The sequence below is a fragment of the Rhododendron vialii genome, chromosome 7a (assembly GCF_030253575.1).
Source record: "Rhododendron vialii isolate Sample 1 chromosome 7a, ASM3025357v1".
Lineage (NCBI taxonomy): Eukaryota > Viridiplantae > Streptophyta > Magnoliopsida > Ericales > Ericaceae > Rhododendron > Rhododendron vialii.
This window is the reverse complement of record NC_080563.1, coordinates 34,773,707-34,845,795: the sequence shown is the minus strand read 5'-3', so window position 1 is coordinate 34,845,795 and position 72,089 is coordinate 34,773,707. Positions and strand designations below refer to the sequence as shown.

The 72,089-nt window shown below is 40.1% G+C and overlaps 2 protein-coding genes across 3 annotated transcripts; both read left to right on the top strand.

Annotated features, from left to right (window-relative positions):
* Positions 1-18,001: 18,001 nt before the first annotated feature.
* LOC131333925 (cysteine-rich receptor-like protein kinase 44) lies at positions 18,002-59,777 on the top strand. Of its 2 annotated transcripts, XM_058368749.1 has the most exons (8): positions 18,002-18,021; positions 55,119-55,935; positions 56,527-56,604; positions 57,946-58,076; positions 58,165-58,372; positions 58,546-58,783; positions 58,991-59,141; positions 59,258-59,777. In XM_058368749.1, exons 2-8 carry the CDS (start codon positions 55,170-55,172, stop codon positions 59,588-59,590), a joined length of 1,905 nt encoding a protein of 634 aa, XP_058224732.1. In that variant the 5' UTR covers positions 18,002-18,021; positions 55,119-55,169; the 3' UTR covers positions 59,591-59,777. The 2 variants fall into 2 exon arrangements, with proteins under 2 accessions (XP_058224732.1, XP_058224733.1); XM_058368750.1 differs by lacking the exon at positions 18,002-18,021 and having other exon boundaries at positions 54,995-55,935; positions 56,530-56,604; positions 59,258-59,776.
* On the top strand, positions 18,078-19,028 carry LOC131332950 (cysteine-rich receptor-like protein kinase 29). Its single transcript, XM_058367258.1, has 2 exons — positions 18,078-18,683; positions 18,921-19,028. The coding sequence occupies exons 1-2, from the start codon at positions 18,078-18,080 to the stop codon at positions 19,026-19,028; spliced, it is 714 nt and encodes a 237-aa protein (XP_058223241.1).
* Positions 59,778-72,089: the final 12,312 nt, after the last annotated feature.

The window sequence follows — 72,089 nt, the reverse complement described above, 5'->3', positions numbered from 1 at the left end:
CGTTAGATGAGGACTTAGAAAGTATAATTATTGATTTCCCAAAGTCTCATTGATTAAGGACTTGAAAATTTTGATAATGTGCAACAACGAGATGCGCGACTCGTCATCGGTCCAAGGCAACGTCGAATAGGCGCAAGACAGACTCCACAAAAGACATCCTAAAAGCCGCCCTAACATGCTCCTACGCAAGACGGTATGAATGTATGTACAGGCATGCGATATGGAAAGTAATAACACATAGACAGTATACGGGGGTTAGATGCAAATAATCCTACCCTGCAGGTTCCTGTCCTAGTTTGAAAGGTTTTATTGCTTTGTACGCATGTAGAGGCCGATTTTGGTTTAAGGAGTTCCTCTGACTAGAGCTGCGATATACCTCCCATTGCAACGCGTAGAGCAAAGCAATGGTCGAACGGTAGTACGACTCATCATCGTCTAAGGTTGTTGGGCGCTCGAGGACCCCGGACTCCAATAAATTGTGCCGGTTACCCAAAACACCTCAACGGGACTGACCAACATCGATGCGAATGGAAGAATGCCGAAAAAAAATTTGATTGACTGAGAAAGACACGCAATGTTCGAAAGAAAATGCCTTTTGAAGTTTGGCTCACTTTTACTAACCAAAATTTGGAGAAAATTACGCAAGTGAACAATAGTAAAAGCCCCAGTTCGGATTGGTCGGATATGAGATCCTGTTACGTTACCATTCTGTTCTTCAGCAGTGCGGAGCGTACTGTTTTGACAGACTTTTGAAAGATTGTTCATTTGTGTATTAATCGCCAAATTTTGATTAGTGCAATGAGTCCCCAGCAGAGCCACCACTGTGGGCACACGCCTCAAAATCTTCAATTTTTGTCTTAAAAATCGGGTGCGCCCTTTCCGGGAAGCACGGCGAGACGCTTACAATCCAAAGTCGCTACTCGGGTTTTAGCGGTGAAACACCCAAGGAACCGAACTTGAAACGCTTGCCGGGTTATTTGATTTCGAAAAGGCGTAGACCGGTCCGTCGTCACCTTCGATATCTGAGGTTCGGGAGCCAGGTTACGAGAGGGGAAGGGTTTTATGGCACCCCTCTCGCCCAATCCGGAGATCGGTCTCTACTCGAACATTTTTGCAAAATATTTGCGTTTTTATCTCACTAATCATATTTTTAGCCAATTAAGGCGGGGGAACAGTTAAATGGGATTAAAACTGTAACAAGTTGCATTTATGTGACAATGTATGATGTATGATAGATCTAAACAAGTATAATAGATTGAGAACAAGCACTCGTGAGTATTTTAAACAAACTAGAGCACGCTGTCCCAGAAATGAGACACATAAAGGGAGGCTATATGCACTGGCCGGGCCACTACATATAGGGAATACTTGCGTGCACCACAGGTAAACTGGCGTGCGCCGGTGAATCTAAACTCACGGCTCCTGTTTCTCAATCCTCTGGGCTCTGGAAGGACCAGTGCACACCCAAGACAAACCACGCAATCAATATGGCAGAATAAATACAGCTACAGACAGTAGAGATGATTTTAGAGCAATAAAATGAACATGATGCCCCATAAACAATGTGGGGAACATAAGCAGAGGCCAAGATTCAACTACCATGCAAAGGCCAGCCACTGGATCCATTGAAAACTGTCGTACGCCAGTCCTAAGGCCCCGTACGCCAGTTACACTATTTGGTCAGTGCATGGCTTTGCATGATCTGGGCTTTGAAACACGACCAGAAGGATCCCAGAGGCCTTAAAATAGAAATAACAGATAAGCAGCTACACAACTCTAAAATACAGAAAGCAGTAAACTGATTTTTAGCATGCATAAAGGTGATAAGATAGAAATAAAACAAGAACGGGATGATCGGTGGTCCCCACGCCAGTGGTGCACATACAGCCATGACTGGCGTACGACTTAATAATACTGGCGTGCGCCACACGTCTTCTGGCACGATCTTTGGATCTTGCTAGATTTAGGCCATGACTAGTATTGATTACTAGCCTTAACCCTGCTAGCACCCCTTAGGGATCAGAACGGGAAGTTTCACAAAGGTGGTATACCTTTGCTTTTGAGGTTGATGAGATGTTTTGAGCTTGAACTTGGAGTGTGAGAGATGGATGATGAGTGTATGAGTGTGGATGGTGTAGAGAGGAGCTGCTTACTTTCTCTTACAATGAAGGAAGAGAGAGGAGGCAAGGAGACCAATAACAAAGGGAAAGAGAGGCTTTAAAGCTCTTAAAGGAAATTAACCCCTTGCAAATGAATGCAAGGGTGTAGACACCCCAATCTGGGCTTCCAGATTAGTTTACTTACGGTTTTTGATTCCCCAATGATGAAATGGATCAAGAACACCCCGGGAATAATAGCGTGTTTGAGCTTTGAGTGTTTGTAAAACCTTTGAGCCTAACCAAGCCTAAGCCACTTCAAAAGAGCCAAAAACCCTATTGACGCGCGCTGATTAAAAGCCTGCGCGCGTAGATTAATTTGACAGGTGTTGGTCAATGGTCAAAGCTTGACCGTTGACCAACGTGTGAGTAGGTGGTACAAGCGCGCCAGGGCGCAACCATCCTGCGCCGGTGCGCACCATCGCGCGACGAACTGACTCCCGCGCGCGACGGTCAAACTGCCAGGTGGTGGTCAACAGTCTAAGCTTGATCGTTGACCATCGTGCGCCAGGGCGCACCATCGCTCGCTGGACTGACTCCATTGCGCGACGGTCCAAGCTGTCCTCATCACCTTTATCAACTGGGAAGCTTAGCCACCAAGCAACCCTCAGCCAGCCTCGTGGACTGGCTGAGCTCCTCTCCTTACACCAACCAGATTCACCTCCTTCCCTCTCCCTATAAATACCCCTCTTCTTCTTTCATTTCAAGGGTTCAACAATTTCAAAGGTTCCAAAAATATTCAAAAGATTACAAAAAGCCTCACACACCATCCTCACACCTCATCCAAGAACAAAGCTCGTTCTTCCATCTTCGCCTTTTCACACCTCAATCAAGCCTTCAAACATCAAAGCTCAAACATGTTTCAAACTCAATCTAGGTATAGCATACCTACTGTTTTCTGTTCTGATCCCTGAGGGGGGCTGGCAGGGCCAAGGCTGGTAATCAATACCAGTCCTGGTTCTAAAGCTGGCAAGGTTTCAAAAACCATTGTCGCAAGAACCAGCGCGCGACGGTCCCATATACGCGTGCGACACTCTTACTTCATCGCGCGATGGACCGCGTGGGGATTGGTTTTTTGCTGTTTTTGTGTATTTATTTATATATAGATCACTGTTAAGCATGTTAAAAACCAGTTTACTGCTTTCCTTTGTTAGAAACTGCTAGTTTGTTTGTAGTTAATTTGTGTTTCTGCTGTTTTGGAGTACCCCTGGGATCATTCTGGATATGTACCAAAACCCAAAAACGTGTAAACCAAATACTGGTTAAGAGGCTCAGACCATCGCGCGCTAGGGCGCGAGCATCGCGCGACAAACTGGCTCCATCGCGCGCTAGACTGCCTTCGACCAGTGAGTGGCCTTGCACGGGTAGCTTGGCTTTAAGCCATTATTTTGTCCCCACACTGTTTATGGGGTGTTTTGTTAATTTGTAGGGCTTTTTAGCCTCTAAAATTGCTTATAACTGCTTGGTTTGTCCTTGGTGTGCACTGGTCCTTCCAGAGCCCAGAAGGTTTGAGAATAAGAGTTGTGGGTTTGAGCTCACTGGTGCGCGCGTGTCTTGGAGTTGTGCGCGCAGGAGTGAACAGCATGCAGTGACTTGTTCAATGCATGTTGGTTTCTTCCTGCGCACGTCATTCCAAAACAGGGGCTTCCCAGTTTGTTTAAATTCCCACAGCAGTCTGTTTTCATCCTATACTAACTGCTCATCCATGCTATCATTCACATCCTGCAAACATGTTACAGTTTTAATCCCCTTAAACTGTTCCCCGCCCTAATTGGCTAAAGAATTGATTAATCAAACAGAATCGCAAACATTTTTTGCAAATGCCTAAGTAGAGACCGATCTCCGGATTGGGCGAGAGGGGTGCCATAAAACTCTTCCCCTCTCATAACCTGGCTCCCGAATCCAGATATGGTTATGACGGACTAGTGTCTTCACTTTTTGCAAATCAAACAGCGCAGTGAGCGTTTCAAGTGCGGTTCCTTGGGTGTCGGACCTTCAAACCGAAGTGGCGACTCTGCATTGAGCGCCCGTCTGCCAAAAAGCGCGCTCATCGATCTGGGCCCTTTGCGTTTGGAAATCCAAAAATTTCCAAAGGCACGCTGTCCACAAAAGGGTGTATTTATAGCCAAAAGGTGACTGAGGAGGGGCTGAAACCAGATGGGTTAAAGGCTGGTTTGGTTAGTGAGTGAGCCTCCCATGCATTAAATGCATGGGACTAGGTGATGGGAGATGTAGGAGAGAGAAGGGAATGCCTCTGCAGAGTTTAATCATCAGGGGAACTGTAGCCTACGTCAGGGTGGCCACAAAAATCTTGAGCACGTGGTTGAATAGTGATATTTGACCGGGTTTGACTGGCGTACGCCGAAATTGTACCTGCGTGTGCTGGTGAGACCTGAGTCAACGATCGATGACTGACACGTGGCAGTTGACCGGCGCACGCCAGAAAGCTATTGGCGTAAGCAAGTATGGTTTTGCTGAGGCCATTTGGTTCTGGCTTGAAGGGTCTAGGCGAGGCTCGGCAAATGTTTGAATGAGGTTCAGGACACTCAGAGCTCAAACACACCATTAACCTCGGAATGTTCTTGACCGTAGTCATCATTGGGGAGACAAAAACCATAAGTAAACTATTCTGGACAGTCCAGAATATGGTGTCTACAGACTTCATGCAGTTTATATTGTAATCTTTATGAAGCCAAAAAAATTGGTTGGTGAACTCTTGAACATTTTAATTTTTGTACGGATACCAATCCATTAACAATTGCAATGGATATATATTGCTCCAGAGTATGCAGTGCATGAGCAATTCTCGGTCAAATGAGAAGTCTTTAGTTTTGGTGCCTTAGTTCTTGAAATTTTGAGAATGGCCAGAAGAACAACTCTATTAATAAACGAGCGAACTCTGAGGGCCTTTTAAGCTATGTAAGATTTAAAATTTTATGAAACATTGTTCACCACAAAAAGAAAAAACCCATGGCGTTTACAAGTCTCATGAAAGAAGGTAGTATTCCATGAAACCTTAATTCACATGCTGAATTAATTCTTGCAGGCTTGGAAAACTTGGAGGGAAGGAAAAGCTTCAACATTGAGGGCTAATTCGGGTTCCATGCAAGAAATGATAAGATGTATTTATATTGGGTTGCATCTAGGAAAATGTTGCGGAAAGACCTACTATGGCTTCGGGATTGCCCCCGCATGAGCACGGCTAAACAACAATCATTTGCTCCAAAATAGCACGAAATTAGAGCTATGTATTGTTCGATAGAACGAGGGGATGCATGTGAATAAGGAGAAAAGTACTTGGTTTACCGGTGTGACCATGTTGACAAAAATAAATAATTCTAGTTTAATACTCTCTCTGTCCCAATTTAATAGTTCTTTTTAGGAGTTCGTGCCACTTTTCAATTAATTATATCTTATAATTTATAATATTTTTTGTCATTCCGAAAAGATTGTATTATAGAACTAATTGAGATCTATCAAACAAGATCCATATTTGATATGAAGTTCATTACGGATTTAAAGATATAACTCAATTTTTAGCCAGTTAGAATAGAACGAGGGACAATTAAATTGGGACGGAGGGAATAGTGACTATGGTTAAATGTAGTGGGAAAAAAGAACAAAGAACATGCATAAACCCTCAAAGACGAATGTAAGAGGACAACACACTGTGGGCCAATCTACTGGTATTCCTGATGTGCATATCTACCACATTAGTGGCATCAAACTCGCTCCACGAACCGAATGAGAAAGAGAGAGCATGGAACTGGTTCAAGTCCCTCCTTCTGGCAGCGCACTGGTTGGCGTTAACATCACCTTCGTGATTCTCTCAAACTCAGAGACAGGTGACGGTACTGTGCAAATCATCTCTTTCGTCGTTTCCTTCATCCTATCAGCAGCTAGCTCCCACATAAAACTTGTGCAACATGAAACAGAACCAGCGCCTGATGATGACAACGACCTCGAGCTGGGAACCCAAACTTTTGACGAGTTTTCGAAGTCTTACACATGCATAAACCCTCAAAGACGAATGTAAGAGGAGTAAAATGCATGAAACGACGTGGAGGGCGACTTGCCAATTTGCTAAAGATTCCATTTTGTCATCCAAGATATCATTGTCATCCGTTTTTGCGTACGTGATCCTGATGTAGTAATTAACAAGCAGCAGAGCTGTCAAGATAATTAGGACTTTGAACCAATTCCATGATTTAAGTTTTTCCTTTACTTCTCGGAGAGAGTTTGCTGCGGATGCTATTTTCGACAGGAACATGATGAAAAACAATACATTGAGCGACATATCCTTCTGGCGTGTCAACGTGTTATGGTTCCACTCATGTTCGGCCGCACGTACATTGGGTGACGTCACCCGAAATTTGGTGGCCACCCGAAAAATTGGTTTCCCTTCAAAAATGTTCCTCTATTCGTAGAGGGAATTTCCTACGGACACAACATTGGATAGAATCATGAGCCCGGCCTTCACGTTAGCCCACAAATCTTTGTCCTTTTCAGCCACTTTGTAACATTTCTTGGCCAAACGGGTCAAATACAATATTGTTTTCGCAACAGTGAATCACCTTGCCCCAACTCCTTGATAGTTCAGCTTGCACGCATCTCGTTGTCCTGGCCAGTTTGCGTGCATTTCGACCAATTCTAAGATCCTGAAGTTACCAATCGGGTAAACTCTCTAGTGGCCCCAAGGTTTGAAATTTTTAGCCTCTGTAGAATTCGAACATACGACCTCAGAAAAGAAAATCACTTATTTGCTTTCTCATCTAGTTTGACTAAAACGCTTGGAATTTAATTGTCTGGTACAAATTAAGGATTTACTTTTCTATTTTTTGTGGGAACCCTAACAAAAAAAAAGAGGTTAACAAAAGAAGCAATAAGGTAATTTAGGTTGACTGAGAAACCTAGTTCTCTGATGAAAACACAAGTGTTTGGAGAAAAGCGATAATTTCCTTTATTCATCGGTTGCCGTATCTTATGTAGAGGTCGTAAACTAACTAGGAAAAATAGGAAAATAACTATAAATTAGGACATCCTTAAGACTAGGAAAAATATCTACAACGACCAACCAATATAGCGGTCATAAACTAAATAGGGAAAATAGGAAAATAGCTACAAATTAGGAGATCCTTAAGACTAGGAAAAATAGCTACAATGACCAACCAATATATCTAGAGGTCGTAAACTAACTAGGAAAAATAGGAAAATAGCTAGTACAAATTAGGTGATCCTTAAGAATAGGCAAATAGCTACAACGACCAACCACAAAATAGGAGACCCGTAAGACTTGGACTTCAAGTTCTTACAAAAACTACTATAGAAAATAAAAGATAACAAAGCATAAAATAAAAAAGAGAGAAACTTTAGGCTCGTAACATTATCTCTACACAATATCCTATGTATGAGCTTTATCCATTATAAGTGTGTGTGCATTTTTGTATGTGTTTGTAGTATTTTTATTCGGCATGAGACCTTAAACAACAATCTCTTGTGATTTCTCAGCTTCAAAAATAAAATATTGACAAATCGTTTTTCAAGTCAAATTTGACACAACAAATAGTAAACTCATCTATGATCATCTCAGTATATGTGTACTACTATATTTTTGTACTGATACCAACCTGTTAACCATTGCACTGGATATATGGCTACAGAGTATGCGATGCATGGACAATTCTCGGTCCAATCACATATCTAATTAGCTTTGGCATCTTAAAATTCTGAGTGGCCAAAAGAATAACTCTTTCTGTACAAGGGAGAACATATGTCGAACAGTACTGTTACTTACGAAATTTATTGTTTGGTTTCTCTTTAATGTCTGGATCCTTTCTAGTCAAACTTATTGGGAAACAAATTCATGTTTGGCTTTGGAAAGTCTTATTAAATTCTTCATGATTCCCCTGTAATGGCACTGGCAGCTGAGGAACGAAATTTCCACATAGTTAGGCAAATGAGCAAAAGTCTTGAAAACTTTTGGATTTAAAAATCGTTGTTTTCTATCCTTTTTTTTTTTTTTTTTCTTTTGCGTGCTTTCTTTTTTGCTTTTTGCTATTTATTATTGTTTTCATTTGACTTGGGAATTCGTAGTCTGCTTTGGGGATTATGTTATAATATTGAAAACCTTTGACAGGTTCAACTGTTACGGCCTAGAATTTTAATTTATTTTATTAATCATTTTGGCCATTATTTAATTGAGTGTTGTGGTTGGGTCTTGATTAATTATTTTTGCGTACACAACGGATACAATTGTCGTTATTATTACTATAAGGGTATGAGTTTAATTAACCATAATAATTTAGTTTTTATCTCACACTACAAGAAAAATTCAATTGGGTGACGAATGAAAATCGTCACAAATTGCATGTTTTTCGTCACAAATAATATAGGTGACGAAAAAAAATTTGTCGACTAAAGGTTGTCGAGGATTCCTACCTAGTGACGAAATCTATTTTTTGTCACATATAGTGCCTTTTGATGACGAAATATTTCGTCACCAAAAAGTGAATAATTGGTGACGAAATTTTTTTCCTCACTTATTGTGCTTTTTGACGACGAAAAAATTCGTCACCGATGGGTTACATTGGTAACGAAATTTTTTGTCACTAATATAAGAAATCAGTGACGAAATTTTTCATTGCGAATGATGTTTTCATATGGGAAAAGAAATCCATCTTTCTTGCTCCTGCTGGGTTTCGAACCCGAGTCCCTTGAGTTTTTCGCGCAAGCTCCAACCAACTGCACTACAAACACTTTTCAGTAAATATCTAATATTTCGAATGTAATTTTGGACCTTTAAACATTAAAATTAGCAATTTTGATAAACATGAAAGTTGTAGGCAATTGAGTTATTGTTCAAACCCAATTTGAATTATCTCAATCGGAGATTTTAGTAAAGAGTTATGTCCGAAATACATTTAGTGACAAAGCGCAATTCATAAATTTCGTCACGAAAGGTACCCATTTGACAACGAAATATATTTTTTGTCGCTGAAAGCGTTAAAATGGTGACGAAATTATTTTTCGTCACCAAAGTTAAGCATTTGGTGACGAAAAAAATATTTCGTTACTAAATTGCTCACATTTGGCGACGAAATATATTTTTTGTCACCAAATGATTATCTTTGGCGACAAAAAATAATTTTGTCACCTTTTTAAGCTTTCGGCGACGAAAAATGTATTTTATCGCCAAATGGGTACCTTTAGTGACGAAAATATTTTTTTCGTCGCTAAATAGGCATAATTGGTGACGAAATTATTTCGTCACGAAAGTTATCAAAATAGTGACGAATTTATTTTTTCGTCGCCAAATATACTCATTTAGTAACAAAATTAAATTTCGTCGCCACTTTTTCGTCACTAATTTTCATTTTTCTTGTAGTGTCAGTTAGAATATTAGATATTTTGTTAAACTAGATGGCTATAATTGTGGGTGTTCGTTATTAGTGGGAACTACCTAAGGCTATAGTTATAAGTTGAGTAGGGTTTCTACTAGGTTGGACGTATTGTTCTGAGGAAAGAAAAAGGGGCAGCTTCGAAGGTCTTCGAGTTCAAGAATTCTCCAATTGGTACTCTTGATTTCCCTAAAATAGGTACTGTACTCCTTAAATTGATTTGGTTGCCTCCTAATCTACTTATATGTTTTAGTCTACACCTAGTTCTGCTTCTCGTAAAATTATTGGATGTGTTGGATTGTGGCAAGGCGAGAGGGAAGATGGTCGCACGGGTGCCGTGTCGGTTTGTGCGTGAGTGTGGTGGAGGGAGATTTTGGTGGGAATGGCCGAGAGAGTAAGGGTGTTGTTGTGGTGGTGGATTTTGTACTACTTATTATAATATGTATATAGTATATAAAACCTAATTAATATTATTCAAGCCTAGGTTATATGGTTCGGGTGATGAATTGCACGTGGAATTGGAGGCGTGAGTTGGGTTTTGTATTGTTGGTGGTTACTGGTGGTAGTAATTAGGATTAGGTTAGGTTTATTTTAATAGGAGAGAAATTGGTATTCTGTATTTACTCAGTGTGTATTTGCATAGTTAGTCATTTTGTGCTTTGCTCTTTTATTCAGGTTAGCGTTCTTTTGCGTGTTCGATTGCATTACTTTTGGATTCAGGTGAGTGGTTAAGCATGTTATGTACTTTCAAACTTCCCTGCGTCCCTTAAATTGTTGTTTTGGAAAATTTATGATTGAAATCGGAAACACGCAATTGTTTATTTTTGATTATATTAAATTGGCATGCGGTATCGGTGAAACCATTTGTTGTTCGAATAATCTTTTGGTGAGAACTTGGTGGAATTCGATGGGAACATATTTTTGAAGTCCAGGGAAATTAATCCTCTGTGTGCGGGTGACTCTGGCCATTAGGGAAGAGACCGGATTAGGCCGGTGACCCTATGCTCAACGGTTGTTATTGACCGGATCGTTCTTTGGGATAAGTTCCACGGGCTGCCAACTCGTGGTGACCCTAAGATTCGATATTGGATCCAATTTTGAGATATTTATTCACTGGCACTTGGTACTATTGATTTTGGTTGTGGTTCCCCATTGTTGTTGGAGATTAGATTGAGAACACCATTAAGATTTATCGGATGAATCGTTTGTTGGATTAATTAATTATTTTATTGTTCACCTCTATGCCAAATTTATATTGACATGGTAAATTATTTTGATCCCTGTTTTAGAACTGTATTTAATATACATGCTTTGCTACACACTGAGCTCGTCAGCTGACGGAATTATTCCAACTTCTTTTTCAGGCAAGTTGGGCAGTTAGGAGGATTCTGGCAGTATCTCGGGGTGTTCTTTTGTTTGACCTCCTTAGGGTGTCTCATCATAATTTAGTATTTTATGTATCGCTTCCGCAATTGAAACATTTTGTCAGGTGTTTGGATCTTTTTGAGATTGTTTGATTCATGGGATGTTTGTGCCCCATGCTTATGATTGGGATTTATTTAATAACAAAAAAAAAATATTTATTGTTCGACGACTTATTTTATTTTAGGCTGCGTGTTCCATGAGTTGGCCTTGTGGTTCACGGCCGGTCACTTCTCATTTTGGGGTGTGACAATTGTGGTATCAGAGCCAGGTTTAAAAAACAAAAAGAAGAAATTTTTTTTTGTATCATTTTCATTTAGTGGAGGTCCGAGTCCCCAGAGTCCTACTGCCATTTGTGAGAGTGTTTGTTATTTGATGTGTATCGGTACCCGCATAGTATTATGGAGATAGTAGTCATTCAGTGGGAACATTATTTTTCTGTAGACTTTGGATAGGATATTGGAGGAGAATGTGGCATATGTGATTTTATTAGTTATTTGGGTTGTTGCCCTCATTTTACGAGTACGTTAGTGACGTAAAGTAGTTGGAGTATGATATTAGTGAATCTGAAGATTGAATATTGGTGGTAGTACACTTGGAGATTGACTTAAGAATGTAACTTAGATGACTGCTACAAGGTTGTATTGACAATGAGCTAGTTGAATTGTATGAGATTGTGCCAAGAGTTTCTTACTTGTAATACTCAGTACACATCCCGGAGGGTACTCTTGAATTGTTGTTGTTTGATCGGTCCTTCGTTCCTATACTTGAGATCCTAGTAGATATTCGGTTATGTTCTATTAGGAGAGGTCCTAAAAATTCCTTGATGGTTATTAGGTGAATACCCTATGAACTCGTTGATGGTTAGGATTCATGTGTTTCGTCGCTTCAATCCAAAAAAAAAAAAAAAACCCTTACGACTAGGTGGGTATAGAGTGGGAGTAGTCAATTGTTGAAAGTGGGTTTTTCTAACCGCAGTATTAATTGTTTGGTTGCGAGAATTTGACAAAAAATAGATAGACTTTGGCAAGGATACGGTCGCTTGATTGGTATTGGCAAGCATTAGGTTATGGCTATATCAGCATGTGAGTGCTTTGGTTGGTTTGAGTCTATGGAAAAGGATTGTTACAGTATGTTTGGTGATTAGACAATGAGGTTATGGAGTGCACTTATGGCACTTTGAAATTTTAATGCATTACGGTATCGCTATTGTGGAATTATGGGAAGTTAAGGAAGGAGAAAATTTGTGTGGGTAAACGTATGTGATTAGAGTTGTTTTCGTGCCATTTGAGGTAAATATGGAGTGTTATTAACTTGATCATTAGTAGTTTTGAGGTTCTTAGTTTATTTGCTGCGAAACGTTAAAACTCTTACTTTTGGGGATAATTTAGAGACATGGTTTTGGAATGACAAGGGAATATTCTGTGGTATTAAATTTTGGGTTAGTGCATGGAGTTGGTTTTCAAGTTGCAAGGTGAATTTTAGGATCTTTAGGCTGTGATGTACTTTGGGTTAGTTTGGAAGTGAGACTAGCGGCTAGTTAGTTTGATTATTAGTTTTGAAGACACCGAGTTTGGGTAATTGATAAAGGCTGCGGATATATGTATTATGACTCGTGAAATATTTGGATGATTCAGTACAGTAAAATCTTGTTTATACTTCAGCAATATTATTGTTAACCGTCTTGAAACTTTGGTTGAGTGGAGAAGATTAGATTGCATGTATTGAAGAATTCTTTTCTTGCAGCTCTTTGGGATATGTGGAATAGACAACGATATTTGTGAGCCATCTTGTTACCCAAAATTTTAATTTGGACTTGGTTATTTGTTTGGAATCTAGTGAAGATTGATTTGAGAATGTTTTACTGAAACTGTTGGAGGGTATAGGTGTATGATGTGTGGCCGAATAGTAAACCAATCATAATAAGAGGTGATCTGTTGAGCCATATGAGTTGTGGTACTGTAATAAATATCAAAAGTTTTGAGGTCTAAGGAGTTCATTAATAGACTTTGGATTTTTGTGAGTAATGGGATTGTAGATTGAAGATCAATCCTTAGAGCTTGACTTACTTGGTTTGAGCTGTAATTATTTTGATTCTTTCCTCGGCTACTAATTCTAACCATGATTGATCAGTTGGTAGATTATCTTATTTGTTAGTTGTAAGTTAGTTCCTTTTTGGTGAAGTTGGAGTATTATATCATGGAGATTTTTGTGGAAATATTTAGTTGGTTTGTAGCTATGGAAGGTAGTAAGATGTCATGAAGGCTTATATGTATTTTTGGAACTTAATTGTTATCGAGTTGAATGTGGAGGAGATAGTTAAATTTCATAGCTAGTAATGGAATATTCAACCTTGACGTATCACTTTAGCAAAAAAAAAAAAAAGTTTGAATGTTCTTTTTAGTGATGGAGCTTACAAATATACTTTTGGGCATTGATGATATACTTAGTATTATGGATTTAGTATCTGTTTGAGTTAGTAGTTTTTGTGATAGCCATAAAAGTTTGTTGCAACAGATATTCATTGATTTTGTCATTTTGAGTTTAATGAGTACGCTCAGCTTGAGTGTGGTTAGTGTCTCGAAAAAAAAATTAGAATTGAATTTCTTTATGTGATTTGGTAGAGTCTGATTGGTGCTTTATTAGATGTTCAACAGGATAGGAGGATGCACTATTGTTTAAAATATTAATTTTGGAGTTTGAAGAATATGGTAGAATTGGTTATGATGGTCTATTTCAAACATTTTATTAGTGGTTTGTGCTATGCTTCGAGTGCCTACTGAAAAGTATGTTGATATGAAATGAGGGGGACTTATGAGATGAACCAATGAGATTTTGGATTTTTAGAAGAAATTATGACATTGGTTAGAATAATCCTTTTGTTTGAATTTCTCTATTGATGCTGGATTTTACGTATGGGTGTTCCACTTGGAACAAGATTAGATGCACTTGGATGTAGTAATGTTGGACATAATGAGGCAGTAACTATTGAATGGTTTGCAAATTTTTGGAGTTTTTGGATATTCGAGATGTTCAATTTTATGGAGGCATGATTCTTTTTAGAGTTTCAAATAACTGCATACATTTCTTTGACCTTGATGTGAGTGATACGGAGTAGCTAAGAGATTATAACTATTGCATGAAAGTCGAGTTTGGAGTTTGTAGTTGATTGGCTCACTAAGTCAGTACATTTTATTGCTATTAACATGATGTATAAGTTGGATCGTTGGTGCAGTTGTATTTTAGGGAGATTGTTAGATTCCCTGGTGCACTTGAATCAATTGTGTCAGATTGTGATCCCCGTTTTGTATCTAAGTTTTGGGGTGCCTTACAGGCAGTGATGGAAACTCGTTTACTTTTTAGTTTTGCTTACCACCCGCAAACTGATGGTCAGAGTGAGAGCACTATACTGACTTTGAAGGATTTATTGAGAGCATGTACCTTAGAGTGAAAAGAAAATTGGGATGATCAATTGCCGTTAATGAAATTTGCGTACAATAACAGTTATCATTTGAGTTGGGAGTTGTTCCATATGAGGTTTTGTATGGACGGAAGTGTATATCCCCTATCCGTTGATATGAGGTTGGAGAAAGGTGACTTTTAGGACTTGACTTGGTGGAGGATGCAAAAAAAAAAAAAAATTTGGGACAGGTTTGTAACCACTTGGAATAGATAGAAAAGTTATGCAGATAATTGTACGAGGGATTTGGAGTAATTAGATGACCCTATGAATATTTTTGGAATGATGGAAATTTAGTGACTATTATTTTGACATTCTTTTACAATTTTGGGAGTCTTAATTTGATTGACGGGGTTGGTTGATTAACTTCTTTGATAGATTTGGGCTAGTTCAATTTCTGGTCATATTGTAAGTGATACTTTTTCGAACAGTCATTGGAGGGATTTGGAGTTTGTAACTAGAGATATTGTACTTCTTAAGGTGTCCCCATAGAAAGATGTTATTCGGTTTGGCAAAAAGAAAAAAAAAGTTGAGTCCTCACTATATTGGGCCGTTCGAGGTTTTGGAAAGGATAGTTGAGGTGGCCTATCATTTGGCGTTGCCACCTAGTTTGGCTTGGGTTCATAATATTTTTCATGTATGTATATTGAGGAGGTTTGTGCATAGTTTGTCCCCTGTGATTGATTACGAACCACTTCATGTTTGGGATGATTTAATCTATGAGCAAACCGTATAGATTCTGGATACGAAAGAGAAAGGTGCTTCACAGTAAAACGATTCTATTGGTCAAGGTATTGTGGTGCAATCACACGGTTGAACAAGTTACATGGGAGCGAGTGTGATAAGGATATGCACGAGAAGTACCCATATTTGTATGCATGAGGTTAGTAAGCAATTTCGAGGACGAAATTTATTTTAAGGGGGGAAGGATGTTACGGCCTAGAATTTTAATTTATTTTATTAATCATTTTGGCCATTATTTAATTGAGTGTTGTGGTTGGGTCTTGATTAATTATTTTTGCGTACACAACGGATACAATTGTCGTTATTATTACTACAAGGGTATGAGTTTAATTAACCATAATAATTTAGTTTTTATCTCAGTTAGAATATTAGATATTTTGTTAAACTAGATGGCTATAATTGTGGGTGTTCGTTATTAGTGGGAACTACCTAAGGCTATAGTTATAAGTTGAGTTGGGTTTCTACTAGGTTGGACGTATTGTTCTGAGGAAAGAAAAAGGGGCAGCTTCGAAGGTCTTCGAGTTCAAGAATTCTCCAATTGGTACTCTTGATTTCCCTAAAATAGGTACTGTACTCCTTAAATTGATTTGGTTGCCTCCTAATCTACTTATATGTTTTAGTCTACACCTAGTTCTGCTTCTCGTAAAATTATTGGATGTGTTGGATTGTGGCAAGGCGAGAGGGAAGATGGTCGCACGGGTGCCGTGTCGGTTTGTGCGTGAGTGTGGTGGAGGGAGATTTTGGTGGGAATGGCCGAGAGAGTAAGGGTGTTGTTGTGGTGGTGGATTTTGTACTACTTATTATAATATGTATATAGTATATAAAACCTAATTAATATTATTCAAGCCTAGGTTATATGGTTCGGGTGATGAATTGCACGTGGAATTGGAGGCGTGAGTTGGGTTTTGTATTGTTGGTGGTTACTGGTGGTAGTAATTAGGATTAGGTTAGGTTTATTTTAATAGGAGAGAAATTCGTATTCTGTATTTACTCAGTGTGTATTTGCATAGTTAGTCATTTTGTGCTTTGCTCTTTTATTCAGGTTAGCGTTCTTTTGCGTGTTCGATTGCATTACTTTTGGATCCAGGTGAGTGGTTAAGCATGTTATGTACTTTCAAACTTCCCTGCGTCCCTTAAATTGTTGTTTTGGAAAATTTATGATTGAAATCGGAAACACGCAATTGTTTATGTTTGATTATATTAAATTGGCATGCGGTATCGGTGAAACCATTTGTTGTTCGAATAATCTTTTGGTGAGAACTTGGTGGAATTCGATGGGAACATATTTTTGAAGTCCAGGGAAATTAATCCTCTGTGTGCGGGTGACTCTGGCCATTAGGGAAGAGACCGGATTAGGCCGGTGACCCTATGCTCAACGGTTGTTATTGACCGGATCGTTCTTTGGGAAAAGTTCCACGGGCTGCCTACTCGTGGTGACCCTAAGATTCGATATTGGATCCAATTTTGAGATATTTATTCACTGGCACTTGGTACTATTGATTTTGGTTGTGGTTCTCCATTGTTGTTGGAGATTAGATTGAGAACACCATTAAGATTTATCGGATGAATCGTTTGTTGGATTAATTGATTATTTTATTGTTCACCTCTATGCCAAATTTATATTGACATGGTAAATTATTTTGATCCCTGTTTTAGAACTGTATTTAATATACATGCTTTGTTACTCACTGAGTTCGTCAGCTGACGGAATTATTCCAACTTCTTTTTCAGGCAAGTTGGGCAGTTAGGAGGACTCTGGCAGTATCTCGGGGTGTTCTTTTGTTTGACCTCCTTAGGGTGTCTCATCATAATTTAGTATTTTATGTATCGCTTCCGCAATTGAAACATTTTGTCAGGTGTTTGGATCTTTTTGAGATTGTTTGATTCATGGGATGTTTGTGCCCCATGCTTATGATTGGGATTTATTTAATAACAAAAAAAAAATATTTATTGTTCGACGACTTATTTTATTTTAGGCTGCGTGTTCCATGAGTTGGCCTTGTGGTTCACGGCCGGTCACTTCTCATTTTGGGGTGTGACATCAACTATGGAATTACAGGCCACACAAGAAAGAATGAATGAATCACCAAATGCTTTTGCAAAACGACCGCCTGGTCTGAGTTCCACATAAGAAGTTTGCATAGAAATTTTGACTATACAAGTAAAACTAGCAGACGTAATTGTCGATCAAGACTAACAGGTTGGCCTACTGGTCAAGGCACTCTCGTTCAGGTGTGATGCTTGGGTTCAAATTCCAACTCCTCAAATCATATCATTCCCTTTCCTTAATCCCTCCTATAGATTAGCAAAAAGAAAATACTCCTATCATAATTGTCAATCCGTAGCTAAGCTTTGTGAGATTCTATGGTTTCCCCGGAAGCCTAGTGAGAACATGTTGTGCACCATAGAAGCTTCCTTAGGCTTTCGGGTGGGTGGGTTTCTGTGGTTGTTTCCTTCCTTTAAGGAGTAGTTAGTGTCTGAAATGGAGCCCCCTCCTCAAGTTATACTCATCGACCCTCTCTCTGCTTTTGGTATTCCTAGAATCCTACCTTTGGCCCAGAGCTAGACTAATATTTAACCCAAAAAAATGGGATGAAAGAACATAATGCTAGAGATTCCCCGTACTTTTTCAAGCTGCTCCTGGAGAAAAGAAAAGCTATAAGAGAAAGCATCATTATTGTGTTTTTTTTTATACTTATTATTGGTTTGTTAACTCTTCATGCCTCTATTTAAGAAGTTTGGATTACAAGCATCCATTGTTCCTCCAGCCCCAAAATTGGTTGCCATCCCAAGATCACAAACTTGGTGCTCATTTAACCCATTACTGAATTATTCTTCACCAGTCATATTTGCTGAGCCTCAACCAAATTGGAAAACTGAATATTAGTATATGGGTTCATGGAGAGAGAGCTCCTCTTCCTTCATCTCATTCTCCTAAACATTGTTAGTCTCACCGTTTCCCATGCCTCATTACCTATACTCCACCTATATATATCTGGATCTGGCAATTACTCAACTAATAGTTCATACCAGAAGAACCTTGTCGCCCTCCTCTCTAACCTTTCCTCCGGGACCGATAGATATGGGTTTTACAATTCTTCATTTGGTGACAATCCAGACAAAGTTTATGCAATTGTGCTTTGCAGAGGAGACGTTGAGCTCCATGCCTGTCGTAGTTGTATCAACGATTCCACTATTAAGCTCCCACAACTGCTTCCTAACAACAAGGGGGCGATCGGATGGTATGACTACTGTATGCTGCGTTACTCGAACGACTCCATAAATGGCATTGTTGCAACTGATCCGCGTAATTTAATGGTGAATGGCAGAGATGCGTTGAGCATGAATGATTTTAAGCAGGCGGTGAGTAGGTTGTTGGACAATCTCCGCAGCCAGGCAGCGTCGGGTGGGGCCCACTGCAAGTTCGTGACGGGGAACACATCTGGTACGAGAACTATAGTTTCTTTACGGAGATTCCAGCTGCTGCACCACCAGCCACATCAGGTAAACTGGCAAAGCATATCTTCTGTAAAATTTATCCTCTGAATTATTCTTCCCTTAGTTTCACAAATCATAGACTTATGGGTTACGTTAGGTAATTAAGACTAAATGACTAATCAAGCAACTTACCTATAGATTTAAAAACAAGCTGCTATGTATTGGTTTTTCGAACCTCCTATACCGCTACACCCTGTTATACCGTGTTGAAGAATACTAATTAATGTACGTTTTTCACAAGAGGGTAGTATTTGGTCAATTAAGATCTTCAGAGATTACTCAGTTTCGAAGTTGCAGGTTTCTGAAACTGCTAGACTTGATCTGATATGTTCATTTGTTTCCTCTGATTGAGACAATTTCAATGTTGTTTTTTCTGTTGAGATTCGATGTTGATAGTAGTCGAGTGCGTTGGTTCTTTTGAACAACACGTGGATTCAATTTGAACAGAAATGGATAAAAAAAAAAAAATTGAAGTATGGACTACTGAGTTGTATCCTCGTTAAATTCTCAAAATGTGGTTTCGGCTATAAGCAAATCTGTTTGAACCAGGATTTGATTTTAAGCAATAATTAAGCATATCCGTTAGTTTCTGTAAAAGGAATATATGCTATTTGAGTAAATTGACTATTGTAATATAGCTCTCGTGGTTGCTGGAATTGTTTTGCTTTGAATTACTTTTTTTTTTTTGGGGGGGATAAGTAAGCTTTGAATAATCGGCTATATCACTTTCCTGTTCTAGTGATGAATTTTATGGGAACATCAGTTCTAGCAAAAATTTTGGCTAGCCAGGGAGGCATCTCGTATCTATGAAAACATAGAATTCAAGGGGCAGTGGTTGATATGGAGGAATATGGGGCAGTGGTTCATCTTTCTAAAGTCTTCGGAGTATTTCCTAGACCACATTAGCCTTTCTTGGTGATAAGGGTCATCATCGGGCCGGGCCGGCCCAGCCTGCCAAGGCACTACCCAAGCCCGCCCACGGGCTGGGCAAATCGGGCTTTTTCTTTTTTGCGGGCCGGGCTACCTACTATAAATTGAAGCCCAAGCCCGGCCCACGGGCTAGCCCAATTGACGGGCTAGCGGGCCAAAAACCGGGCGGGCTTAAATTTTCTTGGGCAAGGTAAAAAAGAAAGGATTTTGTGGGATTTGGTGCTAATGGGCGGGCCCGTGGGCAGGCTTTTGGACGGGTACCACGGGCGGGCTACCGGGCGGACTCACGGGCGGGCCAAGTAAATTTTTATAGGCCCGAGCCCGCCCATTACAAACTATGGGCCGGGCCTGCCCGCCCGTTTCACGGGCTCGGGCCGGGTAAAAGCTCGATGGGCCGGGCGGGCTTAGGGCAAGCCGCAGGCCTTCGGGCCAAATGATGACCCTTACTTGGTGATGGGTTTCCGAGTTGGCATACTTAAACTTGTTATTAACATCTTTTTTGGCCAAGCAAGGACATAGACAAAGCTCTAACTTTTAGTATGGTTGGAGCTAGGATGCTATACTGCTGGTGCAAATTGAGGCCAAATCAACAGGGAATCAACAAACCACCAAGGGCAATTAGCAACCAAATCAACACAATACCTCCAATCTCTACCTGCATTCTCCAGGACATAGCCACAACATTATTACCATGTCTATGGATGAAAAGGCAAAGGCCAGCTCGGAGGCAACATTGTGAAGTAACATGACCACCCTAAGTAGGACGTTAACTGCTAGACCTCAAGCCCCACAATGATCACGCACCACCACACTTACCCAACCCCTATTCTCGATTTCAGGCCAAGCCCAATCAAGATTACTACTTAACCAACCTGGCTGAGGTTAAGATCAATTAAAAATAAGAAAGCTCCTCTCGTCCAAACTAATGGCACTAAAAAAATTTCCTCTGCTCTATTTATGGCCTGCTTCTTAGCATGCATAGGATCAAAACAATTTGCCCAGGCAAGAAGCAAAACACCTTTCTCAAAATAGCATTAATTCTGGTGAAATCCACAAGCAATCAAAACTACTATCTAATTCAATAGAAGAGAGAAACACCTTTCAAATATTCTGCAAAAAGGAACCGTAAATAGACCAGTATTCCTGAGAATTTGATATTACATTACCACAAGATAGAAGACAGGCATATTTTTACATTATATTAACAATTCGACCTGCTATTTCAAATGAACTTTTGAAAAATGTAAAGGATGCGAACAATCAGGCATAATAATCAACCATGTTAATGCGGAGATCTATAACGCGTATTCAATGTTCAATAAGCTATTAAACCTATCCAAAAGAAGAAGGAAAAATTGTTCAATGTTCCATTAGCCAAACTCATTGATTTAATGGATATGACAAAAGAGAGGAGCATACGGCATACCATCGCCACAGTTTTTGGGGCCATCGAGTTTGAAATTGATACAGCAAGCATCTTATTCATTTCCAGCCCAAAACTCCTGCCACAAACCAACCCCCCCCCCCCAATTCTAATTTAGTTAAGCTAATAATTTCAAAATGTCAAAATCTTGGCAATGCCTTCTCAATTCGATCAATCACATCCATACATGGACAAGCAGAAGAATGAAAAAGGTAAACTTGAACGTAAATGCCTTCAATCGAAGTGCTTGAAGGTAACTTGAGTGATTAATTTTGTGTTTGAACGAGCCTTTTAAAATTCACAGATCCTGGTTCCAAAAATATAAACACGATTGGTAATTGTTTTTCTAGACCGCTCCTCTTTTCGCTTCACAATATTCCTCCAACGAAAGCACGCATTTTTTCTCCTGTCCAACACACAAAACTCCTCCCCAACCGTTTAGTCAGACATACACCCACATCGTTTCACTGGCAGGCATTCGTACAAATCCTCATTGGAATTATACTTTCATTGAAGGAACTTTATCAGATCATGAGTTTTTAAAGGCTAGGATCATTCATGACAGTAATTAGCATATCTTTAAACTCTGTTTTGTGTTTATTACGTTAGGAGGGGTAGTTGTGTCTGTTTTTTCTTTTCCTTTTTTGTGGGTCCTAAAGGGGCAGGAAGTTCTAAAAACCAACGCCAACTGAAGTTGCCTAATTGTATAGTACAATTGGTGTGCATTATGTTGTCATCCATTAGTAGCACATGAATACAACAATAATAAACCCTTTAATTATCCTAACATATCAGAAGACCATGCAAAACATAATAGACACAAAACAGAGTTTACAGTAAATTCTTTAGAGTTTAGAAGATTAAATTCACATGGAAAAACACCCCCAAACCATTCTCACGGCCATTGTCATACTAGGAAAAGATGCAACCACTTGTGACCATATAGACATACCGAAGATGAAAGGAAATAGGAGAATGGTCTCAGTTCCCATATAAAGCAACTTGGGCGCAGCACTGTGTGGAATTGATCTCATACCTAAAAGTGATCTCACACACATAAATACAACAACTCCCCTTTTTTGGTACTAAGGAGGTCAGGAAGTTCTTAAATCCAACACCAATTAAAGCTGTGTAATTCTATCGAACAGTTGGTGTGCATTATGCTATGATTCATTAGGAAGCACAGCTAAATGCAGATGTGTACATGTATTTTGATCGAGGTGGGGGTCAGACAATTGTTTTAAGTTGCACTTACTGGTTAATTCTTTCCGGCGGCCTAATCTGAGGCAGTATGGAGGTATAGTGGGGGTTTGAATTGCCGGAAACTTTGGCTGGTTAATGCTTTTCGGTGGCCATCTGGTGGCCGAAACTCTGGCGGTCTAGGGAAGTACGATGGAATTTTGGTGGTTGGAGATGGCGACGGAGGTGTGGGCGGAATAGGGTCGGGATGGGTTTACATTTGGAGCGGTTGGGAGTTGTGATGGAATGCGAAAAGTCGACAAACAGTCGACTCTTTTATAAAGAAGTATAAAGAAGTATTTGTTATTTATATAGAAGATCCATTTTTCTTCTCACCAAACCACCATGGAAAAGTCAATGTTCGAATATACAACAATTCTTCATTTTTTTTTTCTTTTTGATAAGAACAATTCTTCATTGATTCTACCGTTGATTATTATGTTCGATTCTCCTGTTTGTCAAAAATGATTACTTTGAAATTTATTGTTGGTTTCTCTTTAAAGTTTGGATCCTTTCCTGTCAAACTTATTAGGGACCCGCTAAGAAAGGGGTGGTTCTGCAAAACCAATGCAAACAAAATTTCCATATAGGACGCATGAGGAACGAAATTCTTGATGATGCCCCTCTAATGGCAGCATGAGGTTAACGAAATTTCCATGTAGGACGCGTTAAAAGAAACAGTTAGGCAAATGAACTTTTGGAGTTAAAATCGTTGTTTTCTATCCTTCCTTTCTTTTTTCTTTTTGCTATTTATATTTGTTTTCGTTTAACTTGGGAAGTTGTAGTCTGCTTAGGGGCCGGGATTATGTTATTGAAAACCTTTGACAGGTTCAACAAGGGAATATGCCTCAAATTAAAGAAAGAATGAATGAATCACCAAAATGCTTTTGCAAAACCACCCGCGGTCTAAGTTCCACATGAGAAGTTTGCATAGGAATATTTTTGACTATATCTATGTGGGGGCTCCGTTTCGGTTGGTTCGTACTTTCTGAATGTGGGTTCTTGGTTAGCTCCCGTCTCCTTGATTAGTCCTGCAAAACGAAGCACGACTAAGAGACCACACCGGAGGTCCTCCGGGATGGCCCTCCGGTGCAAGAGTCAGATTGCTTGCAAGAAGGAGTTAGGGATTAGGAGCTAGGGTTTTGTTTGAGCATACCTCTTCCAAGTAGGCATAATGGGATATTTATAGGGAACCCTTCGCTTGGTCTCCAAGATTGCACCAACGCTCGACACGCGTCGGCTGATGTCACTGTTGCATCACGTTTAGGGTTTTGCAACCGTTTTCATGATGAGCTGGCACCTTCACGTGCCACCATCATTGTTCTCATAACCGTTCGGATGACGTCACAACCATCATCATTGCCATGGTTGCTGTTCTGACGCGGATGAGCTGGATCGTCGGCCAAGCCATGCTCGGCACTGAGCATGTTGTGGGACCTTCGGCAATTATCCAAACGAACGTATCCTCCAACCCGAGCAGGTGTAGGGAATGGAGCATCGGAGGAAGTGGTAATTAGCGGGACCCTCGGCTACAGGGGCCCTCGGCTATGGTTGGTAAACCGAACGCCCGAAGAAAGATATCTTGGAGTTGAAAGGAATACTGGATCACGCTCGGAATGGCCCGAGCCATTTTGCTCGGCCTGCTACAATAGCCCTTCAACCCATGCCGAAGCTCTTCACTCGGTATGGGTTGATTTAAGACTTAGCCGAGCTTGAACCTTCGGCAGATTAATCCGAGCCCCAAATAAGGTAACAGCTGTCGAGTATTCGAACGGGTGTGTCAGTTGAAAGGACGTCTTGGCAGACGAGGAGCCGGCTGGCATGGGCGAGGACTTCAGTCGCCACGTGTCACGTAGAGGTTGGTGAGGGGTTCGGCGATGAAATGATGGGCGGGAAATTCGAAAAGGGTCGCTCCGCTTATAAATAGTGGTGAGGGAGGAGAGAGAAAGTTCTTCTGCACTTTCTCTCTCTAACGTCTGGAGTTTCTCTCTCTAAGATTCCGTTCCAGAACTCAACTTAAACCCAGATCTTCAACTTCAAGCCCCATTCCAACAGAAATCTTCAGGTATGTCACCGATTCTTGTCGTTTTACCCTTTCTCTTGCTTTTCATGCTTATTTTCTGGGTTTTGGGGATGATTTTTGGGGGTTTTTGTACTGTATGAACAGTAGAGTACTGGGATGAACGATGATGTTCATCCCTGAACTCAACTTGTTCTTCCGAGCCCTATAGGATGTCTGGGGCTGGCCGAACGACTCTTACTGATGGGGATAAATAACCGAACGATCCCTCACTCTTTTGTTTGCCGAACGTAGGGAGTCTTTTAAGAAGTACCGAGCCCATTATAGGTTAGCATATGACTCGTGAGCCGATAAGATGACCCGAACTTCCAAACGAGCTTCTTTGCCGACGCAGATTTCAATAGCTTAATTCCCCTTTGTTCTTTTCCTAGGTCTGGCTCACGAGGTCATCAACGTGTCTTCAGACTCGGATTGCTCGAAAACCGAATCCGATCGTCAATTCATCAGCGAACTTATCGAGTGGCGTAGGTTGAGGAGTAGCCGAGCGGTTGTATCTTCTTCAACAAGGATGTCGGCAACTTCTCCAGTGATAGACGATTCTAACGCCGAGCGTGACTTCGAGTACGCTGCGGACGGATTTACTACGGAGCCTGAGATTAGTTTCTCTTCTGATACCCAGTCTGAGGCCGAGCCACTGGTGGGACAAGAAGCCAAATCGAGGCTTATGTCAGGAGCCGAGGCGTCAACGTCGGCGCCGAGCGATGCTGATCTTTTTGACAAGGGACTGCTATGCCCTTATGCCCACTACTTTAGTGGCGATCCGGGAGAGTATGCAGCGTTCCGTACGAAGTACGACATTCTCGACGACATTCTGATTCATAGAGTCAAGAGCACCGATATGAAAGACCACAGGGATCACCGTCCCGAGCACATAACCGTGCCCCTAATGGCCATATGCGAGGTCGGGCTTCGGTTCCCCCTTCACCCCTTCCTTAGGGAGATACTATGGAAGTTTAGTTTGGCACCCCATCAATTGGCAATCAACAGTTATCGAATCATCATGTCGGTAATTGCTCTGATAGAGAGCCAAGATCTGGACTTCAGGCCGACGGACCTTTTCTTCACTTACACCATGTCTCGTCATGGTAAATCTGGCCGTCGGTATCTTTCAACCCGACCTAAAAAGAGCCCATTGATCCAGGGTTTATCCGACACGGATAAATGGGCCGATTTTTACCTCGAAGTCCACGGGAACTACGAATTTGGTGACGGTCTGCGTCGGTACGCAGTCCCTAAAGTTAAGGATACGAGAGGTATCAACGAACCGTTCCTTTCTTAATCTAATAAAATTTCGCTCGGCTTTTCTTTTGTTGCTTAACGTTTGCACTCCTGCTATCTTTCGTTTGCAGAGCTCGGTCCTATATCAAAAGGGCTTAACACAAATTCTCGAGAGAAGGCTTGCGACACGCTCCTCGCCCAAGCTTGCCGACACGCTCCAACCCTTCTCGATTATAAACCCTCATACAAGGGTGTGCTGAGAAGGAAGGAGAAAAGTAAAGAGGCCGAAGCCGAACCAGGGAAGAAGAAAACAGGTGCCCCCAAGACCACCGGAGTATCCAAAAAGGGGGGTGCTTCAAACGTCGAAGGCGTTCGGGAGAAGCGGCAACAGGGAGTGCGGTTGCCGAAAATTGGATATACTGCCGAGGAGTGGCTCACTCCGCTTAGATCCGACGTTCTAGCCGACCTCGCTGAAGAAGATATGTCGAGGAGAAATATCCCCAGGCCCGTCATTCCAACGAAGTCGGCAAACCCTGCTCGCAGCCGAGGCTCTTCCGACCAGCAGACACAGCAAAAGGAAAAAAGACAGAAGACATCCGAGGATGTTTTGCCACAGAACATTGCTCAGTCTGCCCCATCGAGTGTTGTCCGAGCCTCCCCGCCCAAGGAGCAAAGGAACATTTCCGAACCTCATATCGACCTCACCGACCCCGCAACCGAGGCTGCCGTCCGACGGCAATTCAGTCCTTCTTACACAATGTCTGATGGAAGGGTCTTGCAGTTGAGTGATTCCGTTAAGGAAGAACCGAACCTTGCAGTGACGCTCCTCAGGGGTCTAGCTCTTCCGAGAGACTATGATCAAGTGCCGACCGACCTGATCCCTGGGCTTGGGGAAATGTGCTCCCATCTTGTGCAGGTATAACTTGTGCTTAGATTTTGTACTTGTGATTTTTTCTTGTGATAATCTTTTACTTCCACGTTTTTGACAGGCTGGACAGGCTGCCCTGAAAGCCTATGACAAGGCTACCAAAGTCTCTGCCTAGCGTGAACGGTACAGGTCTGACCGAGATTCCTACCGAACCAAGTGGAGGATCTTAGATCAGCAGGCAAAGGATGCGGAGGTAGAGGTGGAGAGGCTGAAGAAGGAGCTGGCCGACGTTAAGGCTGCTGCCGAGGCTGATGCCGAAAAAGTGAGGGTGGAAGAGAAAGAGAAGCTCAAAGCTGCCAACGCCAAAGGCTATGAGACCGGAATAAACCGAGCCGCACTGGAGTATACCCAGATTGCTCACAAGATGGTAAACGACGAACTTGAAGCTCGGTTACCTGACTTCTTCAAGCTGGGATATGCTGCCGGTGCCGACGCCATGGCTGGTGTTATGGCGATTCAGCCTGAGTCGGGTTTTCTGAAGAAACTTCTCGAGCCGGCTGTGCCTGACCTTGACCTTCCATACACCGAGGAGGAGTGTCAGCCTCTTCCTCCTGAGGATGATGAAGAGATGACTGATGTGCCTGCCGTCGATCAACAGCAGAAGGTTGGTGAAGGTGAGAGCCATCCTCAGGCTCAAGACAAGGTCGTCGAAGATACCCTAGTTTAGGATTTTCCATAAGTATTTTGTTTTTGAATATTTTGAACTTTGCTTCTTTGGACTGGATGGCACCGAACGTTTTGGATTTTGCCATGCCAGATGTAATAGTTTTAAGGGGGGTAGGCATCAAATGTTTCACTAAGCCGAGCCCTCTTCGTAGGAGTTTTTGAATTCCAAGTTTATGTTTAAATGATGACTTAGAAGGAATTCTCAACTTTGTTACTGCACTGAATTTTTTCTCCATGCCTTAGAAATATTTTCTGATTTTGGCTGCCGAAGGTTAAGCAACCTTGGCTTGTTTTCAAGGTTTTGATAGTTACTCATGATAGCCCCTACTTTGGTGTAAGGCTCGGCTCAATGTGCCAGTCTTATGCCAAGGTAATAGGTAGAGTAACTGTTTGATGTGGCCATTTAGTTCAAGTCAAATTATGAACATAGCCGTACTGAGGATAAACTTTCAGGTTCATCTATTGTTTTCTGTTTGAACTTTAAGTTGTCCGAGTTGTTTATGATTTACTCGTAACAGCCCCAGCGCTGGTATAAGGCTCGGCTCAAAATGCCAGCCTTGTACCAATGTAATATGTTTAAGTAAATGTTTGAAGTGGCAATTTGTTCAAGTCAAATTATGAACGTAGCCGAACCAATATGTTTATCATGTTGTGGCTGGAAATCAAATTGTCCGAGCCATAACATGTTTGCAGTAAAGAAATCCGAACGTAACTGTAATGTTTAGAATACCGAGCTATAGCGATCGAAGTTTGTAATCAAATATAGAGAACATTGATGCTTCAGAAGTAGGAGAGATTTTTCATTGAATAAAAATATGGTCAAGACAAGTACAGTGTTTTGGTGAGAGCAAAGTAATAGACTTTAGAGCTGGTGAGATAGATTGAGACCGAGGAGAGACTTCAAAGGTAGGCCTTCCTGAGGTTCAGAGCGTTCCAGGGGTTCTCAATTTCCCTTCCTTCTTTGTCTTCTAACTTGTACGAGCCATTGCCGACCTCTTTAATCACCCTGTAGGGTCCTTCCCAATTTGGTTTGAATTTTGTCTTTTGATTGGCTCGGACAACCTTCCTCCAAACCCAGTCATCGGTTCTGAACTTCTTAAGCCTTACGCTTCGATTGTAGCCCCGAGCGACTTCCTGCTGATAGTTGGCTAACTTGAGCTGAGCATCGTCTCGCTTTTCTTCGGCTAAGATTAGCTCGGTTGCCACTGCATCATTGTTAGATTCTAGATCAAAAGTTTCGTTACGCAGGGTCGGGAACTTTGATTCCAGTGGTATGACAGCCTCCATGCCGAAGGCCATTGCAAACGGAGTTTGTCCAGTGGAGCGTCTGGGAGTGGAGCGGTAGGCCCAAAGGACCCTAGGGAGTTCCTCGGCCCATTTTCCTCGTTTGGAGTCTAGCCGACGTTTGATGCCAGCGCATACAATCTTGTTAGTGGCTTCGGCCTAGCCGTTGCCCCGGGGGTAGGATGGGGTCGAATTGAAGAATCTAATTCCGAATTCAGCACAGAGTCTAGTTAACTCTTTTCCGACGAATTGGGAGCCATTATCCGAAACAATTGCATAAGGCACGCCGAACCTCGTGACGATGTTCCTCAAAACGAATCGCCGAACGTCTGCTTCAGTCGTTGTTACTAATGGCTTGGCTTCCACCCACTTTGAAAAGTAATCCGTTGCAGTGATCAAGAACTTGAAGCCCCCAAGGGCAGTTGGAAGTTTGCCAACTATATCCAAGCCCCACTGAGCAAAGGGCCATGGACTAGTGATAGGTTTGAGAGATTGAGCGGGCTGCCTTGGTATAGGGGAAAAAAGTTGGCAAGGCTTGCACTTTTTGACCACTTCTTCACAATCTTTCTTCATTCCTTTCCAATAGTATCCTTGACTGAGAGCTCTTTGACTTAAAGAACGGCCGCCAGAGTGACAACCACAGCTGCCAGAGTGAAGCTCGGTTAAAATAATTGGGACCTCGGTTGGGTGAACAACTCGAAGATATGGCCCAGTGAAGCTTTTCCTGTAGAGTTGGCCGAGCTCAGAGATCCAGTAGTACGCTGCTTTGCTGCGTATACGGTGGGCCTCCTTTTTATCCGAGGGTAGTGTATCGTCTTTGAGGAACGAGACGATTTCATCCATCCAACTTGGGCCGAGGGAAATGTTGAATACTTCTTCCGAGACTTCGAAGCTTGGCTGGTGGATCTCGCCGAGGCTGATGTGTCGGTATTCAGATGCTTTACTTGCCGAGGCCAGACTTGCCAGAGCGTCGGCATGAGCGTTGTTCTCTCTGTTGATCTGTTTGATTTGAAATCCTTTGAACCCTTTGATTAGCTCTAGAGCGGTAGCTTGATACTTAATCATTCTTTGGTCCCGAGCTTCATAATCACCTGTTACTTGATTGACGATCAGCTGAGAGTCGCAGAACACTTGTAGGTCTTCAACTTGTAAACTTGCCGCGGCTCGGAGACCAGCAAGCAGAGCTTCATATTCGGCTTCGTTGTTTGTGGCTTGGGAAGTTGATTGTGATAGCACTTTCATGAAGGATGCCACAAGGGTTTACAAGGACAACCTCTGCACCCGCGTCGTTGCTGTTTGATGCCCCATCAACGTGCAACTTCCAAACGTCTTCGCTGAATAAGTTCCAAGTTTTTCGAGCCTCTTGTTGTTCTAGCATCCCATAATTAGGCTTGACCAATGTTTGCTCATCCGGGCTTCCAAGGGTGAATTCAGCAATGAAGTCTGCCAATACTTGGGCCTTGATTGCAGTTCGAGGCTCAAAGTGGATATCAAAATTTGCTAATTCGACCGCCCATTGGGATATTCTGCTTGATAGATCGGCCTTTCTCAAAAGATTTTTAAGTGGGAATTCAGTGAGGACTATGATGGGGTGCTCTTGAAAATAAGGAAGAAGTTTCCGAGCTGCTGTAACCAATGCTAGAAGAAGCTTCTCCAGTGGCAGATATCTAGTCTGTGCTGGGAGTAAGGTTCGGCTAGAAAAGTAGATTGGTTGGTCCTCAAGGCCTTTCCGTCGGACAAGTGCCGAGCTCACGGCATGTGGAGAGACAGCTAAATAGAGATGAAGAGTTTCGAAAGCTACTGGTTTGACAAGAAGAGGGGCCGAACTGAGATAAGATTTCAGCTCGGTGAGGGCTGCATCACAATCTTCCGTCCACTTGAAACTTCGTCGGCTTTGCTTCTTAAGAGTTTGGAAGAAGACATGGCATTTATCCGACGAGCGGCTAATAAACCTATTGAGAGCCGCTGCCATCCTAGTTAGCTTCTGAATTTCTCGAGGAGTGGATGGTGGTTTTAATTGCTGAATAGCTAAGATCTGGTTCGGATCCGCCTCGATACCGCGCCGAGTAACCAGGTAGCCGAGGAACTTCCCTGAGCTAACTTCGAAGGCACACTTGTCGGCGTTAAGCCGTAGCTTGTGCTTTTTCAAGATTGCAAAGACCTCGGCAAGATGAGAGAGGTGATTCTCGGCCTTGAGACTTTTCACCACCATATCGTCAATATAAGCCTCCATGATTTTTCCGATGAGAATTCCGAACAACAGGTATACCATTCTTTGGAATGTGGCTCCTGCATTCTTAAGGCCGAACGGCATAACTAGGTAACAGAAGAGGCCTTTGGGTGTGATGAATGCCGTCTTTTCCATATCGTCGGGATCCATGGCTATCTAGTGGTAGCCTCGGTAAGCATCCAAGAAACTCAACTGAGCATGACCCACCGTTGCATCTACCAATTGATCAATCTTTGGAAGGGGTAGACAGTCTTTAGGGCAAGCATCATTCAAGTTGGTGTAGTCCACGCAGACTCTCCATTTTCCATTTTTCTTCTTCACCACCACAGGGTTCGCGAGCCAAGTGGGGTATTGCACTTCTTTGATGGCGCCAGCCTCGAGGAGTTTGCCAACTTCGTCATTTACTGTATCGGCATGAATAGTGGCCGACCGCCGAGGCTTCTGAATCACAGGCTTTGCTGATTTTGAAACTTTGAGGGAGTGCTGGATGAGCTTTGGGTCAATGCCTGGCATATCGTACGGCGTCCATGCGAAAACTTTGATGTTGCTTTTGAGGAACTGCAAGGTTTCTTCACTCTCGGCTTGGGACAAACCAGTGCCGAGCATGAAATATCGGGATGCATCCTCGTTAAGTGGGAATTTTATAAGATCCTCAATTGATTTCTCTTCAGGAAGAGATCCGACGTCTTCGAGGACTGGTTTGTCAGGGACTTCAACCCAATGTACTCGTTTGGAGCTTGATGACTTTCCAATGGCCGAGACGTAACATTGTCTGGCCTGTAACTGGTCTCCAAATAGATCTTCTTGTTTACCGTTAGCGCCGATGTACCTGACCACCTGGTGGTAGGTTGAGGCGACGGCTTTAATTGAATGGAGCCAATTTCGGCCAAGGATTGCGTTGTATGGGCTCGGTGCGTCCACAACGACGAATTCTTGATTAGAAGCAACCGAGCCCGTAACAATAGGGAGGGTAATCCTTCCGAGAGGCCAAACTGGAGTGCCACTGAAACCAATTAAAGGGACTTCTGCTGGTAAAAGGCACGACTGTGGGATTTTAAGCTCGTTGAAGAGAGATAAGTACATCACTTCTGCCGAGCTTCCTTGATCAATAAGCACCCTTTTGACCGAGTAAGTTGATATTTGGATTGTGACCACCAGAGCGTCGCTATGGGGGGTTTGGATACGTTGAAGATCTTGCTCGGTGAAGGTGATTGACCAGGGACGCTCAAGCATTTTGACTCTTTTTGGAGCACGATCGATGGAAAAAATTTGTGTAACTTTCTCAGCTTTGACAAGCTCTTACCGAAGCTGTTTTGCTGCCTCTTTTGTTGTTGACCCATGAATAACGTTGATTACTCCGACTGGACGCGGAATAAGGTTTTGTCCACCAGCGTTCGGCTGTCTCCTCGGCGTCTTTGTCCAATCGATATGATCATCAAGGAGTCCTTGTGCTGCGAGATTTTCCAAAAGTGCCTTATAGGGAGGGCAAGCCGTGGTGTAATGCCCGAGCTCATTATGGTACGAGCACCTCTTTCGATTGTTGTTATTGCCTTCTTCTGTGTTCAATTTGGGAGGGTTCGGCCAAACAAAAAACGGTTCCCTCTCTATCGTGCGGAGGAGGAAATAAATTGGCTATTTGAAAACGGTGTTTTCAACTATATAGTCATGGGCTTTTGGCCCCTTTTTGTCTGCCACCTTGACTGTGTTGACCTGCTTCTTCTGCTGGACAGCGACTACAGGCTTCGGTGGTGCGATTTGGGGCATGGGGACATGAAGGCTTTGAGGTACGATTGAGTTTTGTCCTCCTTGGAGTTCTCGCTCGGCGAGGAACTCTTCGTAGGAACAGAACTGTTCTACCATCCTCATTAGCTCGTTCATTCCATGAGGCGCCCTTATTGCCAGCTCATCCAATATTTTGCTTCCAGCTTCCAACCCATTCTTAAAGTTCCTTGCCGCCCAGTATTGATCAACACCGGGTATCTCGTTAAACAATTGACAGTAACGTTCGGCATACTTCCGAAGCGTCTCGCCGGGCCTCTTCCTCATCTATGCCAAGGCATCTTCTTCCTTGGCTTGCTTGTTGCTAGTGATGAACCGATAGTTAAAAGCTCTTTCAAGCTCTTTAAATCTGTGGATCGATCCGGCCTCTAGTTGGTTGAACCAAAGCAAGCCGAGGCGCCCAAGACTCGAGGGGAATGCTTTGCACATGATGGCATCGTCGTCGGTGACGCATGAGATGGTGCTTCTGTAACTGATGAGATGGGTGTATGCCTCGGTCGTGCTGGGATCGAACTTCTGAAACTTTGGGAGATGTAGACCTAGCTTCGGCAACGTGGCTTGGATCTTTGCCGAGAAGGGTGATTCCGTCAGCTTTTTCAACTGGTACTCGTGGGTTGGCCGAGGGGGAAGACCTTCCCGAGCGTTTCGAGACTTCTTCGATGCTCGGCATTCTTGTTCCCTTTGTTTTCCTTCGTTCTCATCCTGCCGACGTTGAAATCCCCATTCTCTCTTCTCTATGGGGACCTTTCTGTAGTCTGCTTCTGAAAGATTTTCGGTATGGTAAACCCTTCGTTGGCTAGGGCGATCGTCTTGCCGAACGACGACACTTACACTCCTTTCACGGTTTAGCCTCCGAGCGCTTACTGAATTTGTTGCTCGTCCTTCGTAGGCTTTTTCCCGAGGGACTTCATCATGTTCGATCCGATGGCTCTGGGGATCTTTCCCGTTTCTTCTTGGCGTCCGGCTTCTTTGCCGTTCGGATTTGTATGGGATGAGAGCCTGATCGTTGTCTTGAAATTCCACGGTATCATAACTTTGGGAGCCCTGGGAGTATTCATCTCCAGCCGATGAACTTGAGAAAACAGTGTGCGGGCTCCCCTCTCGCCGTCCTTCTCGTCCTCTATGTCCCGCACCATTGCCGAGACGTTTATGAACTGGTGAGAGCTGCTGCCTAAGGCGAGCGCTATCCCCAGTTCGATGGTCAGTCAATGGTGGGTCCAGGCGGTCGTGGACTGAGATTCTTTTTGGCCGCGCATCAATACCCAAAGGAGGAGGGGGTGGCAAATTTCCTCTCCGGCGCCGACCCTGAGATCCAGAGTGGGATGTTGTAGGAAATTCTTTGGCCTTAATTTTTTCGATCTCCATTCTAAGGATGGCTACATCAGCGTTGGTCTGTTCTTGTTGCTGTTCTAGCATTTGTACGTATGCTAGAGCATCTTCACTCAGGCCCACTGGACGTTGGATGGAAGAGCTCACGCCTGGTGGAGTAAATCCAGGAGGGTGAGATGGGGAGGCAGCGTTGATACCAGTTTCAGAGGTGATGTGCAAAGAGGAACTGAGGGGTTGAAAGAGAGGAGGTGGTGGTGCTCCGCCCATTTTTCTTTGGAGGAGACTGGTGGAGATTTTGAGGGGTGAGGTTTTTAGGTACGAAAGAAGTGGTCGAGGTGGAGGAGCCGCCGTGGATCTGAGAATCACTTTCACGTCGGGTTCACCAAATTGTGGGGGCTCCGTTCCTGTTGGTTCGTACTTTCTGAATGTGGGTTCTTGGTTAGCTCCTGTCTCCTTGATCAGTCCTGCAAAACGAAGCACGACTAAGAGACCACACCGGAGGTCCTCCGGGATGGCCCTCCGGTGCAAGAGTCAGATTGCTTGCAAGAAGGAGTTAGGGATTAGGAGCTAGGGTTTTGTTTGAGCGTACCTCTTCCAAGTAGGCATAATGAGATATTTATAGGGAACCCTTCGCTTAGTCTCCAAGATTGCACCAACGCTCGACACGCGTCGGCTGATGTCACTGTTGCATCACGTTTAGGGTTTTGTAACCGTTTTCATGATGAGCTGGCACCTTCACGTGCCACCATCATTGTTCTCATAATCGTTCGGATGACGTCACAACCATCATCATTGCCATGGTTGCTGTTCTGACGCGGATGAGCTGGATCGTCGGCCAAGCCATGCTCGGCACTGAGCATGTTGTGGGACCTTCGGCAATTATCCAAACGAACGTATCCTCCAACCCGAGCAGGTGTAGGGAATGGAGCATCAGAGGAAGTGGTAATTAGCGGGACCCTCGGCTACAGGGGCCCTCGGCTACGGTTGGTGAACCAAACGCCCGAAGAAAGATATCTTGGAGTTGAAAGGAATACTGGATCACGCTCGGAATGGCCCGAGCCATTTTGCTCGGCCTGCTACAATCTACTAGTGAAAATAGCGGACATAATTGTTAGTCAAAACTAATAGGTTAGCCTACTAGTCAAGGCTAGGGTTGTAAACAAATCGAATCGAGCCGAACCCTGATAAGTTCGGTTCGGATTCATTAAGGTACTAGTCTGGCTCGAGTTTGGCTCGTTAAAAATTTTCAAGGCTCGGATTCGGCTTGGTTGGGTTTGTTAAGGCTCGAGTCTGGCTCCGATTCGATTTGAACCTGAATATTTTGGCTCGAGTTTGGCTCGTTAAACTCAAACGAATCGAGCCGAGCCGAATCTAAGCTCGAATTGAGCTCGTCAAGACTCGGGTTTGATTCGGCTCGGCTCATTAAACTCAAGCTAACCCAAACTCTCTCATTAAACTCTTGCCGAACCGAGCCTCGAACAGTTCGCGAACGGCTTAGTTCATTTACAACCCTAGTCAAGGCACTCTCGTTCAGGCATGATGTTTGGGTTCAAATTCTAACTCCGCAAATCATATCTTTCCCTTTCCTTATTCCCTCCTAATCCTATAAATTAGCAAAAAGAAAAGATCATAATTGTCAATCCGTAGCTAAGCTTTGTGAGATTCTATGGTTTTCCTGGACGCCTAGTGAGAACATGTACGTTACGCACCATTGAAGCTTCCTTAGGCTTTTGGGTGGGTTTCTGTGGTTGTTTCCATTATAATTTATGAAAGCTAGACTTTTAAATTCGTATTGTACTCGGATTCCCTTGAATTCATGAAAGCTTTAATATGTAACCAAAAAAAGGGGCAGGGACAGAGTCAGAAATTTCACCACGCAGGGGCGACCGTGCATGCAAGAAAAAAAATATAAATACACATGCATAATCACGTAAATATATTAAAACTCAAAATAATATAAATACATAAATCGGTTTAACTAATGGAATCGATCTTGATGTATGTGTCTTGTTTTTCTTTATTGTTTTTCTTCTTTTTTTTATTCATCACAACTAGACGAATTCGGTACATGGGCTTTCATGTTACTTGATTTTACCAGTCAAAAAACAAAAAATTAAAAGTTTAGAACAACAATTGGAAAAGACATACCTACAACTTAAATTTCACCAAAATTACTTAGGGTTTTCAAAATCTCTTCTCCTCTGACTCTATTTTCTCGAAATTGCCTTTGAAGTTTTAACAATTGGGGATGTTTGTGCCAAGAGAGAGAGAGAGGGGGGATTTGGTGTGCCATTGAGATTTTAGTGCAAAAAAAAATAAAACTGTAAAACACTAAATCCATCTAACGAAATGTGGAAGTTTATTACTTGAATATTCACAATATTAACCCTATAGTTTTATTTTTTATTATATTTTAGTCCTTAGCCTTCAGTAATTAATGTTGGTATCCTCGTAGTTCAAAGGTTACAATTATATATATTTTTTCAAAATTCTACATAGGGTGAGCCTATATACTTTCATAGAAAAAAAAAATTTAACATATAATAATAGTGTTTTTTTTTTCTTCTTGCAGGGGCGACCGCCCCTACTGGCCCCTCCCTAACTCCATCCCTGACGACGGGGAACACGTCAGCTGGTCTGGAATTTCAAACCATGTATGGACTAATGCAGTGCACACCTGATTTGTCCAAAATGGATTGCAACAATTGCCTCCAATGGGCTACTCAACAGATTCCGCAGTACTCAGATGGTAAGAGAGGAGGGAGAATTTATACACCTAGCTGCAATTTTCGGTAGAGCGGTGCTACGGTCCGGACGGGGGATTCCGACGGAATTTTTGTCCGTCCGTCGGGCCCATTCCGGCCACCGGACGGTTAATTCGAGCCGTCCAAAAATTCTATAAAAAAAAACCGAGTGTGCTCTTGTGAGAATTAACGGCATTCGATGTGTGTAGGTGACCGATCCAAACACTCTATTTTTTTTGTGTAAAACTCGGCGGGTGGTCGGGAATTCGGTCGGGATCCCCCGTCGGGATCCTTAGACTTTCTGTTTTCGGTACGAGACCACTGATTTCATTACTGAGATTACAGCTGATGCACCAGATGCAGCAGCTCACGCGCCACCAGCTCATGCGCCACCAGTCCCATCAGGTATAGCATATCTTTCCTTAGTTTCACGGAAAATAGTAGACTTATGGGTTATGTTATCGGTAAGACTAATCAAGCAACTTACCTATAGATTTAAAAATCGGCCGCTATGATTTTTCGCTTGACAAAAAAAAAAAAACGACCGCTATGTAGCGGTTTTTCGAACCTCCGGTACTGCTACACCATGCTATGAAAAAAATTTCAGTGCCAGATTGTTATTATGTGGTGCATGCTCGACACATCCAGGCCATCCATTGCGGTTTTGAAGAGAAAAAAAGGAGAGAGAAAGTGGTGAGATGAGAGGAGAGAGAGGGTTTCAATCTTGACCGTCCAAAAGTGCATTGGATGATCCATCCGAACGTGCCGAGGGGGCACCACGTGAGATATATCCACCCGTTTCTTCCATGCTATACATTGTTGGAGATTACTCAAGTTTTTCACAGGAGAGAGTATTTGGTCAATCAAGATATCCAGATGATCTTAAGATTACCCAGTTTCGAAATTGCAAGTTTTTTTTTTCTTTTTTTTCTTTTTGTCCGCTTGACCAAAAAAAAAAGAAATTGCAGGTTTTTGAAACTGCTCGAAAACTTGATCTGATCCATTCATTTGTTTCGTCTCATCGAGACGACTTCAACACTGTCGTTTCTGTTGAGATCCGATGTTTGGTAAGCTCTCACGGGCTGGTCAGAGGCGGCGCGTACGTGAGAGTGAGATTCAGTCGAGCTATGTTTTTCACGCTCTGTCTACAGCGCGTTGGTTGTAATGTACCTAGGCTTATTGCTCTTTTTTTGCTTTTGGTTTCTTTATTTTCTACTTTAGAGTGTTTGGCAACCAAACTTTTATACTCCCTCTACCCCTTTTTTTTTTTTTTTCTCGGCAAAAGAGAATTTTATTAAAACTCGAAAGGATACATCGAGAGGAAACGCTGGGGAGCAAACAAACTCAACTCCGTCCCTTATTTATAGTTCAGTATTCTATTTTGGATTGTTCCTTAATAAGTGTCCATTTTGTAAAACTAGTAGATAAAAGTTTGTGAAGTTTTCATTTTGCCCCCAAAATTAGATTCCTTTTTGAAAAGTTAGTGAGTAAAAATGTAATGATTATGTCTCCATAGAAGGTAAAGAGGGAAAGTGGAGGTAAAAATTGATGTGAAAGGTGTAATAATGATTTTTTTAATAAGTAAGAGTTACGAAACGGAACACTTAATAAATGACGGAGAGAGTAATAAATTCTCACAAATATGAGTTATCCATTATTGATGTGAGGAAACAAATGGCCAAAGTAGGAGAGAAATGAGCATTTTGACTTCTCATTTTTTTCTTTTCATTTTGGTTTCCATAAGAGACTTACACACTATATTCTGCACTATCTTCCAAATACTACTCTTGTTGTGATCATAATCCAAAAAATCAAAAATGTAAAAAAAACAAAATGTAAAAAGTAAAAAAAAAAAAAGAAAAGAAAAGAAAAGAAAAGAAAAGGCTCCCAAACGCTCCCATGGGCGTGTGGTTTGTAAAAAGGGATTGCCAACCAAAGGAAAGGATGACCTATGGAGCCAATGCCGATCATGGTTTCACGTGATACCATTTGACCATCTAACCAAAGGGAAGGATGACCTATGGAGCCAATACCATCTGACCGTCCAAATATAACTTACTAAATTCTAAGCATGCTTTGCCGTGTATGAATCATGTCCAAGTTGTGTCCAGCTAAAAAACGAAGGGGAAACTACAAATAAAAACCGGGGCTTAACCCTAGTGCTAAATTAAACCCAAAATTTCTTAATTGTCTCAATCTTAACCCTAGTGCTAAATTAAACCCATTATTTCTTAATTGTCTCAAGATAAATGCAAATCTTCCAACTTGATAGGAATTTATAGTTCAATGATGGCACACATGTATGTCTGAGGCATGTTGGTGTCCAATACATGGCAGATACAGATACCGTGACTAGTTAGGCCTACTTGTTCTTCATGGCATCACCACATGTGAGACAAGGTTGTACCCGGAGGAATAGTGTGTTGGTTGATCACCTTCAAAATCGTATTTTCAGGACAAATCATTATCTCAAACAAATATGATTGTTTGCATAAGAAAAATAGTTGATCTGTGATGGTCATTTTATATTTCATGGATCTTAAATTCAGCTTACGCAATTATGTGCGCTTTAATTATAAGAAGAAATTAAATTTCTGGTTTTTGCAGGAAAGAAAGATAATACAACTCGAACAGTCGTCATTTTTTTTTTTTTTGACAATAATTCCTGCGATAGGATTCATTGTCTGCATTTGCATCTCCTACTCCTCTTAAATAAGAATTAGTTTTGGTGTGGTTTCGCTTGGCTTTTTGAAGGTTGTATTCCTACTCCTTTCTGACTGCCACGCAGCCCACTAACCTACTCCTGCTCACTGCCACGCAGCCCACTGAAGATGCAAAACCTCAGTTTATGAGATCACTAATACTCCTGCTCACTGCCACGCAGCCCACTAAACAAGCAAAACCGCACCTTTCTGCCACGCAACCCACCAGCTCAGTTCTCACCGCCACGCAGCCCACTAATCCGATCCACAAAATAAAAAACGAGAAATTAGCCATTACCTCGCACCAACGGGACCGGAACGACCGAAGAAATGGCAAAAATCCAAGAAACAAATGGCGTAAACCCGAAACACCAGTTGCCAAAACCTCTGTCTTTGATTTCTGCATGTTGAGTGTTTGATCTCTGTAGGTTGAGTGTTTGATTTCCCTGTGTAGAGTTATTTGTGGTAGAGTTATTATTTGGCCGGTAGAGTTATTTGGCCATATTCAACCTTTTTGGTCGCTGCCTGTGTTGTTTTCTGATTGCCTAATTTGTCATTTCTGATTGTGAATGCAGGCCAATTTAGGTCATTGCTCTGTTCTTTTTGGTTGCTGCATGTGTTCTTTTCTGCATTTGGACCAATTTAGCAACACAAATTCTCGTTGCTCGTTGCCCTGTTCTTTTTGGTTGCTGCATGTGTTGTTTTCTGCATTTGGACTAATTTAGCAACACGAATTTTGCTCCTTATTATAGAGTAGGGGATTATATATTTCAAATTAAGACATAAGACCCACTAATCTGATCCACAAAATCAAAAACGAGAAATTACCCATTACCTCGCACCTGCATGTTGAGTGTTTGATCTCTGCAGGTTTAGTGTTTGATTTCCCTGTGTAGAGCTATTTGTGCTAGAGTTATTTGGCCATAGTCAAGCTTTTTGGTCGTTGCATGTGTTGTTCTCTACAGGTGGGATGGTTGTTCCTGTTCCATTTCGCCGTTGGGTGCATGTAAAGCATCGGAATCCTCAAACTCTACATGAAGGGTTTTACTGTCTTCTACCTATTCGTGGCCAAAGGGTGATTGCTGTTGTTGGAAGGTATCGACATGGTGGACAGCTGGAGTATAAAGCTTATAGTATGTTTGTGCGCGAATATAGAGATGTATTGGGTTTGGGTGATAATTTGATATGAGCTGTACGTGATGATTTAGTCAAATGGTTGGATGCTCTCGTGCATAATTCATTCCTACGCTATAGCCCTCAAGGTATTTCTTTACTTGAATATATTTAATATCTTCACTTTTTGTTGATATATTCATTGGATTATAGTGTATGCCGATTAGTTGACAGCGGTTTAAATTTCTATTGGTTTTGATTTTAATAGTCTTTTGTATTTTGTATTTTGTATATGTTGACCGATGCTGGTATATTAAGCGTATCTCACAACTCCTTGTGTTTGCTCCTACCATGGTTTGTCCATTTAATTGATGATTATGATTACTTCAATTGCTGTTCTGTGATTTATATGTTAGTATTCCTATATTGTTAATTACTGAAAATATACTTCTCCATCTTGCATAGCTGCTACCCCAAAGTTTATGGAGTTCTTTCGAAGGGATTGCTAGAAGCACTTGGATTTTGTTAAGACATGGGTCTAAGGCTTGGCCTATTCAAGTTGTGGATATTGTGATGCGGAATGGTTGGCGTGAGTTTCGTACAACCCATGGCATCGCATCTAACTATAAGCTTATTTTAATGTGTGAACGGAAGTGGGTTTTCAATGTGATAATCCTTGATGAAAATGATATTGAAGTGTCATATAACTGGACAATGTTAGTAAATGAACATTGGCGTGAATTCCACTCTGTTCAAGGTAACTTATCTGAAAAATACCAGAATCTTCTAAAGCTCATTATCATTATTTTTTAAAAAGTATCTAGCTATGATTTATTAGTTTGTTCAACTTACAATTAATAGTAGCATTGATAACTTTAGGTAATCTCATAACTGCTTGTTCACCGTCAACAATCCTACGTAATTTACCGCTCATAAAGTCAGGTTATTGCTGCATCCCAGAAGTGAATTATCTGCAGGTATCATTGAGCTTGCTCAATTTTCTATAGTTTTGGGCCAGTTTTATTTGATGTACTATCAGCTTCCTAACTTTACAAAATCTATTTATGATGCAGGAATTCCAAACGAGGCTTGAACTTGTGCTTGAAGACCTAAACTTGCAGAGTATTTCAGTTCGGATGGGAAATAGAACTTGGACGATATCTGTTGACAGTGGATATCTGAATGCTGCTATGTTCAATCTTTTCTTGAATGCTTTGCAGCTTCAGCTCTATGATTATCTCTTCATCACTATGCTGCCAAACCTTGAGGTTAGAGTTGTCGTTCTTGATGCTGGAAACGATAGGGAAAGGATTTATGATTGGCTTTAGCTTCAAGTTAATCTCTGGTCGTTTTGGGATATTATGAAGACACAGCTGAAGAATGTCTGCACCAGTATGTGTTTTTGGGCAGATCAAGTACTGATGGTTTTCAGATTACAGTTGTCTTCCTCGATGGTGGAAATGGTAGCGCGAGGATCTACGACTCAGTTTAGTTAAAAGTTTATGTTTGGTGGTTTTTGGATATTATCAAAAGATGGATGAACAATCTGTGTCCATGACTATGCCTTTTTTTGGGGACATCTACCACTGCTGGTTACCTTGTGTGCTTCTGTTTGGACTTGAATTTGTAATAGCAAATTGCTACTAGCAGCTTCTGATACATTGCCTTAGCTATGTATTTCGTTTTCTTGTGTAATTAGCTAGCAATATGACAAATTAAGTTGCTTTGTGTGGATGAACTCTACTGTTTTCGTACAAGTGTATTAATATATGTCCACTTTTGGGATTATATACTGCTGGTGGATTTAGCTAAGCTAATTGTATGTTTTCTATGGAAAGTGGTACTGATCTCGTACAAATTTGGCAACTCCACAAAGAAAATTCTATTTGTCCTTGTCATTACAGATTGAGCCAGTCTTAGATTAGGATAGTATGAGAAATTAGCTAAGCTAATTGTATGTTTTCTATGGAAAGTGGTACTGATCTCACACAAATTTGGCAACTCGACAAAGAAAATTTTATTTGTCCTTATCATTATAGATTGAGCCAGTCTTAGATTAGGATAGTATGATTTCTCACCTTTGCAGTATTGAATTTATTGTGAAAATATGCTAAGCATCCTTTAGTAATTACAAAGTCGTACTAATCAATGAATGCTTGATCAAAGACCTTACTCTATCCCACTGCTTTTTAGTAAGAACCAGTTTTGATATAGAACTCTCTACTAGATTGTATTGTTTTTCTGGAAAGAAGATTAATTTATCCCTCTTCTCTTCTCTCTGGAGAATAAAAAGCAGTTTTTCTGGAAAGAAGATTAATTTATCCCTCTTCTCTTCTCTTTCTCATATACCTAATGCTGAATACAGATGAGTGCATAACAGTAGTCCTCAACACTTTTGCTCCTTACTCTAGCATTCACGAAAAAAAATCTGTAACAAATCACAGGCTATTACACTGCCATTTTTCCTCCACCTAACCTAACATTCTACATACCAAGCTGTTGAATTAAAAGGCTTGTTACAATCTAATTTTTTGAGCCCTTTTGTAACCATTAATCAAACCAACCCTAAGCTGCCTTTCATATACTTGACCAAATTTATCCATATAACCTTCACTATCATCAACAAAATCCACAATTTCAAGGAAAATCTTAACCCATCTGCACAACGGGCATGAATAACGTGCTTTGCATGTTAGCACGCACCTAGTTTTTAAGAAAGAGGAAGCAGAAGAAGAAGCCAAAACAGAACGTTGAAGGTAATTAAGTTTAAATTGGTTTATTTTGACCCTTGGTGGAGTTTAGTCTCCATTCACTACAGTTGAAATTACTTGCTTCAAGGAAAGGAAAGTAGATGAAGAAAAACAAGTAATAGCTTTATATTTTGCTGACAACCAGGGCCGGCCCTGGGTTACCAGTCGGAGGTGCGGCTGCTTTAGGCCCAAAAACTTCAAAAAAATAAAAAATTATGCCCCATTAATTGTTTGCCATTTTTTTCCCCGTAGTGGATCTAGATTTTAGTGTAGATAAAATAAAACTCTTGCACCACTTGTATCAAAAAGTTGTTAGCTTTAGTTGTAGTAGATGTTACTCAAGTCCATGGTTCGAGTTTTTTTGAACACCATAAAAGTTTGGATAAGATTTTTATTTTTATTTTTATTTTTTTTCATTATTTGTAATTATACTTTCAATATCAACTACACAAGTAAATCATTGTTGACGATAAATAACTCAAAATAATTTATTTTTACTCAAAAAACAATGAATAAGAAAGGTTAAGAATAAAAATAATTTTTATTGCTGAAAATAGTATTTTTACAAGAGTAAAGTTAATTACATGATTAGTTAGAGAAAACACACAATATGAGCAGTACTTCATTATGTCTGATTCATTTTCTCTAATGGTATGATTTTTTTTAAAATTTTATTTTAGTGAAACTACAAAACTAAAAATACCATGTTTAATCTTTTTATAGCCCGCTATATATGTGTGTGTGTGTGTGTGTGTGTATATATATATATATATATATATATATATATATATATATATATATATATATATATATATACAAAATACTAAAGCCTCAATTTTAATTTTGCATTAGGCCTCCAAAATATCAGGATCGCCCTGCTGACAACGTGACAATCAGTATCGGTTGGCGAATCTTATGATGTAGAATCTCTAAAGAATGTCGCCAAATGTAAAAATCTTCTTGGTAATTTTACTTGTAACTTACATTGACACAACTGTTAACTTGTTTAGTTTTTGAATTTGTGGATCATTTTTTTTTTTTGGCCAAAAGTTTAGAAATTTTTATTGATAACCAAGAGAAAACATCAAAAGATATATTCTTCTTTGAACAAGGTGAGAACAGCCAACCAAGCAGATAGGCTCCGACGAGGAAAGACTTATACCCCAAACTCCTTACAAATGCCACTGAGGTACAATACCTCACAAAAAAACTCACACCACCAACATCAAAGAATGAAAAACACACTACACCCAAAAAGGTTAGGAAGACCCCCGAAAAACTAGAAAGAAAAAAGAAAATCACTGGCGGTACCAGATCAGACAAATTAACCAACCTTCCCTTCTCCAAATCAACTCCAGATCAGTCCCTCTTCTCCAACCTATGGACTCTGCAACCCGATCCTCCTGGTTGCCGGAACATGTATAGGAAGGCGTCGCCGCTGGATCTGGACGGGGTTCGGGTTGCAGATAGCTTCGAGCCAGCCGAGGCGATCTCAAAACTTCGAGATGTCGGGAAAGAGGTCACGCACAAGGACTTATTCGATGGCTGCGATGGAGGTGAGACGGCGAGGATAGCAGAGTAGGTAGACAGAGATGTAAAAGGGGAGGCAGAGGAAACATTAATGGAGAACGTCCCGCCTCCCGCCGCCCATCTGAAAACCCTAGGGGGATGAAGGGAAGGAGGGAGGTGGCTAGGGCTAGGAAGTACTAGAGAGCAAGTTATTGGAGTTTGACTGACTCCATTAAAGTCTATTTCTAAACCAAGTTTCTATTGATAAAACAATCAAGCTTACTAGTTACTTCTATGCATTGTACAGGGGTCCGGGAGGGGGATCATATTAGAATTGTGGAATTGTCGCAATATGAATTTGAAACTGTTAGTTTTGCAACGGATAACTTCTCCGCTAGTAATATGCTTGGACAAGGTGGATTTGGTGCCGTTTACAAGGTAATTGAATCTCGTGTTAACCAACAGAACTTGCTTTTAGGTCAAACTGCTTTGGCTTGGTTAACATATTTTCTATTACACTTTTAGGGTAGGCTTTTGAATTAATGGACAGGAAATTGCAGTGAAGAGGCTGGCTAAGGAATCTTAACAAGGAGAAATAGAGTTTAAGAACAAGGTTATGCTACTGGCCAAGCTTCAACACTGGAATTTGGTTAGGCTACTTGGTTTTTGCTCGGAAAGATTAGAAAGGCTTCTTATCGACGAGCTTGTGCCCATAGTTTTAAAAATTGGCCAGTACGAACCGTATTGGCCGGTTCGTACCGGAATTTGAGGGTTCCGATTCGGATATAGGCCGGTATAACGGGGAGAGTGGAAATCACAGGTGAACCGGCCGATTTTCGGTATGTGTCGGTCTGTAACGGATTTTGTGGACCGGTTCGGGAAAAAACGTTCAGGAAGAAAAAATTTCGGTTGAAAAAGGAAAAAAAACAAAAAACGTTTCAGAATTTTAGCAAAACGTGGGCCTAACCACAGTGTGTGCGCAAGGCTGAAATCCCGGATTTGCACCCCCCTGCGCGAATAACTCTTGACGCGCACCTGGTTAACTGGTTTCCGAATCAGTTTCCAAATTGCCGCCCATTTTCCTGAGCGCACTAGACCTCTCCTTGAGTCCTCATTCACAAACCCACTAAAGTGCAAATTCATTTAAAGTAGATAAAAGTTTTGTAACTTACCAATGTGGGACTAGAGAAAAACACCATGTTTTACAAATACACATGTTGCGACATTATTCTCATATTTGTAAAATTGACTTGCGGGTTTTGATAAATTATCGGATATTTTACATGAAGAGAATGGGCTATTACATGTCTTAAATTAATTAAAATGTGATAATTTAAGCCAATGTTGGAGGCAAAAGCCGCAAAAGTATATTTTTCAAGTTTTATACATGTTGCTGATGATTTTTAAAAATTCACGACAGCGACACCTGATTCCCGCGACGTATCACTGATATGTCCCGATACCGATATACCGCGACCGATACCACGACGGTGCCTGATACCGCGATTTAAAACTATGCTTGTGCCCCAATCAAGCCTTGATCACTTCATATTCAGTAACACTAATATAGATCTCAGTATATATCTTTGATGCAAATACATTTCATTGCATGATAGTTTAGAGTTAAACTAAAGTCCTTGTAAGCAAAAGATTTAGGTGTTTTTACGATTTTAGATACTCAGTATTTGTTTTGAGCTTTGATTCAACCATATGCACGGAAAAACAAACAGATCCAATCAGGCACGAACAATTGGGTTGGGATAAGTGTTACAAGATCATATGAGGCCTTTCTCGGGAACTTCTCTATCTTAATGAAGAATCACAACTAACGATCATTCATTGTGATCTCAAAGCTGGTAATGCATGTTCTCTTAGATGACAACATGAATCCCAAAATTTTAGATTTTGGCATTGCAAGATTGTTTATGGTGTATAAAACTCACTTGAGTGTAAGACTAAATTTTACTATAGTCATTGTTGTGACCCACCCATTTTATATGGCACATATTGATTGTGAGTTTAATAGGATTCTCCATATTTTTATTTTATCCCATTGGTCAAATAGAGAAACTGTTTCCAAAATAGATTCTACTTTGATGGGAAGTGAGTATAATGTTCATTAAGGAAACCGGTCCTCCCTCTGCCTATAAAAGAGTATATAGAGTTCCATCAAATTAACGTGTGATACTAAACAGTTAGAAAGAAAGGCAAGAAAGAGAAACCCGCTTCTCACCTAGGGCTTAATGCTCTAGCAATATTATGGTTGGTTCAATTAATCACTGGATCGCTCAATTTCCGCATTACTGGATCCGGGTACATCTTTCTTGATTATTTAACTTCCGCTCAATGATTGTATTGTAATTATCATGATAGTTCTAAATCCTGACATAACGTAGGTTGTTAATTATATAACACCATTAAGAATAATTTTACATTGAGTACAATCAATATTGTGGGGACCCGGTAAGTTTTGGATTCTGTCTTTACCAAATGGTTTTGGCGCATTTATGGACAAGGCATTTGAAAATTTCTCGCAACAGTTTGACCACATAAATTCTAAGAAAAGGACTTCATGCAGTTTATTTTGTAATCTTTTTCGAAGCGAAACAAATTGGTTGGTGTGAACTATTGAAGATTTTAATTTTTGTACAGATACCAATCCATTAACAATTGCAATAGATATATGGCTCCAGAGTATGCAATGCATGGGCAATTCTCGAGCAAATGAGAAGTCTTTAGCTTTGGTGTCTTAGTTCTCAAAATTTTGAGAGTGGCCAGAAGAACAACTCTATTCATAATGGGGCGAACTCTGAGGGCCTTTAAGCTACGTAAGAATTAAAATTCCATGAAACATTGTTTACCACAAAAAGAAAAACGCATGGCATTTACAAGTTATGAAAGAAGTTAATATTCCATGAAACCTTAATTCACAAGTTGAATTCTTGCCGGCTTGGAAAACTTGGAATGAAGGAACAGCTACAATGAGGGCTAATTCAGGTTTCATGCAAGAAATGATAAGATGTATTTATGTTGGGCTTGGCTTCTATGCGTCCAGGAAAATATCGTGGAAAGACCGACTATGGCTTCGGGATTGCCCCCGCATGACAGGGATAGAACCAGGATTTCATAAACAAGGCCGAACTATGAACAAGAAAATTTTGAAATTTGAAGGTTCGAAAATCTAGTAGTATGTTTGGTTTAGGTTTTGAATGATGTTTTTTGAGTAATGAGTGGAGAGAGAGAGAAAGAGAATTGGGATTAATAATTGAAAGAAAACTTATGATAGACCGTGTGCAAAGAGAGAAATTGAGTTTTGGGACCCAAAATGAACACATTTTTAAAGCATTTAAATGTCTAAATAACATTCAACACAGAATACAATATTTAGGTGTTCTTAACCAAAAAAAAAAACTAATATTAATAATGAAATTTGAAAAAAAAAATTTCCGAAACAACGCGGGGGCCGTGGCCCCCATATGCCCATATACAGTTCCGTCTCAGCGCATGAGCACGGCTAAACGACAATCATTTGCTCCAAAATACCACGAAATTAGAGCTATATATTGTTCGAATAGAACGAGGGGATGCATGTGAATAAGGAGAAAAGTACTTGGTTTACCAGTGTGACCATGTTGAAAAAAAAAAAAAAACTAGTTTATCACTAAATAACATTTGAGACCTCTTCATAAATTGTCAATTGACTTTGAGTTGGATATAAAATTTCCACATGGTATCAGAGCGGAGCTGATTCTACCCCACATTTTAAAATTTTGCAATCCACACTTTGCTATGACAGATCAGCAAAAAGGCTACACGATGATAAGACCCAAAAAAGTGGTGGGAGATGCTAAGAAAATAGAGTCTCACATTACTTGGGAGTGAAATGAGTGATAACTAAATAACATTTGAAATCTCTATACTCATTACCAATTGGCTTTGAGTTTGAAATAAAGTTTTCACAAATAGTGACTATGGTTAAATGTAGTGGGAAAAAAGAACAAAGAACATGCATAAATCCACAAAGACGAATTGAATGTAAGAGGACAACACCACTGTGGGCCAATCTATTGGTATTCCTTATGTGCATATCTACCACATTAGCGGCATCAAACTCGCTCCACGAATCGGACGAGAAAGAGAGAGCATGGAACTGGTTCAAGTCCCTCCTTCTGGCAGCACACTGGTTGGCGTTAACATCACCTTCGTGATTCTCTCAAACTCAGAGACAGGTGACGGTACTGTGCAAATCATCTTTTTCATCGTTTCCTTCATCCTATCAGCAGCTAGCTAGCTCCCACATAAAACTTGTGCAACATGAAACTGAGCCGGTGCCTGATGATGACAATGACGTCGAGCTGGGAACCCAAACTTTTGACGAGTTTTCGAAGTCTTACACATGCATAAACCCTCAAAGACGAATGTAAGAGGAGTAAAATGCATGAAACAACGTAGAGGGCGACTTGCCAAGTTGCTAAAGATTCTATTTTGTCATCCAAGATATCATCGTCATCCTTGTGTACGTGATCCTGATGATGTAGTAATTAATTAACAAGCAGCAGAGCCGTCAAGATAAGGACTTTGAACCAATTCCACGATTTAAGTTTTTCGTTTAGATTGTGGAGAGAGTTTACTGCCGATGCTGTCATCGACAAGAACATGATGAAAAACAATACACTGAGCAACATATCCATCTGGCGTGTTAACGTGTCACGGTTCCACTCATGTTCGGCCACATGTATGTACATTGGCAACAGTTGACATGAATCACAATTAATGATTGATAGGACATCAATTACAAGCATACCCGTATCAATGAAGAACAAATCTCCATGCTTTTCCTGGGCCCTCATTATCTTCAGGCCGAACTTCAGAAAATCCAGAAAAACAACTTCAGATGTGATGCATGTGTCGGCGCCAATCACTTCCTCACAGCAACCCTTCTCTTTTTCAAACAGCAGCGCTTCGCAATGACAATAAAAGGAGCGCAGAACAGCAACAAGGGCCTGGGCCGCATCGATTGCGAAATGATCTATTTCCTTTCCCATAGCCCTCGCCACGTTCAGCAACCATCTGCACAGATTAATTTCCACGTTTAGCCACCCGAAAAATTGGTTTCCTTCAAAACTGTTCCTCTCTCTTCGTAGAAGGAATTTTCTATGGACACAACGTTAGACAAAATCATGAGCCCGGCCTTCACATTAGCCCACAAATCTTTGGCATTTTCAACCACTTTGTCCTTCTTCTTGGCCAAACGGGCCAAATAGAATGTTGTGTTCACAACAACAGTGAATAAGAACACAAACACCTTGCCCCAACTCTTTGATAGTTCAGCTTGCGTGCACCTCATTATCTGGGTCAGCTTGTGTGCACCTCGACTAATTCCGGGATCCTGAAGTTACTGACCAAACAAACTTGTAATGGCCCCAAGGTTCGAAATTTTTGGCTTCCATGGAATTCAAACATGCGACCTCATGAAGGACAATCGATTATTTGCTTTCGCACCAAACTTGACTAAACCACTTGGGGTTGAATTGTCTGGTACGAGTTAAGGATTTACTTTTCGATTGTTCGTGGGAACCCAGTGGAAAGAGGTAAAAAAGAAAAAGAAAAAGAAAAAGAAAGAAGCAATAAGGTAATTTAAGTTGAGTGAGAAACGTAGGCCTCCGATGAAACCCAAGTGTTTGAAGAAAAACAATAATTTCCTTTGTTCATAAGTTGCTGTATCTTATATAGAGGTCGTAAACTAAGTAGGAAAAATAAGAAAATAGCTACAAATTAGGAGATCTTTAAGACTGGGACCAATAGCTACAATGACCAACCAATATAGAGGTCGTGAACAAACTAGGAAAAATAAGAAAATAGCTAGAAATTAAGAGATCCTTACAACTAGGAGAAATAGCTACACACAACCAACCACAAAATAGGAGACCCGTAAGACTTGGACTTCAAATTCCAACAAAAACTACTTAAAAGCTAGGACCACTAATAGATTAATCCATTGTTAGAAAATACTTCATCCATTCTTTTTTAAGTGTACACTACAGTTCTGCGTGCAAAATATAATATACGTCGAGAGATATAAGCTATTGAAAATGACACGCAAAACCGTTGTGGACATTAATTTAAAATGGGATAGAGGAAGTAAAAGATAACAAGGGGGAAAAAAAAGGACTTTTAGACTCCTAACATTATCTCTCTACACAATATCCTCTTTATGAGCTATATCCATTATAAGTATGCGTGCATATATTGCACGTGTCTGTAGTATTTTTACACTGCATGAAACCTTAACCAACAATCCTCCGTTACCTTAACCAACAATCCTCCGTTATTTCTCAGCTTAAAAATGACAAATCATTTTTAATTCAAGTCAAATTTGACTCAACAAATGGTAAAGTCATCTATCATGACCATCTCAGTACATGTGTGCTATTATATTTTTGTATTGATACATATACGGAGCGGTTTCAGGGACCTTTAAAAAACCTCTAAAAAAATCATCCAAATCTTAATCTCGTTGTTCCCGATCAAATTTTGATGATTCGAGCCGCTCAATGTGTTTAGAACATGATTTTAAGTGTGCCCGCGAGAAATTGGCAAAAAAAAAAAAAAAATTGGAATGGGCTTGATTTGAGCAGTTTTTTATTGAACCGTTCAATAAAGTTTAATAAAAAACTGTTTAGATGAAGCCCTTCCCGGTCATTTTTTTTTTGCTAATTTCTTGCTAGTACCCTTAAAATAACGTTCTGATTACATTGAGCGGCTCGGATCATTAAAATTCGATCAGAAACATGGGGGGGGGGGGGGGGGGGGTGTGTTTAGAGGTTTAGAGATTTTTTTAAGGGTCCCTGGAACTGTCATATATATATATATACCAACCCATTTAGGAGTACCACCATTGCATTGGATATATGTCTCCAGAGTATGCAATGCGTGGGCAATTCTCGCTCAAATCAGATTTCTTAAGCTTAATTTGGTGTCTTACTTCTTGAAATTCTGAGTGGCTAGAAGAACAACTCTTTCTGCACTGGGGAGAACACAGAGGACCTTTTAAGCTATGTAGGTATGAAAATTTCTTGAAATATTGTTTACCGCTAAAAGAAAAATGCATGACACTACAAGTCATGAAGAATTTAGTATTCCATGAAACCTTAAGTCACATGTTGAAATCTTGCAGGCTTGGAAAACTTGGAGGGAAGTAACAGCTAGCTTCAAATCTCATATACCCCACATTAAGGGCAAATTTGGGTTCGATGCGTGACAAGATAAGATGTATTCACATTGGGTTATTGTGTGTCCAGAAAATTTTTGCGGAAAGACCGATTATGGCTTCAGTTGTTCTCATGCTTAGTAGCTCCTCCCTCAGCCTTCTGATACTGTTAGAGCCAACATTTTCATTTTCTGCATATAGTGGTAGCACCAATCCAGAGCTACCATTGCTTCATGAGCATAGTTTTGAATTGGCAGTGTCGGGTCATTCGATAAACCAAGTATCAATTATTGAGTTTCAATTATTGAGTTGCATCCTCGTTAAATTCTCGAGATGTAATTTCAACTCTAAGCAAATATATTTGAACCAAGATGTGATTTTCAGCAATAAGCATATTGATAATTTTCTATAAAACTATATAAGGAATATGCGCGCTAATTGAGTAAATTGGCTTTTGTAATATGGCTCTCCTGGTTGCTAGAATTTCTTGGCTTTGATCCTCTTGCCTAATCAGTAATCATAGAAGAAAGATGTTTCCACCTTGATCAGGAGATGCACAGTCAGTCAGTCACTATATTCAGGAAAATTTAAATTGGTTCTCATGGTTTTATTAGTAGAGATCTCTGTGAAGTCCTAATGTATTTGTAGTTTAGAAGAAGAATCGAACTTCCTTTATTGGGGACTTGTTGAGAGGGAGGGGTGGATCTCGTAAACCAAAGCAAACAAAGTCATGTTTGGCTTCAGAAAGTCTTAGGAGTATTAAATTCTTGATGATTCCAGGCAGGGCCGGCTCATAAGTTTTAGAGGCCAGAAGTGAACCTCTTGAATGAGGCTTCCTTATATTTTTCATACAAAAGTGGTCTACAAAAAATGTCATAAAAGAAACCATTACAAAAGATTTACCATTACAAAATAGATGCATATAGCCGAGCAAAAAAAAAAAATAGATGCATATAATTATCCAAAAAAAAATGCAACTATTACAATACCTCAAAATCTATCATTTGAAAATTAGTCTTCTAGCACTTTTTTGCTTCAAACCTATTAATTAAGTCTCTATAGTTAAGCTACTTCACTAGTGACTCAGTCAAGTGTGAAGCAGCGTTTCTATGTTCTTCCTTTTTTGGATCGGCTCATGTATTCTTCTGTCCCTTGAATTGGTGTTTCTTTTTCTTTTTCTTTTTCATCGCCCCAGTGATTCTAATGAGTAATTCCACCGTTTGGTCCTATTTTGTGACTCCTAAATTTCAATAGGGTCTATTTTGTGTAAAGAAGGCTTAGTGCAAAAAAAATTTTGGGCTATATATATGTACATATATATATAGGGATCTTAGAATTTTGGAGGCTCTTATTTTTAACATTATTGGGGGGCCCGAAACCCATGCTTCTGTTGCCCATGCCATTAGCCGGCCCTGATTCCAGGGCCGGTCTTGATAACGTGGAGGCCGAAAGCGAATTTTAAAATGGGGCATTGGTTTTATATTTTTTTAAAAATTCAATCTAATGGTGTAACATAAGATGAAAAGATCAAACAAGGTATTTTAGCTTCGTAAAATAAACTTTTAATACTTTTATTGCATTTTTTGTTCGATTTCTTGGAGGGTTCCAATATTTTTATAGCACTTTGAGACGACTCCTCTGCTTCCCATTGGCAGATAATTTTGTAAATGCGGCAACAAAATATTGGTTAAATTTTACAAGAGCAACAGTCGTCTATTTAATTATGCGTTCACAAATTTCTAGTCCTTGACGTAGAATGAGTGGAGTTTTGTAATCTTTGGTTGTGTATTTTTTTAAATTTGTAATAGATGAGAATAAGATTGTGATATTCGTGTTCCCTCCTCCAAGTAAAATGATAATACTCGTATGGTTCAATTTAATGTTGGTAATCTGTTAATTTTTGGCTGAGTGAAAAGATGAATACAGAAGAATATTGATCTATGTATCTCTCTCACGGTCTTGTAAATTTCCACGGTGTATACTGCTTTAGGGGGCATTTTCTAGTAATGAATAAGTTTTGAGAAAGAATTTGTTGCAATCGAGTTGTTAGCTGTTTTCGGTAGTGAATAAGTTGTTAAGAAATATTTGCCAAGTTATTTCTGGTAGTGAATGAGTTGTAGATGGATATGTGATTGAAAAAGTTATTGAGAAAGAAATTGTTGACAAATTATCAATTAGTATGAAGAACAAGCTAAAATGCAAAAAATTAGACGGTCTAGATTTAAAAAAAAAACTTTTTTACGGAAAAGTTTAAATTTAAATTTTTCGAAGCTTTATCCGGAAAGAGTTTGAGTGAATCCTGACAATTATTACAACAATAAACAACTAGAAATTAATTGTGTATTGTGTTTTATATAACCATTGTATGTGTAGCACTTTTGACCGCCGAGATATAGACCTGGTACTTCTACTGTGGCATTCCTTTTGCCCCACACGAACAGGCGTGATTTGCTGTTATGGCTCTTTTGATTGATGTGTGAACCGTACAATCGGAGTCAAAATGTCAAATATTCAAGACATCGGGCGTCCAGTTCACGACAGGCAATTAAAACTGGGTCATGGGAACCAAAAGCTTTACTCGAACCAACTCTGCCACAACACTTCACCACATAAAACACGGAACAGATAATATTATATATATACAAAACTTCTTATAAAGGCATTTTTACTGCATTAAAGTGATGATGCTCTTTTTCTGATCAATTTGCGATGATTCGAATCGCTTAATATGTTCAGAACGTGATTTTAAAGGTAACCGCGAGAAATTAGCAAAAAAAAAAGACCAGGAAGGACTTCATTCGAGCAGCTTTTATTTGTTTTGATGAAGCTCTTCCCGGTCTTTTTTTTACTGTTGTTTTGCAGATATCTTTAAAATCATGTTCTAAACATATTGAGCGGTTAAGATTATCAAAATTTGGTCGGAAATCGAGAGAAAATGGGACGTCTGCACTTTAATACAATAAGAGCACCCTTATAAGAAGTTAACTACATATATATATATATATATATATATATATATTATATGGAAAATGAGGCCCAATTTTTACTTAAATTCCGGAAGTCTAAAGCAGCTGCACTTCCAGCTTCAACTCAGGGCGGGCCCTGAATGATTCCCTTATAATTGCGGCTGAGGAATAAAATTTCCACATAGGACGCGTTAAAAGTCATTGTTAATTTTGAAACCCCTCCTCACGGCACGGTATACTCATCGTTGACCCTCTGCTTTTGGTATTCCTTCTTCCTTTATAGTTAAGTGTCTGAAAGCTAGTAGGGATCGGAGTTATAGCTCATGCTAGTTGATAACCAGATCAAATTTTGCCATTGTGAGCCTCAGCCAAATTGGAAAACTGAATAGAATATGGGTTCATGGAGAGCTATCCTGTTCCTTCGTCTCATTCTCGTAAACATTGTTCGTCTCACCGTTTCCCAGCCTCATTTCCTAAACTACTACTATATATCTGAATCTGGCACTTACTCGACTAATAGTACATACCAGAAGAACCTCGTTGCCCTCCTCTCTTCCCTTTCCAACAGTACCGATAAATATGGGTTTAACAGTTCCTCAGTTGGCGAAAATCTGGACAGAGTTAATGCAATTGTGCTTTGCAGAGGAGACGTTGACCTCGATACCTGTCGTAGTTGTATCAACAATGCCACTATGAAGCTCCCACAACTGCTTCCTAATTACAAGGCGGCGATCGGATGGTATCGCTATTGTATGCTTCGTTACTCGGACAAGTCCATAAATAGCATTTTAGCAACCAATCCGAGTCACTTCATTTATACCTACGTAAATGCGTCGAGCGTGAATGAATTCAATCAAGTGCTGAGAAGCTTGTTGGACGGCCTCCGCAGCAAGGCAGCGTTGGGTGGAGCCCGCCGCAAGTTCGCGACGAACAACACGGCTGGTCCGGATTTTCAGACTATATATGGACTAATGCAGTGCACACCTGATTTGTCCGAAATAGATTGCAACAATTGCCTCCAATTGGCTGGTCAACAGATTCCGCACTACTTTAGTGGTAAGACAGGAGGGACAATTTTGGCACCTAGCTGTACTCTTCGGTACGAGACCTATCAGTTCTTTACGAAGAATCCAGCTGATGCACCACCAGCCACATCAGGTATAGCATATCTTTTGTAGGAACATTTATCCTTAATTTGAATTATTTTTTCCTTAGTTTCACAAATCATAGACTTATTGGTTATGTTAGCAAGGTAAGACTAATCAAGCAACTTACCTATAGATTTACAAACCGGCCACTACGTAGCAGTTTTTTTGAAACTCCTATACCGCTACACCCTGCTATACCGTATTGGAGATTACTCACGTACGTTTTTCACAAGAGGGAGAGATTACTCGGTTTCGAAGTTGCAGGTTTTCGAAACTGTTGGACTTGATCTGATATGTTCATCTGGTTCCTCTCTTTGAGAAGATTTCAATGCTGTTTTTCCTGTTGAGATCCGACATCGTTCAGTAAGCTCGCACGGGATAGTCGAAGGTGACGTGTACGTGAAAGCTCTTTTTTTCACGCTCTGTCTGGAGCGCACTGGGTTGGTTCTTTTGAACAACACGTGAATTCAGTTGAACAGAAAGAAAAAGGAGTAATTACCAAACTTGTTTGTCTGACGAAAAAAGCAGTGAATATTATGAGACCAAGCTGTTTTTTTTCAGAATGATTTGTCCCCGATTACGGATTTTTTTGGCTGTGCAGCAGCACCCCCGCCAGCCCCTCCCCCGGCGCGCACTTTTGCTCCTCCTCCGCCATCAACCGATGTGACAACAAAGCAAGGTATGTTCATGTTGCGAGGTGTATTCTTTGTATTTTAGTGAAATGTAATCTCAGTTAAAAGCCGGGCTTAACCCTAGTACTAAATTAAACCCAACATTTCTTAATTGTCTCAAGATATCGCAAATCTTCCAACTTGATAGGAATCTGTAGTTGAATGATGAGGTTTAATTTATCAATTTGGAAGATTCTTATCATCCATGCCACACATGTAAGTCTGAGGCATGCCGGTGTCCAATACATGGCTGATACGGATACAGCAACTAGCCTGTTTGTTCTTCATAGCATCACTAGATGTGAGACAAGGTTGTACCCAAAGGAATAGTGTCCTGTTGAATCTCCTTCAAAATCACTTAAGTTTTCAGGACAAATCATTACCAAACAAATATGATTATTTGCAGACCCGAAAGAGGAACACCTGATCTGTTATGGTCATTTTATATTTCATGGATCTTAAATTCAGCTTATGCAATTATGTGTTTTACAAGAAGGAATTTCTTGTTTTTGCAGGAAAGAAAGATAATACGACTCGAACAGTCATCATTGTTGTTTTGACAATAATTCCAGTGATGGGATTCATTGTCTGCATTTGCATGTTTTTAAGAAAGATGAAGCAGAAGAAGCAAATACAGAAGGCTGAAGGTAAGTTTAAAATGATTTATTTTGACCCTTGGTGGAGTTTAGTCTCCATTTACTACAGTTGAAATTACTTGCTCTCCGAAAAGGAAAGTAGATGAAGAAAAACATATGACAGTTTGATGTAAAGCGGGTCGCACCCACGTTCCTTGAGCGACTGGACCAAGCTAAGTTCAAGCCAAACCAAATTGGAGGCGGGGCGACAGTGGCAGAATGACCCGTGGGCCGTAGGGTTGAAGCAGAACGGCCCACTAATCAATACTCATTGTCCTAATGTCCTCTGGAAGATGATCAATGATGCTTTCGGCCGTTCGATGCTATTTAGTTCTCTGAAAGGCCTACTTTGCCGTTTATAGTAATATTTAGATTTACTAATAACTTTGGATAGGAAATTTTGTTTTAGTTACCTCTTGTTTGATTCTCGGCCCTAATTATTTCCTAAGTTGTTTAGTTATATTCATTGGAAGCCTTAGGGCTTGGCAGTTCTAATATTGAGTTCAAAGAGGGAGTACCTCTAGCTCAAACATTATTCGTGTATTTTTCTTGTACTTAATTTCGTAAAAGGAGGCTGCGCTGTATCACAGCTTAAGTCTCATATCAGTTGGCGAATGTTATGATGTAGAATCTCTAAATAAAGTCATCAAATGTATTTATCTTTTTGATAATTTTACTTGTAACTTCCATTGGCACAACTGTTAACTTGTTTAGTTTCCGGAGCTGGGGATCAAATTAGCATTGCGGAATTGTCGCAAAACGACTTTGATAGCATTAGTGTTGCAACGGATAACTTCTCCGATAGTAATAAGCTTGGACAAGGTGGATTTGGTGCCGTTTACAAGGTAATTGAATCTTGTGTTAACAAACAAAAAATTCCTTTTAGGTCAAAGTGGTTTGGTTTGGTGAACAAATATTCCCTTAGCCTTTCAGGGTAGGCTTAATGGACGAGAAATTGCAGTGAAGAGGCTGGATAAGGAATCTCTACAAGGAGAAACAGAGTTTAAGAACGAGGTTATGATATTGGCCAAGCTTCAACACAAGAATTTGGTTAGGCTGCTTGGTTTTTGCTCGGAAAGAACAGAAAGGCTTCTTATCTACGAGTTTGTGCCCCAGTCAAGCCTTGATCACGTCATATTCAGTAAGACTACTATAGATCTCAGTATATATCTTTGATGCAAATATCATTTCATCCCATGGCAGTTTAGAGTTAAACTAAAATCCATGTAAGCAAAAGTAGATGTTTTAAGGATTTTAGATACGGAGTAGTTGTTTTGAGCTTTGATTCAACCATATGCACGGAAAAACATACAGATCCAATCAGGTGCGAACAATTGGGTTGGGATAAGCGTTACAAGATCATACGAGGCATTTCTCAGGGACTTCTCTATCTTCATGAAGAATCACAACTAACAATCATTCATCGTGATCTCAAAGCTGGTAATGTTCTCTTGGATGACGACATGAATCCCAAAATTTCAGATTTTGGCACTGCAAGATTGTTTGTGGTGGATAAAACTCACTTGAGTACAATCAATATTGCGGGGACCCGGTAAGTTTTGGATTCTGTCTTTACCAAATGGTTTTGGAGCATTTGTGGATAAGGCATTTGAAAATTTCTTGCAATAGTTTGACCACATAAATTCTAAGAAAAGGACTTCATGCAGTTTATTTTGTAATCTTTACGAAGTGAAACAAATTGGTTGGTGAACTATTGAACATTTTAATTTTTGTACTGATACCAATTCATTAATTGTAGTGGATATATGGCTCCAGAGTATGCAGTGAATGGGCAATTCTCGATAAAATCAGATGTCTTTAGCTTTGGTGTCTTAGTTCTTGAAATTCTGAGTGGCCGGAAGAACAAATCTTTCTGTAATGGGAAGAACGTAGAGGGACTTTTAAGCTACGTAAGTATTAAAATTTCATGAAACTTTGTTTGCCACAAATAGAAAAAACGCATGACATGTATAAGTCATGAAAGAGTATTCCTTGAAACCTTAATTCACACGCTGAATTCTTGCAGGCATGGAAATCTTGGAGGGAAGGAACATATTCAAATGTCATAGACCCCACATTGAGGGTTAATTCGGGTTCCATGCCGGAAATGATAAGATGTATTCATATTGGATTACTGTGCGTCCAGGAAAGTGTTGCAAAAAGACCGGCTATGGCTGAAGTTGTTCTCTTGCTTAATAGCTCCTCCATCAGCCTTGAGGTGCCATCAGAGCCTGGTTTTTTTTTGCATAGTGGTAGCAGCAATGCAGAGTTACCATTGCTTCAGGAGCATAGGTCTGAATTCGCCGTGTCAGGTCATTCAATAAATGAAGTATCAACAACTGAGTTGTATCCTCGTTAAATTCTCAAGGTGTGATATCAACTCTAAGCAAATATGTTTGAACCAGGATGTGATTTTCAGCAATAAGCTTATCTGTTAATTTCTATAGAAGGAATGATATTTGAATAAATTGACTATCGTAATATAGGTCTCTGTTGGATTTTTGCCCATGTGGTGTTAATGCATTGAAAGAAAAAAGAAAAATAGAAAGGGAAAAGTGTTGGGCTTTGTGCCGTGGAGTAGAAGAGTTTGAGAAAAAGGCAGAGAGCACAAAGAAAACTAAATGCATTGTGTACATGTGCAAGTGTGAGAGCCGAGAGGAACAAAAGGATTGTAACAGTGAGGAAAAGGATTGTGAGAAAAATACCAAGCGAGGGTGTATTTGTATCTCATCATTGTACTCTTCATTGTTACAATAGAAGTTGTTCTCTCTCCCGTGGAGTAGGTGTTTGTGATATTTCCCTTTTGTTGCGCGCTTCCGTCGCGGGTGGAACGGCGCTAGACTCCGTATCTGTGTTCCCCTTACGATGGTGGACTTACACTGGACCAATCATAATTGTGTGCTCATGGTACAGTGTCCTAATTTCTATTTGAAGTTGGATATTGTTTCCCTACAAGAAGTAATGGTTTTTGGTACCAAATATTTTGGTTGCAAAAGCTAAAATTTTGCTTGCAAAAGATATTTCGGGACAATATTTGTTGGTCGGAACGTTTGTGCTTAATACTTAGTCCAAAAAAGTTAAAAATCACTTTTAGAGACTAAATTATGGGTTTGTTACTAATGGGGTGAGCATTACGGACCAAATGCACAACTTGTCTGTAACAACTTTGTTTTTGGGGCAAAATATTGGTCCCTAATGGCCTTGCAGATTTGGTCCCCAAAGGTCTATTTTGTTACTAACAAATGTGGTCCCCAAATGAGTTACTCATTATCAATCAATTTTATTAGAACAAATATTTGGTAGCAAAAACATTTTCCCAGCTAAAATATTTAATTGCTAATTACTAGAAAATTTATAGAAGCCTACAATTGAAAAAGTTTCAAATAGATGAGCAAAAAGATAATCAAAACCCTCCAAAGTGATTTTCCAATCAAAGTTCATTGTTTCATTATCCCAACACAATGTATACAGATGCCATACTTCTTCAAAAAACAAAAGAAATGGAAACATTGGAAAAGACATATAGAATAGCCATCCAAAACACCTCAAGCTAAAATACATTTCAATAGTTAGTACCCAAAAGAAGGCACCCCAAGGCAGACTTAGCTATCAACCAAGTGGCAGCAACAATCAGGAGTTAACATAACAGAACAAGCTTGAACCCAGCAATCCATCTCAACCTTTGTAAACCTTTTGGCAACATAAATCAAACAAATTACAGTCAGACTAAACAGAAAGGAATGGAAATAGCAGGTTCGAGTCATAGGGAGCAGGTTTGGGATTCAGGGCTATAAATAACCTCTAAACCCTCGTTGACTAACATACTAACATCCCATTAACTCCCGCTAATGTATATTGTCTGACAAAAAAAAAAAGAAGTATGAGGCATGACGTGCCCATATCCCAGGAGCATTGAATAATTATTCAGTCAATAAGAGTGATGGGGCACCGCGCTGCTGCCATAGATATGGGGTGAGGAAAAGTGTCGGAAGCGAATTCACGTGGCAACACCCTAAAATCATCGGGAGTAGTACAATCCGGGACACCCAAAGCGGGAAAACCCTCTAGGAAAACAAATCGAAGGGCCATAACTTTTCCCAGCCGGAAGAGTTTTTTTAAATCTAGACCATTCATTTGTTTTCCTGACGAGAGTTTCTTGGTTTGGCCGCTTGGATTTCCTGTACCGTATCATTTTTTTAAAATCATTGGAATAATTTTCCTCTCGAGTGGTGCGATGATCATGATCGACCATTGGATTAAATCGAACGGGTGACGTAAGGGTGGGATCTGGTAGGACGACGTCATGTCACGGGCGTGGCATTACCATGTGATGCTTGTAGGAAGAATAATGATTTTCGAGGGAGACCAAAGGAGAGGAAGAAATTTACTCCTTAATAACAAGCACTCCGTTTGGTTCAACATTTTGAGAGTTACTTTTAATTCTAAGCATAGTTTTCAATAAATCTTTCTTTTTATTTTTTTCCATTCATTACCACTCCCGTCAACATTACTGATAATGATAAAGAAATTGGGCGACTACGAAAGTGCAGCTGGACCATCGAAGAGAGAATATCTTTTATGGTGGGCCGCTTTGTGTCAATTCATATGGGAATGCTACGGGTTTTTCTTTTTCTTTTTTTCTTCAAAAAATCAGCTCAGTCGCTTTTGAAATAAACTGTTCCTTTCAAAAAAAAAGAAAAAATCCTCTAATTTAGCGCAGTGGTAATAACTCGGTACTCTTGTCAATGCTACATTACAAACTGTATAAAGTTGTCCGCAATAACACAAATCAACAAGAGATTAGTTCAACATTATAAATAATAATGCTACACAGTCTGGAAAAGCTTGGGAAACAGAGTCAAACAGAGAAATCTTAGATGCGAAAAAGGAATTTCTCATCAAACTAATTTGGTATGGTTGGTTGTTTAGATCATATTCTTTAAGACTAGTATGGAGTTTAGAGTGAAAACTGAAATCCTTGTAAGCAAAATATTTAGATGTTTTTACTATTTTAGGAATTTGTTTGAGCTTTCATTCAACCATATGCATGGAAAAACATACAGATTCGAACATGCGTGAACACTTGGGTTGGGATAGATGTTTCAAGATCATAGGAAGCATTTATCAGGGACCTCTCTATCTTCATGAAGATTCACTATCTTCATGAAGATTCACGACTAAGGATCATACATCGTGATCTCAAAAGCCAGTAACGTTCTCTTAGCCCAATGACAAGGACGTGTTGAGTCATGCCTTGCCTAATTAACCTGGTCATGACATGCCATTGTCAAGTCTTGATACTTATGAATTACTGCCTAAGGAATAGTACAATGGAGCCATGATTTGTTACCGAACCACATAAATCTCTGTTTTTTTTTAACTGCAAAAAGGGGATTATATTAATAATTAGAGAGGTACAATATATAGTTGAGAGCAAGATAAGATAGCATTACTACATGAGAGTAACATCCCAACAAGGTTGACACCCTGCACCACGACAATCATATACAAGCTCCAAGGATTGACAAGAAATCAATCCAACCAATGCCCAAATTACAAGATACACATAATACCACGTAAATCTCTTTGTTATCTATGATTGCTCTCTCTCTCTCTCTCTCTCTCTCTCTCTCTTTCTCTCTCTCTCTCTCTCTCTCTCTCTCTCTCTCTCTCTCTCTCTCTCTCTCTCTCTCTCTCTCTCTCTCTCTCTCCTGCGGTTGTCCTATTACATAGCAATAATCATGTATGCTTTCTATATTTGTTAACGCTTCCGCACAACACAATTAAGCTTTCAAGAGGGACAGAATCGGAATTATTCAACATTATAAGAAGAACAAGGAAAAGAAACATCCCCAATATCTACTTTTCTGTAACCATCCTGAAGGTTGTCGTAGTCTCCACCTCTACTTTACAAGGTAGATCTTTCTGGTTCGCTCAATGTGAAAAAACATGGTAAAGGGCGTCCATTTGCTTATTCTGCATTTTGCTATGTCCATCTGTAACTATGCAAATAAACCAAAGGGCCATCAATTAATATCGAGTCTATACCATATACTCCAAGCGTTAGATATCAAAAAAAAGATCGGCCCCTATTCCCACAGGTTGGCTTACATGTCATGCCTTGTTTAACTCAGTGATATGCAAGCACATTTCGTTCCATGCCTTGCCTAAACCGGCGAAAAGCAAATTGCATGTTGTGTGTTGCCTAGGCCATTAACATGCACGTGTCGTGTCATGCCTTTTTATAGCCCGATGACAAGCACATGTTGTGTCATGTCTTGCCTAACCTGGTGACACGCCATTGTCAATGCTTCATACTCAACTATCTAGCTAGTTTTGAAATTTGTGGACTTTTCGGCCCACTTTTAATTATTTTTAAAATTATTAAGAATCTTGAGTATTTTTAAAATTATTAATAATATTAATCCTGCCAAAAATTGACTCGTACTATGACATACTGATAAAAGTGCAAAAGTGGAATTTCCAAAGTACATATATATCTTTAAAAAAATATATATCGACTTATTAGATCCAAATCCGTATATTTCTACATTATAGTGATTATGTTGATACTGTTTATCTATATATTTGATAAATGTGGTTTGATTGATTTCAAAAAATCATAAAATAATTCTGATTAGCACAATGAGCAAAGGCAGATATACGATACCGAAACTTGACCGTCCAGTCCCCTCTAGACAATCCATCCCCTGTCTGAAAACCTTTGAAAACCCAAAACCCCGGGTTGAGGATAAAGCTCACAGGTACTTTTCCCTCTATTTTTCATGGGGCAATAGTTGCTCCTGATGCTAATTCATATGGAGCTGTAGCATTGAAGCTCACTATCTATATATGGAGTACTTCTCCACAAATAGAATGAAAGGTTGCCATGATTTTGCCCTTTCTCTATATGAGTCTCAATCTAAGTTTGCATATTGGCATTTGGTGTGGCATAAATTTTCCTGAAAAATAAACAGTCATGGTCCAGCATTGCATAGACTTCAATGACAGCATACCAATCTGGAGCACCGTTAGACTCCTTCATAATGCCAAAAGCGATCCTAAGTACATTGATCACAATTATGATTATAATCATCCATGAGTTTTTTGCAACGTCTATGATGATGGCTTTTGCAACGTCTACAACTCATGGATGATTATAATCCTAATATTGTGATCAATGTACTCAATCGGGATCACTTTTGGTGTTATGAAGGAGTCTGACGGTGCTCCAGATTGGTATGCCATCGTTGAAGTCTGTGCAGTGCTGGCCCAGGACTGTTTATTTTTCAGGCAAATTTATCCATACCAGATGCTAATGCAAACTTAGAATGAGACTCATATAGAGAACGGGCAACCTCATGACAACCTTTCATTTTATTTGAGGAGAAGTACTCCATATATAGATAGTGAGCTTCAACGCTACAGCTCCATATGAATTAGCACCAGGAGCAACTATTGCCCCATGAAAAAGAGAGAGGGAAAATTACCTATGAGCTTTATCCTCAACCCGGTGTTTTGAGTTTGTAGAATTGATAAACACAAGTGTTAGAAGATAAACGATAATTTCCCTTTATTCATCACTTGTTGTATCTTATGTAGCTATTGTAAACTAGTACTAACTGCAAATAACTGCAAATTAGGGATCCTTAAGACTAGGACAAATAGGTACAATGACCAACCACAAAATAGGAGACCCGTAAGACTTGGACTCCAAGTTCCTTAAAAAACGTGCTGCCAAGACTGCATTACGTGGTTATTTTTCTTTTCACTTTCCATTTTCATAGACCTACTAATAATACAGCATTCCATGGAGCTTGATATGCGCTTATTTCCTAAGAATTTCAAGTTGAAAGATAGGGTTTTCTTTATTGAGTTGACATATATATATATTTTTTTTGATTGAGTTGACATATTCCTATCATACCTATCACACATGTGTGTATGTGAGAGGCGGGTCGGTGGTGTTATAACGCCAACTCACCCAAAAGCTTAAGCTGTTAGGAAATAGGTCCGACAATACATATATCAAGCTATTCAACACCCTCTCTCACGTGCAATCCCGTCTTGCACATGGAGATGCAAACATCGATACATTGAGCAAAGACAAATGCAAAGGGTAGAAACATAATTCAAACGGGAAACAAATTTTAAACGAAGGGTCTTGAACTCAAGAACTTCAGAACCTAAGATTTGGTAGCATGTAAGAGCACCAACTCTCCATACATGTCTGACACGGATACGGCGAGTCACTACAAGTTAGGCCTGCTGGTTCTTCATAGCATTATGGCATGCGAGACAAGGTTTTACATGAGGAATTAATAGTGCGCTGTTGGATCAGCTTCCAAACAACTATAGTTTTCAGGACAAATAATTCCTGAAAGCGAAACAATGGTCATTTGACATTTCACGGATCTAGAAATTTTCACGTCTATATATATACGGAGACATTTTAAATTCGGCTTATGTAGAGTGCTTTTACATGAAAGAATTTCTAGATTTGTAGGAAAGGATGATAATACAACTCGACCAGGACCTATCTGATCGAGTTGTTATTATTAGTGGGGTCTTGTATCTCAAGAGTTGAAGGTGGTTTAATTTTACTCTTGCTGTGATTGGTTCTAGAGTTTGTGTATCCTTCAGAAGCTGATGATATTGAAGAATATGTCATGATGATGCTGGCTGAGGTATCATTGAGATAGATAGCACTTGGGGTAGAATTGAGAAGTGGCCGGTTCTTGTCTGGGGATATCTCGTTTTGGTTATTGTACTGACTACTGGATATCCCTTGATATCAAGTTGGGGCTAACCTGGTTTAGAGCCCATTCAATCTTTATTCAATGTATTTTTAGTTTCTGTCTTTTCTTCTTTTTTGGCCTTTACAGTTCCTCAACTTCTGAGGGTTGTTTTGGTCCATCCTCGATGTACCTCAACTTCTGAGGGTTGTTTTGGTCCTTCCTCGATGTACCCTTTGTCGAGTTCTTAATAAAATTTTGTTGCTTATAAAAAAAAATATTACAACTCGACCAGTCATCATTACTGTTGTTTCGACAATAGGTTTTGTGATAGGATTCATTGTCTGCTTTTGCGTCTTTCTAAGAAAGAGGAAGGATACACATCGGATTGAGAGGACAATGCTTCTATCTCTTTGGAGTTTTAGAGGCTTTTTGTGCGTTTTTGTTAGGTTTTGGCGTCAGTCCTTCGTTTTGATTCGGAATTTCGTTTCGGTTTATCTTTGCTTTTATGGAGTTATGGGCTTTGTGGTTTGGTTTAGATTTTTTCTTTTACGATTTGGAGTTTCGGATGGCTTTTGCTTTTTGTGGAGCTATGGATTTTGGGGTTGGTCTTTGGGTGTTTCAGTTAGGTGTTTCTCAGGTTTAATTTCTTGCTTTTTTGGTTGGTGCCTTGCCGGCCCTTTTCAGTAATCTTGGGTGGCTTATGCTATTGTGCCTTTTTTTCGATTAATCTTTGTAATCGGTTATAAAGATTAATAAAATCTATTTTGCTGAACCAAAAAAAAGACTTGGTCAAAGAAACAAAATACGCTGGAAAATCGACACGTTGCGTTCAGATTACACATATTTAAAAACTTCAATAAATCATCACATTGAACAAACTGTTGCCAACACAAAACCCAGATCAGAGTGCAAAAAAACTAATTTTTGAAGGCACATTACCTTGATTTTTGAACTTGTGCGAGGCAACTGAGAGTGAGATGCCGCCCTAGTTTTTCATTTTGGAGGGAAATAAAAGCGGATTTTCCATTTGCCCTATGAAAGATGAAGGGAAAAAGTACGTGTGTGCTTTATACTCGACTAATCTTACCATCCACTAGCGGGTCCATCAGTTGGGAACCCAAATTAAAATTAAAGTAAGATATTTTCCAATTTTGTTTTTAGATAAAAGAGGTAATACAAGTTTAATTCATTTTTAATCTCCATTTTTTCATCATTTTTGTGAACAAAAATCAAGTCATTAAATACTGATAAGTACCCAATCGACTTCAATTCGTGTAAAATTGGGGATGGTCAGTGCTACATCCTCCTCTATACAATCCCATCTCTCTTTGAACTTGGAATCTTAAGAGGAATTAAGACTTGACAATGGCATGTCATTGGGCCAGGTAAGGCATGACACAACACATGCGAATTACTGACTAAGCAAGGCATGACACAACACGTGTAAGTCACTGGGCTAAACAAGGCATGACACAGCATATGCATGCCAATGGACTAAGACGCACGACATAACATATTACTCCCGCCAGACTAGGCAAGGCATGGCACGCAGCCCAACCCCTTGGGATTAGGAGCTGAGCCGATCCCTTTTTGATATATTACACTTGGAATATACAGCGACATACTCGACATTAAGGACCCTTATCGTGCATCGATTTAATTAATATATTCATTGTGTCAAACAATTCAAAATGCATTTTTAAAACTCAAAATAATTTCATTACAGCATCTTCAATGGTTTTGTACTCATTCTTTCCTAAGAAAAGTTAATTTTGATTTACTACAGTAGTATTTAATCAAAATTTGACAAAGTTGCTCTAATCATTTTTACCTTAATCTATCAACGCCATTTGGTGATAACTTGAATCATGTCATTGATTTGAATAAAAATATAGCAACTCACATACACTGAGAGATGATCATAGATGACTTTACCATTTGTGGTGTCAAATTTGACTTGAAAAATGATTTGTCATTTTTCGACTTGAGAAATCACGTAATATTATAATTTAAGGTCTCATGCCGAATAAAAGTACTATAGATCGCTAGACACGTACAAATATGCGCGCGCGCACACACACACACACACTTAAAATGGATATAAACCTCATACAGACGATATTGTGTAGACACAATTTTACTAGCATAAAAGTCCTCTGTTTTTTATTTTATGCTTTGTTATCTTTTATTTTCTAAATAATGGGTTAATCTTTTAGTGGTTGTAGCTTTTAAGTAGGTTTTTTTTTTTTTTTTTTTTTGTAGGGATTTGGTGTCGAAGTCTCAAGGGTCTCCTATTTGTGGGTGGTCGTTGTAGTTATTTGTTCTAGTAGTCTTAAGGATCTCCTAATTTGTGGCTATTTCTTTTTTTTCCTAATTAGTTTACAATCTCTATATTATCACTGTTGCCTTAAATGTAGAGATCATCGGTGGCAATAAGAATAGTAGTTCTAATTTTTGTTAAAATCAATCAGACTCACCAATTTTAATTGTCTAATCTTTCTAACAATCAAAAGATATCTTGGTGATCGAATTCTACTTGTACAGATTATTCAAGTGTTCTTCACTTATGAGAGAGAGAGAGAGAGAGAGAGAGAGAGAGAGAGAGAGATATTCTGAACAAATACGGTATTTATACTTTTTCGTACAAGCAATTACAATATATGGAAACATGATAAGGGGACAGTTGTTTACAAGAGTACAACAATATCTAAATGTCGGATTGTGAAACAATAGAGAGTCAAAGTAGTTTTAAAGGGTCTCTTTACTCGCATTCTGCTCGATTCACCAAACGCATTAGGATTTCATCATCTTGAATCAGCTGTTTGCTGATTCTCTTGTCGTCAATTATCCTTGCATAGTCGTGGGATATGCAGTGCAGTTTGGAAGCAATCCTAACTCCACATGATCTTGGTCCTCCAGCGCTACTTCACTTTCATTTTCCTTTTGCTTAACTGGTGAAATAAGACCCAGCGATACGCAAGAAACAATGAACAATACCACGGACTTATCTTAAAGGTCGAATAATAGAAGCAAACCTGCCTAATAAATTAAGAAGATTTTTTGTCCCCAACAATTATGACAATCCTCTCAACAACACTAAGTTTCTTACCTTTTCAAGGTTTTGTCACTACATTATCGTGCGTGGAAGCAGGCAAACAACTCTTTTGGTAATTGTTTCCCTCACGCCATGGAACGAAGGAGCCACATTGCCGTGGCAACGATAAACGCATTCATCCTACTTTTGTCCATCTTCACCATCGATCCTCCAGCTCTCATACGCCATCGCTAGTGAACCTATCGAATGCGACATCAGGTATTCCGTAGAATAATTGGTCTACGCTATCATATTGTTCTTCCGATCAATCGTGGCTCTCGCTGGCACGAATAGGCGCTTGCTGTTGATTTATATGGGGTTTGTTTGCGTGCACCGTTTGGCTCCTTTGTTTCTCGGACATTCCTGTTCGTGCTATTGAAGGCGAGCGCTCCCCAGACATCAAAGCATCAAAGGGAGTATGAGCTCAACAACTACCCATCGTGGTTGCGGACATACACTGTGGACGTACGGAGATAGGTGGATTCCTGTTAAGAAATGCATGGTTAGGAAGCAAATCTGCAAAGGGGGTCCCACAAAAGGAGAGGGATGAACGTGGAGATCTCCAGATTGAAAAAACAATCCTTCAAAGTTTAACATGTTTGTTGTGTCATAAGAAATTTCTCTATAGATTGCTCCTTCCAAATGTTAAAATCTTTTGCATTTTGGAACATGGAAAACCTTAGAGTCAAGAAACTTACAGAAAGCACAGGTAATTTTTATCGGGAAATTAGCATAGGTCATTATACAATCTAGGTTGATTGAGAAACCTAGGCCTCCGATTAAACACAGGCGTTTGAAGATAAACGATAATTTCCTTTATTCATCAGTTGTCGTATCTTATATAGCGATTGTAAACTACTAACTCGGAAAAATAGGAAAATAACTGCAAATTAGGGATCCTTAAGACTAGGACAAATAGGTACAATGACCAACCACAAAATAGGAGACCCTTAAGACTAGGACTCCAAGTCCGTACAAAAACGTGCTGCCAAGACTGCACTATGTACGTGATTTGTTTTCTTTTCATTGTCCGTTTTCATAGACCTATGTTGTGCGGAAGTGAACAAACAGACAATGATTATGAATATTGAATCAAAGAAAAAAAATAGATGTGTGAAGCAAACCAAACTAATCAAACCAAACGTGAGAGAATGAGAGAGAAATCAAACAAAAGGAGAGGGAGAGAGAGATATATATATATATATATATGTGTGTGTGTGTGTGTGTGTGTGTGTGTGTGTGGTTCGGTCTTACTTTGGGATGTAAGCCTAGTCCATGGGCAGTCGATCGATCGATGGCTTCACTAATCAAATACGAATGCTCAAAAGGCTAAAAAAAGAAGTCTACAGAACTCTCCTATCAAAAGCCAAAACAAGGAGGCAACTCTCTCAAACCCTAATCAAATGCCTAATATTTGCTCTCATACCAATAAAGAGGCATAACAAGTGTATTTATACCCAATGACAAGTTGTCTAAAAAGTCCTAACCATATTGGGCTTTGAAGCCCCCCAAAAACCCTAAAAAACAAAGTTAAATGCGGTGTTCTGTGTGCCCGCTGGTCCGGACCAAGTGTACGGTGGTGGTCCAGACCAAAATATCAGGGAGCGACGATCAAATCTGGAACAATCGGCCAAATTTCGTTCAGACTAAGTCAGGGCGGGGTTCGGACGCCTTAAGGTGATGAGGTTTGTCCAGACGAACTGGTCCAGACCAGACCGCGGGCCAAAAAAACAGAAGCTCAAGAAATGTATAATAAGTGCTGGTCCGGACCACCAAAGCCTTGGTCCGGACTAACCAATCTACGAACTCTAAAATTGAGTCGAAATTCAACAAATCTCCACCTCGGCGAGATATCCAAACCCAAATACCAAGCGAAGCCATAAGCAAAGTCAACTCGAACTGCCACAAACCAAACTCTCCAAAAAACTCGGACCAAAAGAGAGTCAAAGAAATAACGAATCAAATCCAAGGAAGCAACCAAGTCTTCAACGAACAAACCAAATCGATCACCAAACTGCAGATGAACCCAAACCTAAAACAAGCATCATTTGAAATCTTCCATAGAATAATCAAGTAGATTAAATTTGCCTTTTATCCATAGTACCACTCTAGTTTGGCTTAATTGCAAGAACACTCCTTAAACTATCACTTTTTGGCAACTTCACCCCCTTTACATATAGTTTGAGCCTAGAATACTCTACTGGCCACGTGTTTGCTCAACCTACCATTTCAGGTTCATTGCAGGTCATGATCATGGAGTGCTTGAAGTGCATGCTGGCAATATCAAGTGAAGCTATTTTTTTTAGAGTACATTATATTTCTTGTAAAATAAACCGCTTGTTATGAAACTCCTATTTTGAAAAGTTATAATTGTTAGCCAGTTTGTGAATGTTTGGAAATTGTACTGTATTTTGGGGTAATATACGTACGGTTGTGAGGACTTTGTATTTCAAATGGTATTGTTAATTTATGTTAAAAAAATCGAGGGCGTGACAGATAATCTTTAAGATATAAGGCTTGTAATCTATCCACCGCCCATATTGCTAGCACCATCCTACTCTTACCTTGCGTATTATGAATGTCCAGATTGAAACGAGTAGGAATATCTGATATCTATTTCTTAAGAATTAATGCAGTGGTATCTTTAACAAGCACAATATATAAAAAAATGCTCCCGTAAAACCCTTGGACATCAATAAATTGCAAAATAAATCTCAAAAAATGCTTCAAATTTTTCTTTTTCTTTTTGTCGTTCATTATAATTTAGACCTAAAAAAGTAAGATTGTAAGAACCAACATTTAAAAATTTAAGCACACCAACAATGTTTTACATCATCTAAATCAGTAAAAAAAAAAAAAACTAAGCACATGCACCAGGCAGTGCTATGCATTTAACAACATAAGAGCAAATCTAAACATATTGATCAACCAGTGCAAAGCATACCAACAAAAACCTAGCCCTTACGATAGTAAAGAGGGGGAGAACGAGAGAAAATTAACGCAAAAAAGAAAGAACGTAGGAAGGA

Excerpts from the sequence above, each read along its gene's own strand:
- LOC131332950 (XM_058367258.1), top strand. The coding sequence starts at position 18,078 with ATGGAGAGAGAGCTCCTCTTCCTTCATCTCATTCTCCTAAACATTGTT. Across the intron at positions 18,684-18,920 it reads TGCACCACCAGCCACATCAG|GGTAGTATTTGGTCAATTAA; the intron begins GTAAACTGGCAA and ends TTTTCACAAGAG.
- LOC131333925 (XM_058368749.1), top strand. The coding sequence starts at position 55,170 with ATGGGTTCATGGAGAGCTATCCTGTTCCTTCGTCTCATTCTCGTAAAC. Across the intron at positions 56,605-57,945 it reads CGATGTGACAACAAAGCAAG|TTTCCGGAGCTGGGGATCAA; the intron begins GTATGTTCATGT and ends TAACTTGTTTAG. Across the intron at positions 58,077-58,164 it reads GATTTGGTGCCGTTTACAAG|GGTAGGCTTAATGGACGAGA; the intron begins GTAATTGAATCT and ends TTAGCCTTTCAG.